The 69,454-nt window shown below is 45.5% G+C and overlaps 2 protein-coding genes and 1 pseudogene across 5 annotated transcripts; 1 reads left to right on the forward strand and 2 right to left on the reverse strand.

The window, feature by feature from the left end:
- Positions 1-16,471: 16,471 nt before the first annotated feature.
- THEMIS2 (thymocyte selection associated family member 2) lies at positions 16,472-29,036 on the forward strand. Of its 3 annotated transcripts, XM_065889834.1 has the most exons (7): positions 16,472-16,565; positions 18,811-18,951; positions 22,909-23,319; positions 24,942-25,096; positions 25,484-26,005; positions 28,397-28,553; positions 28,984-29,036. In XM_065889834.1, exons 1-7 carry the CDS (start codon positions 16,472-16,474, stop codon positions 29,034-29,036), a joined length of 1,533 nt encoding a protein of 510 aa, XP_065745906.1. The 3 variants fall into 3 exon arrangements, with proteins under 3 accessions (XP_065745906.1, XP_065745896.1, XP_065745912.1); XM_065889824.1 differs by having other exon boundaries at positions 24,942-26,005; XM_065889840.1 differs by lacking the exon at positions 24,942-25,096 and having other exon boundaries at positions 22,909-23,228; positions 25,439-26,005.
- Positions 20,125-22,842, reverse strand: LOC136129781 (programmed cell death protein 2 pseudogene; annotated as a pseudogene). Its single transcript, XR_010656269.1, has 2 exons — positions 22,786-22,842; positions 20,125-21,246 (listed from the first exon to the last, which is right to left on the reverse strand). The product of XR_010656269.1 is annotated as a programmed cell death protein 2 pseudogene (transcript).
- Positions 29,037-33,388: 4,352 nt separating the features above from the next.
- RPA2 (replication protein A2) lies at positions 33,389-45,589 on the reverse strand. The gene is made up of 6 exons (XM_065888621.1): positions 45,545-45,589; positions 40,201-40,275; positions 39,576-39,692; positions 34,908-35,015; positions 34,639-34,733; positions 33,389-33,473 (listed from the first exon to the last, which is right to left on the reverse strand). The coding sequence occupies exons 1-6, from the start codon at positions 45,587-45,589 to the stop codon at positions 33,389-33,391; spliced, it is 525 nt and encodes a 174-aa protein (XP_065744693.1).
- Positions 45,590-69,454: the final 23,865 nt, after the last annotated feature.

The following is a 69,454-nucleotide window of genomic DNA, read 5'->3' on the forward strand; positions in this document are numbered from 1 at the left end:
CATCCAGGCCGAGGGTGGATGGGACGGACCCGGCTGAGGGGACAGAGGACACAGGGGCAGAGCTGCTGACTAAGGGCTGTGGGACAGGGCCCTGGGGCTGAGGAAGAGCAGGAAGTCCTAACAGGAGGAACAGGGAGGGGACCTGTGGCCTCTTTCAGCCCCTTTTCATTGCAGCTGGGGAAACTGAGGCTTAGAGGAGGCAGAGCCAGGTTTGCGACTACAGCTCTCCTGAACCTACCGCGCTGAATGCAAGCTTCGAGGCACATGCTTTAGACGCAGACAATTGTTTGACTCAAGATCACAAGGAAGAGGGTGTGATAAGCCAGGAACCCAGGGTCCTGACTCCCCAGGACCCTTCCCCCTTCCCCAGGAGGCCATCCTCACAGGGTCTGGAGGAAGATGTGGAGGCTGGGAGTGAGGGCAGATCACACAGTCCAGAAGCTTCCCATCATCTAGTCAACAAACGCCAGGCTCTGTGGAAATAGCAGAAAAAGAGACGCAGCCAGCTCTCAGGGAGCATATAGACTACTGGGGAAGAGATGTTAAGAAATCACGAATGAATGTAACAGTATAACTGTGATGAGGGCTATGGAGAAGGGGTTCATGGGACTGTGCAAGGATGTAGTAAGGGACCGCACTCTACCTGGGAGGTCAAGAAAGTCTTTTGAGGATGTGGTGCTTAGGCTGAGAGGCAGGATGGAAAAGGTTACTGTGAGATAATAATTATATATCTATATCGATATCTGCCCCTGGTTCCTGGTCCAAGGCTCCTGTAACCCTTGTAATTTCCTGACTTATGAGGACACTAGGAGCATCTTTTGTTTTACTGAAGTCACTTGGCTGGGGGGAGTGGTGGTCCCGAACGGCTCCTGGAGGGGGGCTGTCCACCAGGAAGACCAAGCCTTGATTAGAAGCTTGGAATTTTCACATACACACTCCTCAACGCCAACTTCTCCAGAGAGGGGAGAGGGCTGGAAATAGTTGATCATGTCTACACAAAAATCCAAATAGCAAGGGTTTCGGGGAGCTTCTAGATGAGTGAACACATCCACGTTCTGAGAGGGTGACACAACCCAGCTCCACGGTGACAGAGGCTCCTGCGCTTGGGACCTTCCCAGACCTCGCCCTATGTGTCTCTTCATCTGGCTGTTCATCCGTATCCTTTGTCATAACCTTTAATAAACTACTAAATGTAAGTGCTTCCCTAAGTTGTGTGAGCCACTCTAACAAATTGATTGAACCCTAGGAGGGGGTCGTTGGAACTTTCAATCTGTAGCTGGTTGGTCAGAAGCACAGCTAATTACCTGGGCTTGTAACTGGCCTCTGGAGTGTGTGTGTGTGTGGGGGGGGGGGGGTAGTCTTATGGGACTGAGCCCTTAACCTGTAGAATCTGATTATATCTCTGTGCAGATGGTGTCAGAATTCAGTTGAATTGTAGGACACCTAATTGGTTTCACAAAGTTACTTGTGTAGGGGAAATTCCCTGGGAAGATGGTTTTTTTTTTTCCCCTACACAGTTACCCAGGCAAGAGGGTGGAGTGCATTCCAGGCAGAGGGAATGGCATCTGCAAATGTCCTGTCATAGGAGGAAGTACAACATACTCTAGAAATGTGCTCCAAGTTTGCCTTTTCAGGAAGGTGGAGTAGAGGCATCTTCTTCCCCTTTTCTTCTTGAAAATCACCCCATCACACACAGACAGACAGACACACACACACACACACAATGGGAACAAGAAACAGAAACTCCATCTTCTAAGAAGATATTTCTGACCTCAAACTACAATATTGTAGAAAAGCATCAAATGTTCTAGATTCTAGTATGGTTTAATAATGGAATTATTAAACAATTTTGTCTTCTCTATAGTTCTAGAACTTGGCTTCCTCAGCCCTGCTCTTTTGCATTAACTAATAAAATTCCAATGCCTGGCCCTAAGAATGAAAATTTTAATTAACAACTTCTATGAAAACAAGCCTCAGAAAGATGGGAAGTACCTGTCTTTTCTCCCCTGAAGCTGTAGAAACACAAATACTTATTATATTCCATCATAAAAATGAGTTTAAGAATCAGACATGATTGGGAATTCCCTGGCAGTTCAGTGGTTAGGACTCCACACCTTCACTACTGAGGGTGTGGGTTTGATCCCTGGATGGGGAACTAAGATACCGCGAGCCGTGGTGCGGCCAAAAAAAAAAAAAAGAAAAGAAAAAGAATCAGACATGATACAGATCAAAACAAGAAATTTCACGAGTGTGTCCATCTTGTTTTTCTGTCCAATGTGGGGACTGTGGAACTATGTGTGAAAAACATGTTAGCTCTGTTAATACAAATCCATCCTGAGTGGGACTTCCCTGGTGGAGCAGTGGTTAAGAATCTGCCTGCCAATGCAGGGTTCGAGCCCTGGTCTGGGAAGATCCCACATGCCACGGAGCAACTTAGCCCGTGCGCCACAACTACTGAAGCCTAAGCGCCCTAGAGCCCATGCTCCCCAACAACAGAAGCCACCACAATGAGAAGCCCATGCACTGCAACGAAGAGTAGCCCCTGCTCGCTGCAACTAGAGAAAGCCTGCATGCAGCAACAAAGACCCACTACAGCCAAAAAAAAAAAAAAAAAACCAACATCCTGGGAAAGGTTGTTTGCACAGAGAGTCTTGAAAGACAGCCAGATTTCAGATTGTACAAAACTCTGTGGAAGTAACTTTTAAATTCCAAACATAAGACTGGGATGGCAATTGGCTATTTTAACTGATAATTTGAGCCAGGATAATTATGTTACAATTGTCATCTGTACGGCTCTTATCATAACTGACACTATCTTGGGCCCATTCAGCTCCTCCTGTCCTTCCACTGACACTAGCCAGGACTCTACTGTCCTGTCATCAAGGACTTTGTAGTTAATAGATACTGTTTAATAATTGTGACGTCCAGGTGGCTCTATATTCTGTCAGTCTCCAAACAATGATGAAGACCTGCGCTGACTATTCCCAGTGCCCATGCAACTAGTTACCCATTTATACATCTTGACTAGAAATGCACTTCCTGTTTCCAGGCACCTACCCCCAAACCCTAAGTTAACTATAAAATTGTCCCAGTGGCCCCTTGGTGGTGCAGAGTGCAGCTGCCAATGCTTCTGTATCATTGTCTGCCCCATCCCACCTTGTGATTACCCTGTAATAAACTGATCCTCTGATTCTATGGAGCTGCTTGCCTCATTTTTGGTCTCAAGATAACTTCTCAAGGAATTCCCTGGTTGTGCAGTGGTTAGGACTCGGCGCTTTCACTGCTGTAGCCCTGGGTTCAATCCCTGGTTGGGGAATTAAGATACTGCTAGCCATACGGCATGGCCAAAAAAAAAAAAGATACCTTCTCAGTTTGGTTTTTGTTACCTCCTACAGCCAACAATTAGCAAACCAGCCAGGAGACTGAAAACGACAGAGAAATGGGTAAAGGGATAGTGCAGGGGGGCTGGGGTGGGGGAGCCCATCTCTGGTGGGGGAATCCCAGGCTGGCAAGCCACGGCCACATGGGGTGACCTGGCTAGGTTTCTGGAATGCTTCCGGACAGTGTATGAGCATGGGGATGCCAGGAAAACACCAGAGGGCTTACTAGATATATTAATCCAAGCCGTGGGAAAGTGAAAGTGGAAAAAAGAAAGAGAGCAAGCTATCAGGTTGTTGCATTACCTTTGTTGTGTGTTCTGAGGATTAGCACAGACAAGGAATTGCAGCTCAGCAGTGGAACTAGAGCCAACTAGAGAGGCGCAGGGGTTAGAGAGGGATGTCCAGACGCCATGGTCCACCACCTCAGACGTTATGTCAAAGAAAATACAACAAGAAGAGCACATTGAAGTGATGCATGTAAGATGGCTCAAATGAAGGGCTGTGGGCTGCCCCATTCAAAGGTGTTATTTCAAAGGTGTTATAAATCAGAAGATTGCCTCTCTGTCCCTTTCTGGTTTATGTTTCGCCCATACCTGATTATGCCGTGGGTTTGGATGTCCTACAGGACTTGGACCTCACAACCACCACGGGCGAGTTCCGGTTACTGATCCCAGGGGCCAAGTTAAGGGGATCCTGTGAAATTGCTTATCCCTCGGAGAGTGGTGGCAATAAAACAATACTGCCTACCTGGGGGACAGGAAGAAGCAACGGCTACCGTCAAGGAATTAGAGAAGGTGGGAGTTATAAGACTGGCCCAAAGCCCATTCAATAGCCCCACGGGGGGACTTCCCTGGTGGTCGAGTGGTTAAGATTCCGCGCTCCCAATGCAGGGGGCCTGGGTTCGACCCCTGGTCAGGGAACTAGATCCCGCATGCCGCAACAAAGATCCTGCATGAGGCAATGAAGATACCGCGTGCCGCAACTAAGACCTGGTGCAGCCAGATAAATAAATAAATATTTAAAAAACATAGCCCCATGTGGCTGGAGTAAAAACCAAATGGCACCTGACGCATGGCAGTAGACTATAGAGAATTAAACAAGGTAACACCCCGTATCTATGTGGCAGTTCCAAACACAGCCCAGCTCCTCTTCTCTCAAGACATATCGTTGTGTCTCAGATTTGTCTAATGCCTTTCTCAGCATACCCTTAGAAGGGGTTCCCAGGACCAGTGTGCCTTCACGTGGGAAGGGAGACAATGGACTTTTACTGTCTTACCCCAAAGTTATCTGCATAGTCCTACTATATGTCATGGGATGGTGGCCCAGGACTTGGAGAAATGGACTCTTTTTCCCTCTTTTGTTCTCTGTTATTACACTGATGATATGATGTTAACCTGTGATGACTTGCTCTCTCTTTCCCAAGATGCTGCATCTCTTCAGGAACGTTTAAAAGCTCGGGGATGGGAGGTAAACACTGACAAGAAGCAAAGAGCAGGACAGTCAGTAAAGTTCTTGGGAACTCTCTGGTCTGGTGAGACCACAGTGATGCCCGAGACTGTCATTGATAAAATATAGGCGTGTCCGAATCCTGCAATGTAAAAGGACTACAAGCCTTTCTTTGTAGGTGGGCGAGGGTACTGGCAGCCTTTTACTCCCCACCTTGCCCAGATATTAAGACCCCTATAGGCTTCAGTAAAAAAGGGAACAATCTGGGACTGGAATATCCCACAACAAGAGGCTTTTGAAAAGGTCAAGGTGATTGTCAAACAAGTCTAAGGACAGAGGGTGTTAATGCCAGACACAAGTCGTGAATTGGATATAAGTATACATCCAGAAGGGTTTGGATTGGAACTGTGGCAGCAACAAAATGGGAAAAGAATCCTGTTAGGATTCTGGTCTCAATTACAGAAAGAGGGGGAGAACCAGTCTAGTCCAATAGAAAAACAATTGTTAGCAGTTTCCCTAGCCTTACAGCAAACCGAGGATCTGACCACCGACTTACCCGTCAGCTTACGAACTCCCCTGCCTGTGGGTCGATGGATTAAGGACTTTCTTTTAAAGTCTAAGAGTGCCTGTGCGTAGCTGAGTACCTTACACAAGTGCATGTGTACCTTCAACAGAGAAGCACCTCTTACACTGGTCCCCTGTCTCAGGAGTTGCATGTTTTATTAGGGCTGGTGACCACCACCTGCTTGCACCCTCTGTAGAGCACAGGTATGAGAAGATACCGGGATGCCTCCTGCTGATACATGGTACACGGTTGGCAGCTGTAGGGGCAATTCCCCCCTGTACTCGACAGCTGTTTGGATTCTGATGTCATCTGGTTCGAGAAAGGGACTAGACAAAGTAGTCAGTGGGCAGAACTCAGAGTGGCGTGGCTGGCGACTACTCACGGGTCCACGCCCCTCAACCTTGCCACTGACAAGTTGGGCCGTATGGAAAGGCTTGACATGTGGATGTCTCAGTGGCATCAAGATAATTGGAAAATATAGGGAATTCCCTGGCGGTCCAGTGGTTAGGACTCGGTGCTTTCACTGGCGGGGCCCGGGTTCAATCCTTGGTTGAGGAACTAAGATCCCATAAGCCACAGAGTGCGGGAAAAAAAAAGAAAAAAGAACAATTGGAAAATATTAAATAAACCTCTGCGGGGGTTGAATTATGGGCTGATATTTGGACTGCCTGCATGCTACCAGGTGCCAGTGTGCCCGTGTGGTACGTTTCAGCCCACTCACCCTAACTCTCTCTGGCAATCATGAAGCTGATGCATTAGCCAGGGCAAGAGGTCTGCTGCTGGAGGAATTACATATCCCATCTGACGTGGTGGAATGGCTCCACCGTAGAGAAAAAGGCTCCATTTGCCCCTCAAATATGCGGACCCATGGGCTTCCCTGGTGGCGCAGTGGTTGAGAGTCAGCCTGCCGATGCAGGGGACGCGGGTTCGTGTCCCGGTCCGGGAAGATCCCACATGCCGCGGAGCGGCTGGGCCCGTGAGCCATGGCCGCTGAGCCTGCGCGTCCGGAGCCTGTGCTCCACAACGGGAGAGGCCACAGCAGTGAGAGGCCACGTTGAGAAAAAAAAAAAAAATGCGGATCCCCAAGCTGTAGGTCATTTGAAGTGCCCCCTGAGACACCCCCCAGGGCACATCAGACACTCTGACCATCCAGTTACTAGATGGCAAGTGGATGATACATAGGGCCTTTGTGGGTGTCAGAAGAGTATCAGTGTGCTCTAACCTGTGCCCACACAACCACTGGATCAGTGCAAGCCTTTGCCATTAAAAGAGCCAATCAGGGGCTTACCTGGTGGCACAGTGGTTAAGAATCTGCCTGCCAACGCAGGGGACACAGGTTCGAGGCTTGCTCCGGGAAGATCCCACATGCCACGGAGCCCGTGCGCCACAACAACTGAGCCTGCACTCTAGGGTCTGTGAGCCACAACTACTGAGCCCATGTGCCACAACTACTGAAGCCTGTGTGCCTAGAACACATGTTCCGCAACAAGAGAAGCCACCGCAATGAGAAGCCCGGGTACCCCAACAAAGAGTAGTCCCTGCTCGCTGCAACTAGAGAAAGCCTGTGCGCAGCAACAAAGACCAACGCAGCCAAAAATAAAATAAATAAATACATAGATAAATTTATTTAAAAAAAAAGAGTGAATCAGGCCGTTACAATTAAAGGCCTGTCAAAATTGGAAGTTATGTAAGAAACACTGGCCCAAATTGACAGTGATCAAGGAATTCATTTCACTGGACATGAAATACAAGAGCAGGGGCTTCCCTGGTGGTGCAGTGGTTGAGAGTCTGCCTGCCGGCACAGGGGACACGGGTTCGTGCCCTGGTCCGGGAAGATCCCACATGGTGCGGAGCGGCTGGGCCTGTGAGCCATGGTCGCTGAGCCTGCGCGTCCGGAGCCTGTGCTCCGCAACGGGAGAGGCCACAACAGTGAGAGGCCCGTGTACCACAATAAAAAAAAAAAAAAAGAGCGGGCAGAAGCTCGACAAAGTCTTTGACCTTTCCATTTTCCATATAACCCCACTGCGGCTGGCCTGGTTAATTGGATGTTAAAAGCCACCTTAACAGCCCTATCCCAGATCAGCACATTACAAGGTTGGTCCCCTCGGCTGTCTGAAGCTATCAGACTGTAAAATGCAGGCTGACATTCTGCATATGAACGGCTGTCTGACCGAACACCAGCAAGGGCGTTGAGAAAGCAGGTACAAAAGGGAGGTCTCTGCCTATCCAGTGGGAGGAAGGTCTTGATTTTGTCTGTTTTGCAGCTACCACTGGACTTCCCACCTGGTGTTACTGTAATTCATTGGCATTTAAATTGGTTTGCCCCTCCCAGGTGGTATCCTGGATGGGACTCGCCTTGGTATCACCTTCATTCAGGGATTTTATGTGGGAATGGGCCCCAGCAGACCCAGATCACCTCTCCGGAAGCATTAGCACAGGAGCTGAAGTGGATTTAGTCATGTGGGTCCCACTGAGGTCCCTGTATATAATTTTACTTTGCCTACTGAAGATATTAAGGATAAAATGTGTGATATCACCGCTGGGAAAAATGCCAAAACAAGGGGTGGTTTTGGCCGGTGGAGATCACACGGCTGCAGTGTTACTCATGAATGAGGATCTGCTTTATCTTTGACCCCTAAAACACTTGTCTTATTGCCCATAGTGTCTGCCTCATGAACTTCCTGACTCTGGTTACAGGAAGTGTCTTCCTATGCTGGGCCCCAACATATGCAGAGGTCCACAATCGTTCTGACTACAGCATCTGCAGCCCGTTGCCTGTCTCCAGTGCCCAGGGGATGCCGTGGACAGTTCACCCGTTCAACCACATGGAATGGGAACAGTGGCTTGGATTGGCGACCAAAAATCCCCTTGGTGATCTGATTCCTACTGAGGAAGGCTCTATGTTTGATTGCAGTGGCTCTAAACAATATGTTTTTCCCCTGGTGCAAAGCTAGTCAAATGACTCCCAGATTCCAGTGGCTTATCGTATTTGGGGGAGTTGGGAGCTGAACATGGAGTCTTGAGGTCAGTAGCCCCCGTCTGCATAGAAAGGACCAACCATATGCAAGCAAATCACAGACATATCTGGTGTCTTCCCTATGAAGCCTGCCAAGTAAGTCACAAGATATTAAATACTGAATGGACAGGAAAAGAAGCAGCTTCATACAATAGGCTCCTTTATGACTTCTGAACAAGGGACTTGGATATGTGGATCCTATTTGTGCCTCATCTGCCCTGTGGGTGAATGGGCCGATGCACCTTGGGGTTTCCTTCCCTCTCAGGCCATATCTATCTAACTATCTATCTATACACATATGTTCTTACTGGAAATTTCCCATAACCTTCCTGCTATTAAGTCCAGGTGGTGGGTCCATCATAGTTTGTCATGGTGGGAATGGCCAACATCTATTTTCCTTCCCCAGTACATAGGTGTAAGTGTCATATGGGAAATCCAGGCGTTAGCACAGTTCACCATGTCAGCTTTGAATGACCCCCTCAAAAGCATCTCTCTATTAAACCAGGAAACTGCTCAAAAGAGAAAAGTGGTGCTGCAAACCGTACGGCTTTAGACATGTTGACATCCATGCAGGGAGGAGCTTGTACCTTTATTGGGCAGGAATGCTGTGCACTTATACACCTTCATCTGAACCCAACATAACTGCTTTACTTTCCCATATGAAAACAGTCATTAATCATATACAGTTTCCTTTGCTGATGCTCTACTCGCTGACTTACTTCTCTCCGGGGTACGTGAGGAGCCGTAGTTCTTAGTATTCTTCTATGTTTAGTAGTTTGTTCTTGCTGCTGCTGCCAATGAGGAATGCAAGCCACCTCCCGAGATCTGTCACTAGTGTCTCTGCGGAAGAATGATGGATAAGAGTGTATGGCTTTCAAGACGTCATCAAGATGTCAGGGGTGGAGTGTACGGCTGTTGGCATAACTGATGCCATCTTGGGCCCATTTAGCTCCTCCTGTCCTTCCACTGACCCTAGCCAGGACTATACTGTGCAGTAAATGACTTCTCTGTCATCGAGGATTTTCTAGTTAATAGATACTGTTTAATAATCCTTAGGACCAGGTAACCTTTATGCTCTGTTAGTCTCCAAACAATGTCAAAGACCTTCGATGATATATTCCCAGTGCCCACCAGACTAGTTGCCCATTCATAAATCTTGATTTGGGAAGGCACTTCCTGTTTCCAAGCACGTACCTCCATACCCTAAGTTAACTAAAAAATTGTCCCAGTGGCCCCTCAGCCATGCAGAATGCAGGCGCAAATGCTTCTGGATCATTGTCCACCGGATCCCACCCTGTGAGTAAGTTACCTTATAATAAACTGATCTGTTGAGTACATGGAGCTGCCCGCCTCGATTTTCAGTCTCCAGATAGCTTCTCGGTTTGGTGGGCACTTTTCATTATCTCCATCCTCCAACAGTCATCTCTTAATTACTTCTAAGGTTTTCTTCTCTGGAAGAGTGAATCAAAGCAGAAGATAATCTTTGGCAACTCCCTCTCTCCCCATGAAATAAGAACAGGATGAATTAAAAGTAGAATTTTAAAGAACTGTTACCAAACCAAACTTGAGTCCACTCGCCCATGCCCAGTAAAGTCAAGCTGCTGACACTGGGTTATGGTGAAGGACAGTGCAGTGTTTATTGCAGGGCACCAAGCAAGGAGTCCAGGTGGCTAGGGCTCAAAAAGCCCAAACTCCCTGATGGCTTTCAGGGAAAGGTTTTTAAAGACAGGGTGAGGGACAGGGGTTATGGGGTACACGATTAGCTTGTGGATACTCTTCTGATTGGTCAGTGGTGAGAAAATCAGGAGTCAACGTCATCAACATCATCAACCTTCCAACCTGTCTGGGGTCTACGTTCTTGTGGGCAGCATAGAGTTAACTTCTTCCGTCTGGTGGGAGCTACAGTATCAGCAAAACATCTCAAAGGACATGGCTCAGCAGATTATCTCTAGCCCTTGAAGAGGAACTAAAGGTCCTTGACTTTGTTTAATGGGTAAACTATTATTATTTCGTCTTTTGTTTTGTTTTAATATTTATTTATTTGGCTGTGCAGGGTCTTAATTGTGGCATGCAGGATCTTCATTGCAGCATGCGGGATCTTTTTAGTTGTGGCATGTGGGATCTAATTCCCTGACCAGGGATCGAACCCAGGCCCCCTGCATTGGGAGCATGGAGTCTTAACCACTGGACCACCAGGGAAGTCCTAGCATTTTGTCTTGTTTGACTGTTTTACTTTGCTTCTGCATTTTCTCACTTCTTGGATTAGATTTATCCTTTGGAACTAGGGGAAGGCCTAGGAGGCTAAAGTTTTTCCACAAATAAGAGGCAGGTGGAGGACTTGTGGGGGGGTGGTCTGTCCCAGGAAGGCACCATAGCATCTTGCTCGGTTGCAGAAGGTTTTGGAAATTAAAAATATAAAAGCAGAAAAAAATTTTAAAAGTTGTAGAACAGTTAGAAGATGAAGTCTATGAAATCTCCTGGAAAGTAGAACAGAAACTCAAGGAGATGAAGAACTGGTCCGGAAGATACAACATACAAGTAAAAGATGCTAACAAAAGAGAGAAAAATGAAAAACAAACAACAAAAAAAAAACCAAAACAAGAAAGTTTCTAGACCTGAAGGTGTGAGTCTCCATATTAAAAAGATTCACAAGTGCCCAGAAGCAAGAATGAAAGACCTGAAGAGGGCTGAGCATGTGAAAAATCAGAGCACCAGGGACAGAGAGAGAACTCCCAACCTTCACACACAAGGAGTCTGGGGTAAAAATGACGCTGGACTCCCAACAGTAAACATGTTACTCCAAGACCATGGAGCCATGTTCCAAGTTTGGGGGAATACTGTTTACAACCTGGATGTCAATACCAGCCAGATCATTGTTGAAGAATAAACAATGCTGTACCTTAGATTTATGCTTAGAAACAGTCTGAGAGAACTTGTTTTTTAAAGATCATGATAGGGACTTCCCTTGTGGTCCAGTGGGCAAGACTCTGAGCTCCCAATGCAGGGAGGAACTAGATCTCGCATGCTGCAACTAAGACCTGGTGCAGCCAAAATAAATAAATAAAAATAAATCTTAAAAAAAATAAAGATCACGATAAAACACACATAACATAGAAGTTATCACTAGGTCTATATTTCAGGAGTGTTAAGTGTATTCACACTGTTGTACAACCCATCTCCAGAAATTTTTCATCTTACAGAACTGAAATTGATCCCCATTTTCCCTCCCTCCAGGCCCTGGCAGCCACCCTTTTACTTTCCGTCTCTATGATTTTGACTACTCTAGATACCTTACTCCTTTTGTCAATGGCTTATTTCACTAGCATAATGTCCTCAAGGTTCATCCATGTTGTAGCATGTGTCAGGATTCCCTTCCTTTTTAAGGCTGAATAATATTCCATTTTATGTAATATATACCACATTCTGTTTATCTATTCATCTGTTGATGAACACTTGGGTTCCTTCCACCTCCTGGGTATTGTCAATAACGCTGTGATGAACATGTGGGTGTACGGATACCTGAGTCCCTGCATTCAATTCTTTTGGATATATACCTAGAAGTGGCATTGCTGGGTCACATGATAACTCTATTGTTAATATTTTGAGGAAGAGATAAATTCTTTTAAGCTCTGCTGAAAGGAGACAGCAGACCCCGCTATTCCCCGCAAGCCCAGAAACTACATAGAGGTTTTTGTAGTGTTTGGAACCCAAAGCCTGACACCTGCTCCCAGAACTGAGCCCACTTCCTTCCCTCTGCTCGCCAGCCATGCAGGTGCTGCAGTCCCTGCTGGGAGAGAAGCATCTGATACAGGGAGCAGGGAGTTTTGGTTCTATCCAGTCCCAGCTGGGACATGCTGGGGCAAAAAGCTCTTTGGGCTCACACTCACTTCCCCAGGCCCAAGCCCCATGGTTCCACTTTCTGTGTTCCCGCTCTGCTCTGCCCCCAGTTCCCTCCTCGGGACCTCGCTTGTTCCCAGGCCTGAGCAGCTCCTGCCCAGCCCCCCTCAGCTGTCACCCCCTACTGATCTGCGCCCCTGCAAGATGTCTTGGGACCCTTCACTACCCCCACCCCCAGAGCCAGCATGCCCTAGGCCTTCCCTGAGGTCCTGGGGCTTGAAGAGGACTTGCAGCTAACTTTCCACCACACAGGAGGGAGCAGAGTCAGTCCTTCGGAGATTCACAACCACACATGGCTCCTCCTTGAGGAGATGCAAGTACTGAATATCTTTTTCCAGAAGGGATGTTCCCCCAGTGAACATCTACCAGGGAGGGGCATCCCTCCAGGATGGTCTCCACAGCTGTCTCAGGGAGGACTTGGCAGAGAGTCATTCATGTATATAAACCAAGCTACAGAAAATCTAGCAAACAGGCAAAGAAGACAGATCACCCCTCAAGCCCCCATGGTTCCCAGCTCCGGGAGCGTTACTGGTGTTACTGGTTTCTCGTGAGTTTTCTGCACAAGATGGGCAACTCGATGTGTGTCTGCTGCTCAGGTGGGGCGCCCTCGACACCCAGAGGTGTCATCACGTGGAAGACTGTCGTTCGATTTGTGAAAGGGCACACGTCCCATAGCCATCAGGGCCAGTGCCAGAGGAAGAAGTCCACAGGGGCCCAGGGAGGGCTCCAGGCTGCGGGACAGAAGCCTTGTAACCTAGCAACCAGCATGCAGAGGGCTTCCAGCCTCTGCCAGCTCACTCACCCCTGAGCAGAGGCAGCCTCCTCCTCTCTCCCATACCCTGCCCTTGACCTTCCTGACGGCTGGCCTGTTTTCCACCACCTTGGGCCAACATGCCTCACTGGTGGACATTGAAGTGGACAGCAGAACATTGTAACCACCATGTCCAGCACTGCACCATCATTAGTCCCCTTTTCTTCCTGGAAAGGATCATCCCACCCACTTGGATGTTGCCTGAAAACCCCAGGCCACATGACAACACCTGCAAGAGTGGACGGTGCCAATGCAGCAGCAAGGGCCCCAGTCCCCAAAAGTTCCCCTGACCATCGGCTGCCCACAGCAGGTCCCGAGCCAGTCACCTTCAGACTCCAGAAACGCGACAGAGACTGTGGAGGAAACTCCAGCCCTTGGTCCTGGCAGGCACCCTCCTCTCAGCTCCTTCCCACGGCAGCTCCCTAGCCTCTCTGTGAGCCTGGAATTCCCTCTCCACACCCCACTCGGCTCTTGAGGGACCTGGGGAGGCCCAGACCAGTGTTTTGGGGGTGGAAAGGGCTCCGGTGACGGCCAGCATAGGCCTGGCTTCCAATTCCATTTCCTCCATTTGCATATTGCGTAAGAGCAAAGAAGAGTTTCCCACTCAGACTCTTATTTTCCTAAAATAGAAAGCAGGGTGCTGGGAGAAGGAAATAAGAGCTGAGATCTCTAAGAAATGACACAGGCACAGGAGGCCCTAGGGAAATAATAGTGATAACAGATATCGAGCGCTTGGCATGTGCCCAGATGCCTATGTTACACTATCATTTTCACCAACACCCCACTCTCACCAGTTCCCATTGTACAGAGGAGACTGAGATTCAGAGAAGTTAAGGAACTTGCCCAAGGTCACACAGCTAAGTGATGGAGCTAGAATTCAAGCTCAGCTCTATCTCCAAAGCCCACCTTTTTTTTTTTTTTTTTTTTTTTTTTGTGGTACACGGGCCTCTCACTGTTGTTGTGGCCTCTCCTGTTGAGGAGCACAGGCTCCGGACGTGCAGGCTCAGCGGCCATGGCTCACGGGCCCAGCCGCTCCGTGGCATGTGGGATCTTCCCAGACCAGGGCACGAACCCGCGTCCCCTGCATTGGCAGGCGGACTCCCAACCACTGCTCCACTGGGGAAGCCCCCCACACTGTATATTTCTTACTGATGACTCATTTATTTTGCAGGTGGAAGTTTGTACTACAGGAACTTCTTCTTGAAGGTCAGGGCTGGACCTGATTTCAGCTGGGTCATGGGACAGGCAGTGGTGTCTGTAAACGTCTATGCAAGGAAAGAAAAAGACGGAAAGAAAAAGACAAAAAGTACAGGCAACACAGTGGCAAGGAGCACTCTCAGTGACCAGAGCATGGTTTCTAAACACCATTCTCCAATAAAAGGCACCAAGGCTTCTGGGAGAAATGCCTGATTGTAGGGTGAGGGCAGGGAAAAGACAAGATGACCCTGGAGCATCTGATAGCACCAGGCAGTAAGGAGGTGCTCAGAGAAGGGAACAATGGGGGTATGGCAAAGGGTCCCAGGAGCCAGACTGGGGGAACTCCCAAAGCTGGAACAATCTGAGAAACAAAATAAATAATGTAGTATTAGATTATAGTCAAAAGTATAAATTAAATATACATGAGTCCATACTGACATAAATAATTGAATAAATAAATGGGGGAGAAGAGACAAATCTTTCTTACAGAAGAATTCCAAATAATTTATTTGGATGCTGCCCCTTCCAGGAAGCGGGGCTGAGTTCCCCCCGAGTTCCTTCCAAAGAGCAGCTTTACTGTGGTGAAACCTGGAAACACCACCTTAACCAAGTGGTCAAGTTTAACATCACAGCGAGAAGTCACGTGGATATGTCACGTGCCCCCGGAAGGGTGTGATGAGAAGGACACCTTACCTTGGTAGTATCCTCCCCCTAAAATCCATAACCCCAGTCTAGTCATGAGGAAGACATCAGAAAACAACAGCAACAACAAATTGAGGGACATTCTGCAAAAATACCTGACCAGTACTCTTTAAGACGGTCAAGGTTATAAGAACAAGGTCAAGGAAAGGTTGAGAAAGTGTCACAGACAGGAGACATTATGACTAAATGCAACATGGAATCCTGGTTGCGATCCTGGGCCAGAAAAAGAACAGCAGTGAAAAAGCAGATAAAATCCAAATAAAGTCTGTAGTTCAGTTAACAGCAACGCAGCAACGTTGGTCTCTTAGTTTTGGTAAATTCACCCTGGTAATGTGAGATGCTACCAACAGGGGAATTGGAAACTAGCTGAGGGATATATGGGAAATCTCTACTATTTTTGCAACTTTACTGTAAATCAAAAATTAAAAACAAACCACACACACACCCAGGCAGAATAAAGAGTAGAAAGAAACACAGCAAAATGTTATATTTGGGAAAAGAATGTCCTCTTTTTATTTGTCAAATGTCTTTAATTAGGGTTTATTCTTTTCATTTTAAACTTTTGTTATTATTTCTGATTAGAAGTCTTCTGTTATTTTATAGCGACAAAAAGCGAAATAAAGCATTTTGTACAATATCTGTATTATCTCATTTAATCCTCACGATCAGTTTAGAAAAGATTCTTTCTTCCATTTTACAGATGAGGAAACTAGAACTCAACACCAAAGTGATTTGCCTAAAGTTATATAACAAGCCAGAGGAGGGGCTGGGACTTGAACCTCTGTCTGACTCCTGAGGCGCAGGGAGATGGAAAATCCTTGTCCCCTCTGGGGTCAGGGGAAGTGGCTGGTCTCTCTCCTAAGCTGATTTCTATTTAGCCCAAGAAAGAATTTTTAAGTAGAATTGCGTCCTGGAAAGGTAATAAGCGGCAGAGGACCATGGAGTGTCCCGGAGAGGGATTCGGGAGACCTGATGCTCTCTATCTTCCTCCTCAGACCCAAAGGGCAGGCTGTGTCCCTCCTGTGAGACTCAGAACTACACCAGGAGGGCCGTGTTTCCTCGTTCGGAGAGGACAGGGGGGATAACGAGGGTGAGTGAGAGTCGGGGGGCTCTCCATCTTCATCCTCGTCTTCCCTCCACTATGGGGCACCTCACTGATGACTGGGCACGTAGGGACCAGCTCTTATTTACTCAGAGCCTCCCGGATGTCAGGTCCTGGTCTTGACCTTCTAAATCCTGCCGCCAATGTGAGAGGTGGGTACTGCAACCCCCTTGTAGAGACAAGGGAACTGAGGCCGGGAGAGAGAGGTGGCGCGTCCCAGAACGCGGCGTCGCATCCCCAACGCCCCTGGGCGGGGCGCTCCAGCCACCCCCGCCCCGCTGGGCCGGCCGGGCGGGGCTGCCGCGCTCGGCGGCGGGCGGGCAGTTCAGTGTGCGCTCAGCGAGCCGCGCGGACCATGGAGCCTGTGTCGCTGCAGGACTTCGTGTGCGCCCTGGACCCCGCCTCCCTCCCGCGTGTGCTGCGGGTCTGCTCGGGTGTCTACTTCCAGGGTGAGTGAAGGGCCGAGACCCCTCCGACCTCGGCCCCGCGGCGGACCGGTTCTCCCTGCCAGGGCGTTAGAAACCCGGGACACTGCGCCCTGGGTTCGAATCCCGTCGCTGCCGCTACCCAAGTTGTGTGATTTGGGGCCACACTCCAACTTCGTCGGGTCACGGCTTTTGCTTGCGTGGAATGCGGGATCACTGATTGCCCCGCAGGGTGGTGATGGGAAGTCCATGAGCTCAGATACTCAAGTGGGTGGAACCGAGCCAAGCTGGGGCAGAACGGCATTGCGCATTGCATGAGGTCGGACCGTGCAGGGTTGCGGCATTCAGGCGCTCACGACGCCGGGCTATTGCTTGATTCTCAAGAGCCAGGTCAGCCTTCCCCTCCGTACGCCCTCCCACTCCTCCCCTTGGACGTTTATCTACACGTCCTTCTTTCAGTCCCCCCATCCCGCCTTTGCCCTCTGCTTGGCACTGGGCCGTACTTGATCCGATCAACTCTTCAGTTCTCAGCTAAAACGACTCCTCCTCCGGGAAGCCTTCCTGGCTCCTTGCACACCCGCACATCTGCCCACATGGCCGCAGCCCACCTGGTTCACAGGGATGGTACACAGCTGGGGCTTAGTAGTCATTGCCTGAAAGGGTGAGAGGGGAGGGATTGACAGGCAGTGAGGGGAGAGGCGGCGGCTCTGAGGGTGAGGGAGGACCTGTGGGCGACTGAGTGGTAAAGGTGGAGGGCGAGGAGAGAGGGAAGTGAGAGTCTGGGTGGGGTGCAGGAGGCTACTTCCTTAGAGAGCAGACTGCGTCTGAGCGCCCGGCTTCATCCTGTTGCCTCCATCCGCTCCCTTTCTCCGCCACAGCAGCTTCCAGAAAGTGTTCTGAGGCCCCAAGTGGGGTTCCTAGATCAAGGGCGAGACGCATGGAGGGCCCCACAGGGGGCAGGACGGGCCACCACACCATGGGGTCTCGCCAGGCCCACTTGGGAATCTGAGGGATCTGGGTTCAAGTCCCGCTCTCCCTGGGGGCTTCCTGCAGGCATCTGTGCTCTGTTTGCCGTCCCCCTGATACCCCCGTCCCACTGTGTGTCACAATACTTGCGTTTCCTCATTATGCTCCCCGCCGGGCGTGGGGGGTGGGGGGCGGGAGTGGCGGAAGTGAGGGTAAGAGAAGAATCTGACAGGATGAGAGTGTGGGAGTGGGGTGAAGTGGAGGGGGGCAGATGGTGACACTGATGGGCAGATGGCTGTGGTCACCGCGTGGTTAGGAGCCCCAGTTCGGAGGAAGATGATGTCCTGGGCGGAGTCCCAGTTCTGCCTCCTATTACCTGATAATCTCCGGCGGCCCGTTCACCCTTGCCAAGGCTCGGTTTCCGTATTTAGAAAAGAGAAACTGTCCTTCCCTCCAGGGGCAGTCATGAGTCTTAAGTGCTATGACACGTCTGCAGTGCCGAGCACAGCGCCAGGCATATAGTAAGTGCTCAGCACCAGGGCTGCTCTCGTTACCAGCCCCGAGCGTCTGTAGACAGAAGTGTGTGTTTTATGAGCCTGTGTGTATTTTCCTGGGGATATCGGGTGGGATTTTCATCAGTTTCTCAGGGCTATTGTAAAGGACCCTGCCGGGGCTGCCCTGCGGGTGCAGTAGAGTCAGGTGGCCTGGAGGCTTGCCCACCTGCACTGTCTGTCCCTCATCAGCAGGATGGGTCGCTGTGTGAGAGATCTTTACTGAGCACCTTCCATGCTCTGGACCCTGCTATAGCCCTTTAAACCTTGTAAGTCAGGGCCCAGACCCGCCTACTGGGCCCACCCTGTCAACAGCCCGCCACCCGCTCCTGTGCTTCTCTTAACAGCAAGTCATCTGAAGAAGAAAGCGCCAGTATGGGTGTTTGGCTTTGTGTGATCTCGGGGCAGTCACCGAACCTCCCTGGGCCTGATTTTGTAGCTAATAAGGGAACTGGGATTTACTGGGTTGTTTATTCATTCATGACTTAAACACACACACTTCGAGGCTGGGCCTGTGCCGGCTGAGATGGATCAGTCCTGCCCTGTGAGCTGAGTTCAGGAGGCAAGGGGATGTGACCACAGAGGGGTACAGTCAGTGCTAAAAGAAGGCAGAGCGGCATCAGGGAAGAGCATTCCAGGCACCGGAACAACGTGTGCAAAGGTGTGACCGAGCAGTGCCTGGGGGGAACAGGGCACGGGCGGCGCGGCGCTTGGCCTTTGCTGAATGGGTGAAACTGACTCTGTCTCCGCAGGCTCCATCTACGAGATCTCCGGGAATGAATGCTGCCTCTCCACAGGAGACCTGATCAAGGTCACCCATGTTCGCCTCCAGAAGGTGGTCTGCGAGAACCTGGGGACGGGCCAGACCATGGAGCTCGCTCCCAACTTCCAGGGTAAGGCAGGCACTGCTCTCACATCCACCACTACCCAGCCCTGAGACCCGAATGTCCTCTGAGTGCCATGACGGTGTCCTGAGCTGGCGTGGCTGCGTCCTCTCCGTGTCCATCTCTGATTACATCTGCCTCTTGGCTGGGCCTTTTTTTGTTTCATGTCTTTGTCCACGTGCCAGTTTTCATGTTCGCTCCCACATTCACTCACCAAACATTTATCGACACTTGCTGTGTGCCAGGCCTCGTGCTGGGGGCTGGGGTGTGGGGTTCAGGATGAAACAGATGCAGCCCTCTCCGGCAGGGAGTTTCCAGGATGGCAGTGAGGAGGACAACAGCACAGGTAGGCACCAGTTTGGAGAGGGCTCCGGGCAAGAGTGGCCTGCCTCTCCAGAGGTCTGTGCAGGCTTCCTGGAGGAGGTGGCACCTCAGCTGGAGGAAGGATCCCAGCTAGAGGGAGTAGCGTGAGCACACTGGTGCTCCAGAAACCCCCTGTAGCGCATTCATTGCAGGAGGTGTGTGGTGTGGTGGACCGTGGGCCTGGACACTGAAGCCAGCAGCCTGGATGGGAATCCCACCTCTGCCGGCTACTAGCTGTGGCCGTGGTTAGTTCCCATGACCTCTCTGCGGCTCAGCTTCCTCTTCTGTAATGGGACAGTCAGCCTTGATGTGACGATTAAATGAGTTGCCATGTATGATACACTTAGAACAGGGCTGGGCTCAGAGCAGGCACCCTCTGTGGGCTTGTTCTCAGTATGGTTTCCTGTGATCGCTGAAGGGGACCAGTGAGGGCATGGGTTCCAGGTGAGGGGCAAGTGGTGGGGAGGTGAGCGGGAGCCAGACCGCAGGGGGGCGGGGGGAGCTTGTGTGGGGCACGGACACATTTCGTTCTTTTTTTTTTGACTTAATTAGGCACATAACCCATTTTTATTATAGAAAGAAATATACATATAAGTAAAAAGATCATGTCGCTTAGTCCCACTGTTCAGTTAACCAGTTCACATCTAGTGCATATCATTCCAGATATTTTTGGTGTACATACACGTGTATAAATATTTTTACAAAAATAGCATACTATGAATACCATCTACAATGGTACCTTGGCATCTTTATCTTACTTGATGTGCATATAAGTCTGTATCATTAAGACTGTGTAGCCTCCTGCTGGACAGATACACAACACCTAAAACAACATCTTTGTGTATCTCTGGTATAATTATTTCCTTAGGATAAAGTCCTAGAAATGGAATTGGAAGGTCTAAGAGATGATGAATATTTTGAGGCTTCACACCGTTGTCTTTAGGCGGTATCTGTTATATCTTGCTTCCAAACAAATTCCTCTGTGTAGCCAGTGCCCAGGCCACAGCTTTCAGCACAGGTGAAGACGGCCAGGACGCCCCAGTCGACACTCCTGCCCAGTCTGTCGGCCTTCAGGTAGTTGAGCAGACGAGGCATGACGTGGAATCCAAATATTCTCTTGGCACCACAGGGGCAATCTGGAATATCCTTTTCTCGAGGGATATTTTCACCAGAGATCCAGATGGGGGCAATCCCTCTGCCGTATCTGAGAATCTGTTCTGGTTCAAGGGATATTTTGGTTTTAAACTTCTGGAAAATTCTATCTTCCCTAGATTCATGTTTTGCCATGGAATCCAATTCTTCCTCGGGTGCTTCACCCATGCTACCTATAATCTCTGATTCATCATCCTTTTTCACAACTTCAGGCATGATCTCATCTTCTGTTTCTATTACAATTTCAAATTCTGGAAAAAGGAAGCTGTGGTCTGGAACTGTACTGTCCAAATCACCTTCTTGTGTACAAGCCTGCTTATGTCCCAATCTCCAGTCCAGAGTCTGATGCTCCTTGCTGCAGTAATGTGCCTTGTGACATCGGGAGCATGTTTTGGGGCCTAAACAGCCACAAACTCTGCAGAGATGAGCACCGGACTCGAGCTGGAGGCACACGGAGTCCGAGTCCCCTGTCTCCGGCGGAGGATCCTCAGAAGGTGGCTCATAGGCGTAGAAGTCATTTCTCCTAGGCAACTGATTTCTAAAAACGCGTAGGCCGGCGCAGCACGGTGGCGTTCGGCAGCAGAAAAGGAAGAGACCGCGGTGGAAGGCAAAGGCGCGGCCCGGAAGCGGTGCGTACAGCTGCAGCAGGAAGGCCAGTGGGCGGCCGCACAGCGCGCAGGCCAGCCCCGCGGGCCCCGGCAGCCCGGCTACGCCGAGCCACGCCGGCCAGCCGCCCACCTTGCTGGGGAACTGCTCGCTGCGCAGCCGCCACGCCGGCGCCGCCTCCACCTTTTTTTTTTAAAGGCTTTGTAAATTTAATTTTATTTTTTTATAAATTCATTTATTTATTTAATTTTTGGCTGTGTCGGGTCTTCGTTGCTGCGCATGGGCTTTTCTCTAGTTGTGGTGAGCAGGGGCTACTCTTGGTTGCAGTGCACGCGCTTCTCACTGCAGTGGCTTCTCTTGCTGTGGAGCACGGGCTCTAGGCGCATGGGTTTCAGTAGTTGCAGCACACAGGCTCAGTAGTTGTGGCTTGTCGGCTCTAGAGCACAGGCTCAGTAGTTGTGGCGCACGGACTTAGGTGCTCCGTGGCATGTGGGATCTTCCCAGACCAGGAATCGAACCTGTGTCTCCTGCACTGACAGGCAGATTCTTAAGCACTGAACCACCAGGGAAGTCCCCACATTTCAGTCTTTATTTTGAAGGTATTAAGTAGCCAAAGCGCTTTTAAATAGGGAAGTGATGTGTTTTGTTTTGTATTTTGAGGGTTTTAAAAAATTTTGAAATAATTTCAAATTTACAGAAGACTTGCTAGAACTCCTGTATACTGTTTATCCAGATTCACCAGTTAAGCATGTTGTTACATTTGCTTTCCCTCTCTCTGTATATTATATATACATACACACACACATATATACATATGAACATATATTACTATATATGTGTGTGTATATATATCTTTTTTCTGAACCATCTGAGAGTTATAGACATGATGCCCCATTACATCTGAATATTACTCCCAGTATTTAGCATAACTCCTATAAAACAAGGACATTCACTCACAAAACTGTAGTTCAGTGATTAAATTCAGGAAATTTAATATTGATACAATACTACTGTCTAACCCACAGTCTGTATTCAGATTTCACCAGCCGCCCTACTAATGTCCTTGATAGCCCGGTGTTTGCCTTGATCCAGAATCTAGTCCCAGATTGCACATGACATTCAGTTGGCCTCCTTTAGTCTCCTTCAGGCTGGAATAGTTCCTCAGCCTTCCTTTGTCTTGCTATCAACATTTTTGAAGAGTCTAGATCAGTACGTTTGCAGAATGTCCCTCAGACCGACTTTGTGTGGTGCTTCCTTGAATAGATTTGTGTTGAGGGTTTTGGGCAGGAAGACCCTGGAAGTGATATTATGTCCAGACATGGGGTATTTTAGGCCAGTCTGGTGGCAGAAGAATGGACAGGGCAGGGGGAGGGGTAGAGGGGTGGTCAGAGGTCATTTGGCCGGTAGCTCCTGGGTTTCTAGTTTTGGAGGGACTGTGGCACTCACCCACCCAGAATGGGGTGGTAGGTGCTGGTGTGTGGGAATGGAGCAGTGGTGAGGTACCTGGAGACAAAGATGGCAAAGTGAGAGGCAGGTGGGGTCGGCAGGTAGGAAAATGTGGCAGTGTGTCTGTTCTGTTCTGTCTCTGGTGACAATCCCTCTGTGTCCGTGCCTGTGTCAGAAGGAACTTTCCCCCCCCTGCCCTCACTGTCCATTTGCAATGGTCACTTGCTGCCTGCCATCCCTCAGCCCTGCAGCCTGGATATCCAAATGCTGGCCCACCCTTGGCCCCTGTCCTCGGGGGATTCTGGCTGGTTCTCTGCAGCCAGACCTGGGCATGCGATATGAGGCCCTGGGCTCGGCCAAGGTCTGCCCCACCCTGACACCCCCTGCTGTGCCCCACAGGCAACTTCAGCCCCCTCACTGGCCCCCAGAGCTATGGAACCCTGGAGGAGCTGGTCTCTGCTACAACCCAGAGCTCCAAGCAGCTGCCCATCTGCTTCATGTCGACCCACAGAATCACCACCAAGGCCAGGGTGGTGCCTCAGGAGCAGCCCCTCAAGCTTGAGGCTGTGGAAATGCACCTCGGGACCTGCTGTGCCCGCTGTGTGCTGGGCACCGGGGCCCAGCAGGTGATTCTGCACCTGCCCCTGTCCCAGAAGGGGCCCTTCTGGGAACTGGAGCCTGGGCCCCCTCGGACTCTGCTCCAGGTGCTGCAGGACCCGGCCCTGAAGGACACCATCCTCACCTGCCCCGTCCTCCCCTGGCACTCCCTGACCCTGATGCCCCAGTATGAGGTCGAAGCCATCATGCACTGTGAGTTCCCCGGGCAGGTGGGTGGGCCCGGGGGCGGGAGGGACAGAGGGGGCCCTGGGGAGCTGCTCTGATGGGGAGATGCCCCCTATCCCCGTGGATAGTCCAGGGATTCCAGGTGGTTTACCTGGTATATACAACGTAACAGAATAAAGAATCCCCAATAGTGGAAGTTAGGTGCAAGAGGAGATAGGAAAACGGGTAACTTGAGTGAGGTCCCACGTACTTTATAAAGTTTGGCAAAAGTTGGGCTGTGAGGTTGCCCGCAGCTAGGACAAAGAAACATAGTGTTAGAAAGTGCAGCGTTGACCATTTGCTCAGGAGAAATATATTTTCCTGTTGCTGGGGAGAGCAAGATTGTTCGTGAAGGGGCTCCTGTCTGGGAGGGTACTGTCTGGCTGAATCCCCCAGCTGTTTCATAGGTTACTTCTTAGGACAGGCTGGTGGCTGCACACAGAGGGTTGGTGAAACGGAGGCAGAAGCTGGCCAGGTCTGGCCGGTCGGAGGCCAAGCTGGAGCAGAGGTAGAAGAATGGGTGTATGTGTAGAGGTCCCCAGGGCACCCCCATTCTTCACCCTCCACTCAGCCTTGGCCTCTTGACTGGCCAGGTTCTGCCTCTGCCTCACCAGCCCTGCTCTGGATGCTGCCAGCAGCCTGACTGAGTCCTGTCCTAAGAAACAACCTAGGCTTTGTTTACTAGTTTTTGTAAAAATAACAAGTTGACTGCCTTGGAGAATGAGGCAGCTCAGGTAATTTATAAAGCATTCTGAATTAAAAAACAACAGTGTAATGAACCCAGATGTGCCCATCTCCCAGCTTCAGCCGATTATCAGCTCATCTGGCACAGAGCAAAGATCCCAACCATGTGACCTGAGGGAAGTCACCACCACTCCTCGGAGCCTCAGTGTTCTCGTCTGCAAAACAGGGAGAGCATTCCGTGTGGCGCGGCTCAAACAACATAGTGGGTGGGCCAGTTGTCCTCAGACTCTTGCAGAGTTTATGCACCAGGCGCTATCAATGCCAGGACAGGAGGAGGTTGTCCAAAGTCATGTAGTCAGTGTTTTTCTTGATTTGGTTCTATCTATTTAAATCCAGAAAGGATTTGGAAAGACAGCTTATAAAATTACATTCAAAATTCAATTAAAATTTTAAAAGTGAACTGATTGGATATTCAGTGATATTAAGGAATTATCAAATTATTATTATTTCAATGTGATCATAGCCTAGTGGTTATTATTTTTGAAATTTTAATTACCCCTTCTTCTAGCAATACACGTTGAAATAGTCACAGATGGCAAGATGTGATTATTCTGACTCCAAATAATCCAGTGGAAGGGGAATGGATAGATAGGGGTATAAAGGAAAGAAAATGGGCCATGGGTTAAATGTTGAAGCTGGGTGACAGGTACATTGGGGTTCACTATACTATTCTACTTTTATAAATATTTTTAAAACTTTTTATAGTAACTTTTTAAAAAGAGGTTGAAGGAAAGAGTGGGCAAGGAATCTGGTACAACAGGAAAACGCTGGTAGGAAAGAAAAGATGAAGACAGGAAAGAGGTTAGCAGGCTCAGACCTCTGAGGGGTGGAGGGTGCGCACCTGAGCTGACCTCTCCCCTCCACAGTGCGCAGGACCATCGTCAAGATCCCCTCCACGCTGGAGGTTGACGTGGAGGATATCACCGCCTTCTCTCAGCACATCCACTTCATACAACCGCTGCTGCTGAGCGAGGCCCTGGCCCGGGGAGGCCCCTTCCCCCTGCCCACAGAGATCCTGGAAGTTCCGGAGGGGCCCCCCATCTTCCTCAGCCCGTGGCTGAGCTCCTTACGGAAGGGCCAGAGGCTCTGCATCTATGGCGTGGCCTCGCCACCCTGGCGGTTCCTGGCCTCAACCAAGGGCCGGAAAGTGCCCAGACACTTCATGATCTCTGGGGCCTACCAGGGCAAGCTGCGGCGGCGGCCGAGAGAGTTCCCCACGGCCTACGACCTCCTGGGTGCTCTCCAGCCAGGCCAGCCACTCCGGGTAGTGGCCACAAAGGACTGTGAAGGAGACGGGTTGGAGAACCCCGGGTTCATGTCCCTGGCCATGGGAGACAGGCTGGAGGTGTTGGGGTCTGGCCAGGCCCTTGGGGTTCAAGAGAGGGACATGAATGTCCTGGTGTGTCAGCGGCTGAGTGACCAGCCTGGGGAGGAAGAGTATGAAGAGGCAGAGGACCAAGAACAGATTCTGCTGCCCCTCCACTTCTCTGGCGGCTTCGTGGAAGAGCTGGGTGATGGCCGGCGCTACAGCCTGCAGGATCTGATTGCCCAGTTCCCACTGCCCTGTGAGGTCAAGGTGGTGGCCAAGGATGCCAGCCACCCTGATGACCCTCTGCCCTCCTTCCTGGGCCTGCGGCTGGAGGAGAAGATCATGGAACCCTTCTTGGTGGTCAGCCTGGACTCCAACCCTGAGATGTGCTTCGAGGTCCCTCCCCGGTGGCTGGACCTGACTGTCGTGGAAGCCGAGGGGCAGCCAAGCCAGCCGGCTGGGCCCCTCCCCGTAGTCCCAGTGGAGGAGCTGACAGAGGCCTTCTATTATCACCTTCGGAAGTCACCGGCCTTTGAGGGTCAAGCTCCCCCGCCCAGGCCTCCGAAAAGTAAGGGCCTCAGTGGGCAGAAGAAGCAGGTCAGCAAGGCGAAAGGCGTCAAGGTACCAACAGAACCCAAGTGGGCAGGGAGGGGCCACCTGTAGGGATCATTAGGGTCCTGCCGTTTCTTCTTTGTCTGTCTGGCATCACGCCTCTTGCAGCTGTACAGGACATGCAGTTTGTTTATTTATTTTTGAATTTTATTTTTTTATACGGCAGGTTCTTATTAGTTACCTGTTTTATACACATTAGTGGATATATGTCAACCCCGATCTCCCGGTTCATCCCACCGCCGCCACTACCCACCCACCCCCACTTTCCCTCACTGGGGTCCATATGCTTGTTCTCTACATCTGTCTCTATTTCCAGAATGTACAGTTTATAAACGTGCACGCTTTGTGCCTATTATTCGATCCTGACCATCCTGACACTGGTGTGATCATTCATATTTTACAGTCGAGAAAATGAGGTCTCAGCGACTGTGAGACTCACTCAAAGTCACACAGTTTGTAAATGGGGGGGGCCTGAACTGGAGCGGAAGCATTGTGACTCCAAGTTCACGGTGCTTTACCTCTCTCTGCTACCCCTGCTGTCACTCCCGAGCTCAAGCTACAGCATTTTTCACCTAAACTCTTCCAGCAGCCTCTTCAACCCCTCCCCACGGCTGTCAGAATGGCCTCCCACATCCTTCCCTGGTCACTATGGGGCCTCAGCCCCACCTTCTGAAACCTTCCATGGCTCCCCATTGCTGGGGGTAATGCGAACCCCTTAACATGGTATCCAGGGTCCTTCATAGCTGACTTCAGTCTCACCTTCCCAGGCCCACCTTCCACCACTGCTCAGTAGCTCCAACCACAGAGGAACTCCTGTTGCTCTCGGTATGCCGGGATTCCTGCCTCAGCACTTCACACACACCAGTCCTTCTGCCAGGAACATTCTCCCGCCTTTCAGGCTCACGGGCAAGGCTCAGCTCCCATTTCCTCCGAGGTGGTGACAGTTCTCCCTCTTCAGTAGTCACACTGCACGCTGTACACAGCTTGGAGGTGGGAGGCCATGTAGTTTTAATTAGTTGTACTTGGTCTCTGGCTAGAACAAGAGTCCTGTGGGGCAGGGACCTCCCACTCCAAGGCAGGCAGAGAAAGTGCCAGTGAGTCCGAACTGAACCAAACTGAATCACGACAAGCGGGCAAAGAACCTCAGAGTCAGAAACACGAAGTTCACGTCCCTGTTTCCTCACTCTGTGGGCTGTACCTCCTCTCTGGGCATGTTTCCTCACCAGTGAGCCTGGGATAACATCACTAACTCTCAGTGCTGTTTTGTTAGCCTCTACTCGCGGGGCGCTTACCCTGGGGTGGCCCCTTATGCATACGTACTGCCCCACCCAGCTCTCACGGCGTCCCTCCGAGGTGGGCGCTGATAGCCATGCTCTGCTGAGAATGGGGGGCGTGGTGGGGTGGGAGGAGCGATCTACATAAAAAGCACTTTGTAAACTGTAACAAGCATACTGTTTTGGGATGTGCAGAGACTTGGATTTCGTACTGTGTGGGGAGGCAGTGGGATGGCAGTGGAAGTTAAAAAGATGAACCCTGAGCGATCTCAGCCCCAGAAGGGGCTCGTATCTGTGGGGCAGTGGGTAGGGTAGTCGTTTTCTGACAGAACCAAAAATAGACTGGGACATCTGAAACACAGGCCTTGTGACAGTGCTGGAAAGAATGTGGTACAAAGAGTTGAGACCTCCGTCCCAGCCTTGGTTCCTGATGGCTCCTCTGGGATGGCTCCTGCTTGTTGCCCTAGAACAAGCAATTTCCCTCCCTGGGAATCAGTATTCTCCACTGCTCATCAGGGAGCCGTACTGTTTGCTTTTGAAAACATGACGTGGTGGGAAGAGGAGCGGCTTTACAGGTCACAGACATGGCTCTGCGTCTGAAGCCTGGCCCAGCCAGGGATCCCGTGTGAGGCTTGACATGGCACACTCTTTCTGAGCCTGGTTCCTCACGTGTAAACTGGGAACTCAAACAGCTCCTCAGAGAGTCACTTGAGGGTGAATGAACAGATATGCATACAGCTTCTGGCACATGGTAGGATTTCAATAAAAGTCCTCTTCCTTCTGGGACCCCTCTCAGCTCTGTACTCTGTTTGTCCTGAGGCTTTGTGACGACTTTTTTTCTCCTTTAGCAAAAGATTTGGAGGACAATGACCAAATCCCTGTGTAAAAACGCAGAGACACCCTGTCTCTAGCCCCCAACCCTATCATGTCTCACCCTGGCCCCTTTCTCCCCTGCCAAAGAACAGTTCAAGTGCTTGTAGCAAAAACACCTGGCGTCCTGAGAAGCCATACACTGAAAAGTTCAGAGAGGAGCAGAGGAAGTGAGATTTGAAGGAAATTGCATTTCAGGTACTCTCTTACCCCATTTCTTGGGACCCTGCTAACTTCTGCTTTTTTTCCCACTTAGTCTTCTGAAGCCTTCGAATTGCAGGAACCATCTCTGATGCCTAAACCCAAGAGGAAGACCTTGCGAAAGGTCATCAAGGACAGCTGCAATTTATACAGTCAGATTCCTGGTCACAAGAAAGGTCTCAGGCCCACTAAGCCCATCACTCGGGATACAAGTGAGTCTGTCAGCCCCTGTTCACCCCTGTCTTTCCTTCTCCCCTCCCCCATGCCATTCTGCTGCTGCTTTTGCCTCTGATGGTGCTGGCCATACCCTCAGCAGGGCTCTGCTCTTAGCGACCCTTCCACAGTCCCAGTTGGATGGACAGGCCTATATGAGATGGGTGTAGGCTGAAGGGTCCCTACTGTCCTTCTCCCAGTGGCTCCAGGGCCCTGGCAAGGAAAATGAGTTCATCCCCCAACTACCCTCCCCAAGGCACACAGGAGAATGTTTGCAAAGTGTTCAGACACAACAAACTGTGGTTTCTGGGCTAGCGAGGACCTTAGAGCATCCAGACCAAGCCCTCCCCTGTTCAAGGGACGAAAGTACCCTAAAGAGGGGAAGGAACCTAAGGCCAAAGGTCCTCACTGACTTGGATTCTTTTGCAGATGATGAACACGATTACGAAGAAATACTTGAGCAGTTTCCGAAAACCCTCTAGGTGCTGGAGAAACCTTACTTCCTAACTGCTGCTTCTCAGGGAACCCAAGATATCAGCCAACTATTACAAGCCTTTAGAGGACCCTGGACGAGGTCTCTCAGAAACCAGACTGTGGACAAGGAGTGGCCGGGTGGGGACTGACTGGAAATAGGATAGACCCTGCACCAGCTTCCCTCTGGCTCCTCTGGGCCCAGCACCTTGCATTTGGCTCCTTCAGGTTCAGAGATTTGGTATCAAGTAGCCAGCTGGGTTCTACTCAATCCTGCACCCCAACACCAGTTGTCCCACTTGTTAGTGCAGAAAGGAATCCAAGACACTGCCCACCTCGGTGACCGCAGCACAGTGCCTCCTGCCTCTTGGTAAAGGGGACTCAATCCTGATGACACACTGCACTGAGAGCCTTCTGTAATGCTGGCCGCCCCTGCTCCACTCTCTCCTCTCTCTCGCCGTCCCCCACCCAGGCTCCGAGCCCCTGAGGGACCAGGACTGTCTTCCTCATCTCTGCAGCACCCAGCACATGACCGTTGTAGGTGACTATCCAAGATTATTTCACTTTAAAAGCACAGAATAAAAATGACATCTGAGCTTCGGGAAAAATGATTAAGAGATTATCACTTATTAAGTTCTGTCTGTGTACCAGACCCTTTACAAACCCTATCTAAATCAACTCTCTGAGGTAGACAAGGCATGGTTTTAAAGATCAGGAAACAAACTAGTCTAGTGTGCTTCAGCGGGCAGGCTAGTCATGGGCCTGGGTCAGGATCCTTGCTCACCACCTACAAGTGATTTTAACCTCTCTAAGCTTCAGTTTCTTCACATGCAAAGTGAAACTAAGTTATCTACCTCAAAAGATTGTTTTAAGGATCGACTGAGATAATATCTGTAGAGCATTTATCACAGTGCCTGGCTCATAATAAATATTCAGTAAACATGTTAGTATCATTACTGTTGACCAAGATCTGAGAGCTGTACCTGTCTCTAAAACCAACACCCCTTTCACATGCTTACACTGTCTCCTAGTCATGGAATTCATCCCAGTGTTTATACTGTGTTCCTGGGCTGTGGAGACAGAGCCAGTATAACGAGATAAGAGAAGAAACACAAGCCTGTGCCTATGCAGAGAATAACTCAGTTTCCAGGGTCAGTTAAGGCCTGTTCAGTAAGGTAAGACCACAGGCCTCACTTCCTAGAAGTAGTGGGACTTTGGTTTCTTGGGCTAATGCAGTCACGGAATTAAGCACCATGGTCAGCGGAGGACAGGAGAGAGACAAAAAGATGGAAGGAGTGTCCAGTGGAGGCGGGAGCCGAAAGAGGGTCAAATTCCCACTCCTGGATTCGAGGCACTACACCTGAGTGTGTCCTTCCTTTGCCTCCTAACATCCCTCTGGCTCTCTGGACCCATGTACTTCCCAGGCCACCACACTCCAGCAGGGCATTCTCCAGGTGACCACTGAGCGGTGACTACGTGCTGCTGGGCCAGTCCCCAGTATCTAGCACCCATGCTCATCTCCACACCAGTTCCCACGCCCTCCTCCACAGACGCAATCACTACCACACAGGAGGACCCTGAGGAAGAGAGTACTCTGGGAAAAGCAATAAGCAAGAGTCAGAAAGTTCCTCCTTGGCACCGAACCCCTAGGGATCAGGACCCCATGCAAATGTCCACAGTTTCACGTTCACGTTTGCAGTTAATCTTGGCGCCAAATTGAGCAAGATCACAAAAGGGGGGCAGAGGAGAGGGGCCACCAGTTCCCACAAAAGGGGGTTTCTGAGTGGCCAAATGCTGCCATGAGGAGAAAGCCACCAATTTCATAGCAGGGAAAGCTGGGCTTAAAAGGAAAACATGTTTGAAAACCACAACTGTGACTGTCTTACTAGAGCAGTAAGGGTACGAAGGGAATGGACCAAAGGCAGATACCACCCTCAGGGTGCTTTTGTCTTCTTTACCTCTGGAATAAACCGCTGGGTGGTGGGGAGGGAATTATAATGGGGCTAGAGATTCCCCCAAGTAGTGGTCTCCAAAGTGAGGACACAAGATGATTGACTGGGAAACAGAGAAGAATTACAGTTGACCCCCAACACGGTCAAAAAATCCACATACAACTTTACAGTTGACCCTCCGCACCTGCAGATGCAACCAAATGCAGATCGTGTAGTATGTGTTTATTGGAAAAAATCTGCGTATGAGTGGACCTGCACAGCTCAAACCGTGACGTTCAAGCGTCAACTGTATTGGTACATCCTTTCATATTTATTTTTAATATCCTTTTTCATTTCTAATTTTGAGTGTTTTGTAATATATATAACAAACTAATATAGTAACTGATATAGTAAATAACTGCTAGGTAAATGAATATAACCTGGGGATGCATGCTCAAAAATTTATCGAGTTTTGAATTTCCCTCAACAACATTTTAAAAAACAAATCTATTAATTCACATAGGACACTAATTCTTACTGGCTTTTCTCTAGTTAAATCCAATAAAGTACCACTATTTCCCAAGGAGCCTCATCTCCCACTGTACACCTAAAGAGATCTTCCTGAGACTAGGCTAGACTCATGGCTTGGCTGTGACACTGGGGATTTCTGAGAACTTGGGTCATAGTGCTGTTCCTGCTGTCTCAACAATGTACCAAGAGAACACTGTATACCTGACATCCCAGGTGACGACAAATATCCAAAATGCAAGTTCCCCTGGCTTGAGCAGGTAGAAGCTCTACAGAGGCTGGCGTTTCACTCTGCTGAGCAGTAGCCTACCTCTGCTCAGCCCCACGGGCCTCCATAGTGCTCAGAATCCACAGAGCTCCTGTGATACCATGTCAATGCCAAGGTGGCAGGGGATTCAGTATCCCTGAGTAGCTACTCTGTGTTATTGGGAATGCTGAATCAGCAAGTCCTGGGACACCAATCTCTTATTTTGCTTTATATTCCTAGTAGCTGACCAATGGGTTGACACAGTAGGTATTCAATAAACACTCGCTGAGGGCTTCCCTGGTGGCGCAGTGGTTGAGAGTCCGCCTGCCGATGCAGGGGACACGGGTTCGTGCCCCGGTCCGGGAAGATCCCACATGCCACGGAGCGGCTGGGCCCGTGAGCCATGGCCGCTGAGCCTGCGCGTCCGGAGCCTGTGCTCCGCAACGGGAGAGGCCGCGACAGTGAGAGGCCCGCGTACCGCAAAAAAAAAAAAAAAAAACTCGCTGAATTAATGAGTAAGTAGTTTTTGATTGCTAAATCACAGAATTCAAAATCAAAAGAAAAAGTGACTTCCACCTAGAACCACTGCTGTTGCCCCCTTGCCCATTTGAGGGCATTAGCATGGTAACTAGAAAGAGAAGTCCACCACCCATAGAAGTATCCTATCATGCATTCCATATTCAAATGTATATGCTTTTTTAAACCTGTTTTTAGCCACTGTTCTTTCTTTTAGGCAACAATCAAGAATGGACATACTTGCAAATGAACATACTGGTTGACTGACTTTTAAGCGTCTGCACAGCTCCCCAGATGGGAACTATCCTGCATGTACAGAAAATAACAAGCACATTGTTGTTCACTGTCAGAAACCAAGGGAGTGGAGCCTTCTCCACACAGCTGCTAGTAGATCTCATTTAGAAACACAGTTAAAGCAGTTACAGAACTTTTATTTGCATGTTACACCTCATTAACTTATCTCTGAATTAGCTGAGATGATAAAGTATTTATTACAGTGTAAGAAAATAAGAACATTTTTACAAGTTACTGCAATCATAGAACTATTTTATTAAACATATGAATGTACTTATTTTGTACAAAACACATATCTTTCTCTCTGCCCCATGAAGCCACCATTCTAGAACCCCATGCTTATAAAAACACACTTTGGGCAGCAATTATGACAAGGTGAAAGAAAGTGCAATTCTGAAAGTAACAACACATAACCACATAACCAAAGTGGGCAACAAAAATAGGCAGAGGTTAGTGGGTTTCGTGGCTAGCTCTCTGCTGACAGGCCCTAGTCCTGCTCTCAACAGGAAACAATTTAGGCATAAAAACTCCGGAGTATTATTTAAGTAATACCGCCCAACCCTCTTGGTAGCATCCCTCTTCCAATTCCATTTATCCTGATATTGTAACTAATTTGTAAGTTCTTTAAGAAATTCCATCCTGGTTTACATCCCTGTCAGTTGCCCATATCCCTCTGAGCTTCAAAAACACAGAAGAGTAGTAAGTTTCAAAAGGATGTCAATTGAAACCTTTTATAGATGAAACCTATTTCCTAGAAGTCAACCTGCCAAATATATGCACAGCTGGAGACGAGAGACTGCGTAAAAAGTCCAGCTGGAAAATATCTCGGGTACCCAATTCGATCCAGTTATTCTGCATCTGTGGATTTAAAATGATCATCATCCACAGTGGAATAGATGTGTCCCTCGTTGCTTAGAAAATCCACAGCTTGCCTAGAAAGAAAGAAAAAACCAAATGTAGAAGAAAGGAAACTGCCTTTTGGATATGGCCGAATATGTAAACTTTACTCATTTCCCTACTTTCTATCTTAGCTGACAAGAATTCATGGCCATTTTGCTCATGGAAGGCTCTTGCAGGGAGAAACACCAGTAAAATTACAAAACTGAGGTAATCCTCGGAGACAAAGGCTTTAGGGCTGCCTTGGATGCCTCTCCCAAGTTGTGTAAAGCAAAGAAAATAGGACCTCACTTAAATACCAGTGTAAGCAAACTGAAACCAGGTTCTAAAGCTATAGTTCCGGTTGCATATAATGTCTCCCAATATAAACAGCTATATAAAAAAAAATAGCTCCTCACTCATCCACCGACCCTCTCATTCCCCTCTGGAAAATCAAGTTGCAAGAAGGAAAGGAAAGGTCTTTCTAGAAATGGTATGACACCTTCAAATCCTCAAAGGCCCTCAGGGTCAGTGTCAGTAACATATTTAATAAGAGTAACAATTTATAGAGCACCTACTATTGTGACAGACATTCTGCACCTCATCATCACAGTAACTCTAAGATAGGAATTATTATCCTCATCTCATAGGACAGGAAATGGAATTAGACCTGAGCATTCTTTTCTATTGAGACCTAGAATATCAACTGATTTATAGTAACAACTATCACAAACACCATAATACTCAGTTTGTTTGATGAGTTCATTAGAATCAGGAAGCTGCTTGTCTAACAGGTTATCAGGACAAGGATGTTGGAAGGACTGTCTAATGGCTTCAGGTCCAGATAGCCTGAGGAACACTGCACAGTGGGGACAGCAACGCCAGTGCAAATGTACACCTGAGGACTAGGAGCTTAGCATCTCATTCCTCCAGACTAAATTCCACGAGAGCTATCTGGTCAATTTTTGCTCAAAATTACATCCCTTGCACATAATGGTACTTAGTATTTGCTGAATGAAAAATGAATGAGTGAAGTGACAGGCAGCACCATCTTTGTGAGTCCTTTTTCTACTTTTTCATGACTGAACAACTTCGCTTTTGTTAGTCAACGGTTTTTTTTTTTTTTTAATTTTTTAAACTTACTTCTCATTACCGGGAAATCCTGGTGAGGGGAAACGGGTACAATTCTGGAGCCCTAGTTCACAGAAACCAAATACTCACTTGATGGAGGGTACGGTCATGTGTTGGAGCTGATTCTTGAGATCCTGAAAGTTCAATCCTTCAGGCCTTGGGCAAGCCTTAATCAAATTCAGTACCTGAAGATTCAAATCAGAAAGATTTTAGCAACTACTCTGAATCAGCTCCCCTATGTAAGCCAGAATCCCTTTATAGGAAAGAAATGAGTCAGGTACTTAGCACCATTAAGGAAGTAACATAATTTACAACTAACTGTCTGTGTCTTGCATGTCTGGAGCCACTCAGCTGTTTACCTGGTTCTGGGCCACAGTGAGGCCATTTGCTGGCATGAAGATATTCCCACCAAAGTTCCCAGCTTCACCCATTCCTGGATTGCTGACAGGTGCTTTCCCTGCTGAGGGCTGAATTAAGAAATAAGTTTACAACATTAGTAAATTCACCAATTTAAACACAGTCCTTGCTCTTTTAAGTAGCTTAATAAGTAGTTTACAAAAAAACAATTTAAGCAGTTTTTTTTTTTTTTGGCTGTGCCACACGGCTTGTGGGATATTAGTTCCCTGACTGGGGATTGAACCCAGGCCACGTGAAAGCGTGGTTAGAGTCCTAACCACTGGACTGCCAGGGAATTCCCTAAGCAGAGTTTTGCCAATAACAACTGCTTCCCTGGGAAAGGACAGCTATTATCTAATGAGTATTTCATAGGAAGATAAAGTCATTCTCTGAAGCATATTGTATCAAACAGAGAGAAAGGTACTTCCTGGATCCTCCTTTTCTTTTGTGATGTGACAGGAACCAGAGGAAAAATAGCACTGAGAAGAAAATTACTGAGATCTGCTATAGTGGTATCTACCTCTGGTGCTTCAATCATGCAAGCATTTACTGAGTGTCAACTAGGCATGAAGCATTACAAGGAGAGAAAAGGAGACACAGTTCTCATTACCCTCTCTTTTCTTCTTTTTTACCACCAAACTTTTAAAAAATAATAGATTATAGTCACTGTTTACATTTCCCAGCACTATTTGGATTCTCTCCAAATATACCTCTGAAACTGTTCTCACCAAACTTACCAATGCTTATCAACCAACACAGCCAGTAATCCCTTTCAGTTCTCATAACACTTGACCTCTCAGAAGCAGACACTGCTGACCACACCCCTCTTGAAATGTACCCCTCCTTAGGCTTCCTGACACCATATTCTTCTGGTTCTCCACTTAATTTTCAAACTATACCTTCTCAGTATCCCTTCTCAGCCTCTTCTGTCTACCTGTCTTCCAAAAAGCTGATAGTTCTCTCAGGATTTCATCCCAGACCTCCTCCGAGGCCACAAATCCTCGTTACCAACCATCTACCGAAGACCTCCACTTAGCTATCTCACGCACTTCAAAATAAAGTTTACTTTCCTCCCCAAACCTGCCTGCCCTGGTATATTCCATTTCTATTAGTAAGTCCAAGCCCAGTCCTGTAGATCTTGGCCATCTTTGAGTCTCCACTCGCTCACCTCCCACAGCCCGTCACCACAGCCCATCACCACAGCCCATTAATACAACGTTCAGTGGCTCGAAATGATCCTCATCACCCCTGATCTCCTGACTGGTGTCTCAGCTGCAAGTCTCTCCTATTCCAATCAACCCTCCTCACTGCTCCAAGTAATAACTTCTGATCATGTCTCTCCTCCACCTAAAAGCTTTCAGCTGGCTCCCCCTGCCTGTGAAGATAATATAAAACTCCTGGATATTAAGACCTACCACAACTAGACATCAAAGTCTGTATTTTATTCTTGACCACCCCCTTTCAACACAGGGAATTCTTGCCAGTCACACACATGCCTCTAACACGTTATTCCATGTCTGGAATGCTCCTCCCCTCATCTGCTTGGGAAACACTCTTCTCATCCTTCAAAGCCCAACTTAATTGTCACTGCCTTTGTGAAGACTTCCCTGACATCCCCCCAGGCCAAAGTTAGTTGTGTTCTTCCTTCTTGGCTCTCATAGCATTTGGCCCATTCCCTCTCATAGTAGCCATCACACTGTTTGCCTGTCACTTTCCCCCATAAGCCCCTTCAGCTTTGCACAGTGCCTGGTGGACAGCAGGTGCTCAGTCAATGTTTAATTTATTGAACTGAATAAAGATGACAAAAGATTAAATATGTTAAGTACCCATTACAAGTAAAAGAGCATTGTGGAAGGTCATCAGTGAATCCCATGCAGTCAAGAGACTCATTCATTCAACAAACGTTCATTAGGGCTTCCCTGGTGGCGCAGTGGTTAAGAATCCACCTGCCAGTGCAGGGGACACGGGTTCGAGCCCCGGTCCGGGAAGATCCCACATGCCGTGGAGCAACTAAGCCTGCGTGCCACAGCTACTGAGCCTGTGCTCTAGTGCCCCTGTGCCACAACTACTGAGCCCACATGCCACAACTACTGAAGCCCGCACGCCTAGAGCCCGTGCTCCGCAACAAGAGCAGTCACCACTATGAGAAGCCTGCGCACTGCAATGAAGAGTAGCCCCCGCTCACCGCAACTAGAGAAAGCCCGCGCACACGTGCACAGCAAGGAAGATCCAACGCAGACAAAAAAAAAAAAAAAAAAAAAAAAATTCATTAAATGCCAATGCTTCAAGGTCATTAAAAAAAAACCCAAAATTCAGTCATGGTCTCCTGTTTTCAAGCTAGATGCCTTCACGTTGCTTGCTGGTGAGACAGAAGTCCTATTTTATGATCCAGTAATACTGAACTGAACGCTATTTCTTCCCTGGATACCTCTGCTGAAATGACCTCATGTTCTGCTTCAGGTGCGCCCCTGCTCCCATATGTGTATTTTAAGACTTGGTTTAGGCATCACCTCCTCCAGGAGGCCCTTTCTGACGTCCAGGTCAGGACAGGAAACTCTTCTCTGTGGTTCGACAGCACCCTGCACTTGCCACTCCTCACTGCTTAAGTGATCTGAACCCTCAATGCTTAAGGCAAACTCTTTGAGGGAAAGGATTATTTTATTTACTCCTCAATATAACTGTCTATACTCACAGCTTCCACCCATCCTCACTTTAAAACCATTTTTATCACATAACATTTGATATATATGTATAGGTTATGAAGTATAGTCATAAAATAAACACCCTAAACTTTCTACCCAGTCCCATTCTTTTTAACCCACATTTCCCCTAACCATTGCTGAAGCCTCTCTTCTGAAGATCCACGTTTCCAAATCCGACGGACCTCTCTCATCACCTTACTTGACTTCTAGGCAGCATTCTACCGTTGAACTCCACTCCCTCCTTAAGGTACTCTTTTCAGAATATTCTATAGAATCACATTTCCTGATTTTCCTCCTGCCCAACTGGCAACTTCTCTGACTTTCTCTGGCTCCTGCTGTGCCTCCAGACTCCTAGCTCTGTGTCTCAGAGTTTAGGTCTCTTACCTCTTAACTCACTAGTTATCTCGTCTCATCCGAGGCTTTAAATACCATCCACACAATGACTCCCAATGCTCTCTCTCTACCCCTGACCTCTCCTTTGAGTCCCAGCTTTATACAGTCAACCGTCCATTCTGGTCTCCATTTGGGTGTCTGACACGTTGCATTTGCTAAGTCCAGAACAGAACTCTGTAGTTTGCCCTTCAAACCTGCTAGCTTCATCTAGTTACTCAAGCCCCAAACCTAGGAGTTATTTTTGAACCCTCTCTTTTCTTTATATCCTGTATCTAAACCATTAAGTCCTGTCAGCGCTACCTTCGGAATGTATTAGAATCCAACCACTTCTTACCCAGCTGCTGCTACCATTCCCCAGAATTACTTCTGTTGCTATTATTGGTGCCTCATAGTCTACTCTCCACACAGCAGCTCAAGTGAGCTTTTAAAAAGGTAAATCACATCACATCACTTCCCTAGTCAAAACCTTCTAAAGGTTTAGTGTCAATTAGAAAAAAGTAATCCTTACTATGGCCTACAAAGCCCTACATGATCGGGGTCTCGCTCCCTTGCCTACATCCCTGTACCACCTCCCATGTCACTTGCTTCACTCCAGACAGTCTGGCCTTCTTGCTGGTCTCAAGTATGCCAAGCTTGTTCCAGTCTCATGGCTTCTGACACCGCTTGGAATGTTCTTCTCTCATTTAAAATTATACCATTCTTATTCCCTCCATCACTGTCTTCTCCTACTCTGCTTAATTTCAGAGTACCTATAACTACCTAAAACTATATATTTGTTTTCTTGTTGATGGTCCATTTCTCTCAAGAATATAAATTTGAGGGCAGACACTTTACCCATCTTGTTCACTGCTTTATTCCCAGGGCCTAGAATAATGATTGGCATATACTAGGCTCAATAAACTGAATGAATTTATCTTTGTATCCCCAGGGCTTAGCAAAGTGCTTGGCACAAAACAAGAGGCAACAGCTCCAGTCCCTCCTACTGTAACCAGTCTTCCACCTTGCCACCAGAATCATCTAAGGGCACTCTAATACTCAGATCAGCAAACCCATTATGTGGTCCTAGATGGACTTGCCAAACTGAATTTGTACCACAGAAAATGTTGAGAAATTTCGATATGAAGCAAGAAATATAATTGCAGGGACAAAATAATGGTGCATAAATAATCCTGTTTAGCCAATAGGTTGGAAGGAAAGCAGCAAAATGCTATCTTAGTTGGGGTTTTTCTCTGAATATGGACTGAAAATCCTGAAGCTAAGAGCTCAGCTGATAATTATGTGTCTACACTTGAAGCTTGTCTTGGCCTCAGCCAACCAAGCCACCGGGGTTAGAGGAACTTGTAATTTTGAGAGGAAAGTGTTTCATCAGGAATAAAATAACACAGCAAAGCTCATGGAGAAAATTTTTTTTGAGGACTGAATGATGACTTTCTTGTGGCTCAATCTTCAAAATGTCAAGGAAATCAAAGCCGGAGCACAGAAGTGGTTTAGGTTTTTTCAGGGAAGAGAAAAAACGACGAGAATGAAGCTGCTCACCTGGCTGTTACACTTGCTGAGCATCATGTGTGCATTGACTACTTCCAGAATATGTGTGGTGAACTCATTCATATCCTCCAGGGGCATGATCTTAAAGGCTACCAGGCTTTTCTTGTTCTATTAAAATAAAGAGAGAAATGTGAACAAATAATGAGCACATTCAAGTCAATTTCAGGTCAAAACATTGTGGCTCCTTTCTTGGTTATAGTATTTTACTAACTGAGGAAAATGTGTTATATACTGAAAATTTTTAACTCAGAGTTAATCCAAAAACAGTCAATGAAATATAGTCAAAAGAACAAAACTAGCATAGAGATGTTCAATGACTTCCCCAAGGTTATACAACCAGAGTTTAGTCTCCAAATCCAGTGTCCGCCTTCTACACCTAATGAATGCCAAAGATGGCAACTGTAGGCTTAGATTTTGTTCTTTCTCTACCTTTCTGTTTGTTTTATATTGAGGAAACCCATTATTTCCTTTTGAAGAAGAAAATAATGAAATAACTTCAATATAACTCCCATTAAACATAGAGACTTACTAAGTCTTAAGTATCCTAAACTTAGGCATGACCCCAGAAACTGCTTCATGCAGATACATTTTAACTGTCGTTTTTTCCTGACTTTACCTGAAAAGATCTCAGATGACCAGCCACTTTCACATATGTTTCTGGAGGAACCACAGTGTTTTCACTGCTGGCATCCTAACAGAAAAAATACAAACACACCACTTAGGTTTTAGTGATGCTGGTGAAAGCCTCATCAAAATTTCTAAATTATGTACAGAAAGAGAAAGTTACGAAGTAAGAGCTAAAGGATCCTAATGCAGCACTACCTAGTTTGCCCTGCCTTTTAGAATTTAATTTTTTAAAAATGAAACCAGGAATTAGAATAAAAATATCCAAGTTCTATGTTATGCACATCAAAAAACAAGCAAACGATTATGGCACTCTCATTCAGTGTTCTTAGGCACACAACTTTCTGGTGGACATACTTATTGGCATAGCAACTGTACTTTTAGAAATTTAAGAAAATAAAGAACATGTATTAAGATTTAGCTTTAATATGGTCAACTAATCTATGACAAAGGAGACAAGGATATACAATGGAGGAAAGACAGTTGCTTCAATAAGTGGTGCTGGGAAAACTGGACAGCTACATGTAAAAGAATGAAATTAGAACACTCCCTAACACCATACACAAAAGTAAACTCAAAATGGATTAAAGACCTAAATGTAAGGCCAGACACTATAAAACTCTTAGAGGAAAACATAAGAAGAACACTCTTTGACATAAATCACAGCAAGTTCTTTTTTGATCGACCTCCTAGAGTAATGGAAATAAAAACAAAAATAAACAAATGGGACCTAATGAAACGTAAAAGCTTTTGCAAAGCAAAGGAAACTACAAACAAGACGAAAAGACAACCCTCAGAATGGGAGAAAATATTTGCAGACGAAAGATTAATCTCCAAAATATATAAACAGCTCATGCAGCTCAATATTAAAAAAACAAACAACCCAATCCAAAAATGGGCAGAAGACCTAAATAGACATTTCTCCAAAGAAGACATACAGATGGCCAAGAAGCACATGAAAAGCTGCTCAACATCACTAATTATTAGAGAAATGCAAATCAAAACTACAATGAGGTATCACCTCACACCAGTTAGAATGGGTATCATCAGAAAATCTACAAACAACAAATGCTGGAGAGGGTGTGGAGAAAAGGGAACCCTCTTGCACTATTGGTGGGAATGTAAATGGATACAGCCACTATGGAGAACAGTACAGAGGTTCCTTCAAAACCTAAAAATAGAATTACCATATGACCCAGCAATCCCACCACCGGGCATATACCCAGAGAAAACCGTAATTCAAAAAGACACATGCACCCCAGTGTTCATTGCAGCACTATTTATAAGAGCCAGGTCATAGAAGCAACCTAAATGCCCACAGATAGACGAATGGATAAAGAAGATGTGGTACATATATACAATGGAATATTACTCAGCCATAAAAAATGAACGAAATTGGGTCACGTGTAGAGATGTGGATAGATCTAGAGACTGTCATACAGAGTGAAGTAAGTCAGAAAGAGAAAAACAAATATCGTATATTAACACATGTATGCGGAACCTAAAAAATGGTACAGATGAACCGGTTTGCAGGGCAGAAATTGAGACACAGATGCAGAGAACAAATGTATGGACACCAAGGGGGGAAAGTGGCTGGGGGGTGGTGGTGGTGGTGTGCTGAATTGGGCGATTGGGATTAACATGTATACACTGATGTGTATAAAATGGATGACTAATAAGAACACGCTGTATAAAAAAATAAATAAAATAAAATTCAAAAATTCAAAAACAGAAGATTTAGCTTTAGGAGTATTCATCACAGCATAGTTTTGAATACTAAAACATTTAAAACAACCTACATATGCAACAAAAGGTGCACATTTGTATAATGGATTAGTTTATACTGCTGCAAATGATAATGCAGAATTCTATTCATTGTCTGTGAAGACCTGCTGTGACTCATGGAAAAAAGCTTATTTCCCACAAGGGGAAACATATACATCAAAACGTTAACAAAAGTTAACTTGGATAATTATAAATGATTTTAATATCTCTTTTTGGGTTTTCTAGACTATGTACCTATTATTAATAAGAAAAATACATAAGCTGACTCAAAGCTCTTTTTGATTATAAAATACACGACTATAAAAAAACTAGAATATAGAATGTATGTGTTTAAAACTAAAAAACACCCCAATTCCCATTACCTGGAGATTACCAACTATTTGCATTTCACTCTACCTATTATTTTACATAGCTGTATATATACCACAGATAAAAGTTTGTATTCTCTCAAAGAACATTTTAAAACAAGTTGGAACTAACACAACATTATAAATCAACTATACTGCAATAAAAATTAAGAACAAACTCTTGCAAAAAGTAAAGCTGGATCTATACTTCTCTCCTTTTACCAAAATACATCATTTAATTATAAAAAGACTTAATCATATATAGAGATATAAAAAGAAACCACAGAAATTACAGAAGGAAACATGAATTGAAAAATAATCTGAAACAAGGAAAAGCTTTTCAAAGTCAAAAGACAAACTAGAGAAGTCATATAATTATGATAAGAGGTTAATATTTTTCAGGCTCTTGCAAACAAAAATAAATATCCAAACACTCCTGGGGAATCAAAGGACTTTAGACAACTAAAAATCCCCCCACAAATTAACACTGAATAAAGTTAAAAAAAAAAAATCCAATCTCACTAAAACCAAAGAATTACGCATAAAAAATGAGAAAATTCTCAATGACAAGACTATTTTTAAACTATGATACAAAAATTTAAGACTCATAAAACCTACTGTTAGGGTGTGGAGAACTAATGGGGAACTCTCATGCACTAAGTAAATTGGTACCTTTATGGAAGGCAATAAAAAATGTAAAAACGTAAATGTAAGATTAACCAAAAAAGAAAGTAGAAACATGTAAAATGTGTATTTCCTCCAGAAAACCTAGTTTAAATTGATCTTAAGGAGATTATCTCAATCATGAAGAGATGTACACAAAGATACTCACCGCTGCATTGTCTATAATAACAAATGATGGAAATAAGCTAAATGTTTCCTGACTGGGTCTGTAAGTAAGGGATGATATATCCTTATGATGGAATAGGCAGTCCCCAAAATTGATGATGTAAATTTGTATTTATTGACATTAAGAAATCAGTTCCACTACATAGTTTTGAGCGAAAAGAGCAGATTACAGAGCAGTTGCATATCATATTATCCTTTATGTAAAACTGTAAGCATACATCTCATATATGTACAGATATGCAGAGAGAAATGTCTGAAAGGGTATTTCCCAAAATGTGTTGTAACAGTAGTCATCTTTGGGATGTGGGATTTCAGGGGATCTTTAAATGTTTATAAGTGAGCACCATACATTTTGTATGAGCATGCAGTATTAGGCATCTCTAGTAACTACCTTCCCCCTTGATGGCAGGGACTGTGTCTTTTGCATTCTTTGTCTACCTGGAACCAAGCAGTCTGGTTCAGAATCAGTACTCCAATAACAACTGTTGAATGAATTCTCCTGTATTTTTCTGAGGTCCAAAAAATAAAGAATGAATAACTATCAAGTTAATTCTTCACAGACGACTTGTGGTTTTTGAAGCAAAAATAGCATACAAAGTATGCATTATCCAAATGTTCTATAATGAATGTATTTTAAAAACAACATAAAAAACCAAGAGGCCTCTGCCCAATTAAAAAATAAAATGGGGGCTTCCCTGGTGGCACAGTGGTTAAGAATCTGCCTGCCAACGCAGGGGACACAGGTTCGATCCCTGGCCCAGGAAGATCCCACATGCTGCGGAGCAACTAAGCCCATGTACCACAACTACTGAGCCTGTGCTCTAGAGCCCGTGAGCCACAACTACTGAGCCCACATGCCACAGTTACTGAATCCCATGTGCCTAGAGCCCGTGCTCGCAACAAGAGAAGCCACGACATGAGAAACCCGCGCATCACAACAAAGAGTAGCTCCCGCTCGCCGCAACTAGAGAAAGCCCGCGCACAGCAACAAAGACCTAACACAGCTAAATAAATAAATTAATTAAAAAAATAATAAAATAATTAAAAAAAATAAAAAGGGTAAAAGGAATATATTTTCTTTAAGTCTATTTTCTCCATGTTTATACATACACTTATATATATGTTGCTTTGCAAAAATGGGGCCACACCATGCATACTACCTTTTTTTTTTTTTTTTTTTTTGCGGTACGCAGGCCTCTCAATGTTGTGGCCTCTCCCGCTGCGGAGCACAGGCTCCGGACGCACAGGCTCAGTGGCCATGGCTCACGGGCCCAGCTGCTCCGCAGCATGTGGGGAACTTCCCGGACCAGGGCACCAACCTGTGTCCCCTCCATCGGCAGGCAGACTCTCAACCACTGCGCCACCAGGGAAGCCCCATACTACCTTTAACATGCTCTTTTCCTCTCAACAATTTATAGTAAACACTTCTTTGTGACAATACATACATTTCTACATCATTTGCAGTATTTTAAAAAATATACCAGGATTTAATTAATAATATCCTACTGCTAACACTGAGATTCCTTTTAGTTTTCCATTATTATAAATAATGATGATCAACAATCTTACAACTGAATCTTTGCGTGTTATCTTTAATTATTCCTTAATGCAAATTTCTGGCAGTGGAGTGGTCAACATTTCTGAGATGATTTTGATCATCGGCTGATTTTTGAGAAAGGTGATGCTCATAACATCAAGGTAGGGCGGTATCCACTTCCCCAGACAAACAGTGACAATTCACTCCATAAATTAGGCGCCTACTGCTCTCAAGAGAAGTGGACATTGCCATTCTCTTTTCTCCTTTGCCAATTTAATAAGCTAAAAATGGTATCTTAATGTTAAGTAAACTTGCTTTTCTTATTGTTGTTGCAATTTTTATTTCATCTATTATGAATTACTTGTGCATTTCTTTGCCTGTTTTCCTAAGGTGTGGTTGCTTTTTCCTTTGTAAGAACTTTCAATAATTGAAAATTTTAAATGTTCGTAATATTTTGCAAAAAATTTTCCCACTAATTTAAATAATATTTACTCAGGGCCCACTATGTAACTGGCACTGTTCTAGGTGCTAGGGATACAGTGCCAACATAAAAATCCTTGTTCTCACAGAGTTTACATTCTAGTGTGTCCCGTCACTTGCCCTTTAACTTCGTTTATAGTATTTTGGGAAGTTTAAAAGATTTAAAATTTTTTATGACATCAAATGTATTGGCCTTTAATGTTAGGGTTTCTGCCTTTGATGTCTTGCTTATGTTTTATTTTTATAATAAGATCCACCTTTAAAAAGTAAGACTAAAAAAGTTCAACATCTCCAAAGTCCCAGAGTAACCCCACCCTGATTCAAAAACAACTACTTACATCTGTGTCAACCCACTGGCGAACATCCATGGGTGCAGCCGTCATGTCATCTATTTTGTAAACAATGTTGGTTGCAGCCTTCTCTGCATTTCTGATTATCCCCACAATAGTGACCTAGACCAGAAGAAAAAAAAATTTGGTTTTCTTAGAAACCAAAGCAACACTTATATATTTTCTTAAAAATATTTATTTATTTATTTATTTGGCTGCACTGGGTCTTAGCTGTGGCACGTGGTATCTTCATTGCAGCATGCGGGATCTTTAGTTGTGGCATGTAGGCTCTTAGTTACGGCATGCAGGATCTAGTTCCCTGACCAGGGATTGAACTTGGGCCCCCTGCATTGGGAGCATGGAATCTTAACCACTGGACCACCAGGGAAGTCCCTATGTTTTTTTTTCATAAATTTATTTATTTTAGGCTGCATTGGGTTTTCATTGCTGCGCGCAGGCTTTCTCTAGTTGCAGTGAGTGGGGGCTACTTTTTGTTGCAGTGCGCGGGCTTCTCATTGCGGTGGCTTCTCTCGTTGCGGAGCATGGGCTCTAGGCGCATGGGCTTCAGTAGTTGTGGCTCGTGGGCTCTAGACCACAGGCTCAGTAGTTATGGCGCACAGGCTTAGCTGCTCCACAGCATGTGGGATCTTCTCAGACCAGGGCTTGAACCCGTGTCCCCTGCACTGAGGCGGATTCTTAACCACTGTGCCACCAGGGAAGTCCCCTATGTGTTTATTTTTTTTGTGGTAAGCGGGCCTCTCACTGTTGTAGCCTCTCCCGTTGCAGAGCACTGACTCCGGACGCGCAGGCTCAGTGGCCATGGCTCACGGGCCCAGCCGCTCCGCAGCATGTGGGATCTTCCTGGACCGGGGCACGAACCCGTGTCCCCTGCATCGGCAGGCGGACTCTCAACCACTTCGCCATCAGGGAGGCCCACCCCTATGTATTTTCACCCCTATGTATTTTGTTGAGATGTTAGTTTTATCTCATTCTTCATTCCTATGATTAAGTGACTCTTCCACAAATTATTTTTACTTACCTGTGAAATCTCAACATTTCCAATTCTGAACACTTCATCAACCAGAGTAGCAGAAAGCAGCTGAGATATGGTACAGGGTACAATATGCTGAGCTCGGGCTCTCTGAAAAAAAAGTATGCATACATCCAATTAAGAAAATAATAACTACTGTTCATTTAGCACCTGCTATGTGCCAAGCACTTTACATATATTATAACACCGAATCTTCAAAATGCACCTCATTATCCCTGCTTCACAGAGATGAAAACCAGGGTTATATAGCTAACAAATGCCACACTTTAGATTTCAAACCCAGGCTTGTCTGACTCCAAAGCTCCTGATGAATGGATAAATTTGTGCGGTACTAGGGATCACCAAAATGAGTAGGCCAGAGTGCAAACAGCATAAGGAAGATGACCTGCTTCTGGAACAGACTTTTAAAGGAAACCCCACCTTTAGGAGCTGGCTTTTTTTTTTTTTTTTTTTTTTGTGGTACACGGGCCTCTCACTGTTGTGGCCTCTCCCGTTGCGGAGCACAGGCTCCGGACACGCAGGCCCAGCGGCCATGGCTCACAGGTCCAGCCGCTCCGCGGCATGTGGGATCTTCCCGGACCGGGGCACAAACCTGCGTCCCCTGCATCGGCAGGCGGACTCTCAACCACTGCGCCACCAGGGAAGCCCAGGAGCTGGCTTTTTATCACAGATGAGATGGTACTCAGAAGGGGTTTGAGAGATGGCCAGCAGAGACAGAACATTGGAGTTGTTCTAACTCTCATGATAAAATATAACAGAAAGTTAGAGGTATAGCTTTAGGATAGATGTTCTGACAATCAAATGTGAGTATGGGGAAAATGGGATAAGGGCTTGGCCACACTGGACATCTTAAAGGAAAGGGACAGGAGGTGATGGGCAGAAGAGGACACCCAAATCACATCCAGAAGCAGCCTAACACCAGCATAAATTCTTATTTTTGCCTACCACTGGGCAGAGGTTGTTTGGGGGACATAAAGATGAGTAAAATGGAATAGGATTTGCCTTCAACATACTCCTAACTTAGGGGAGGTAAAAATGTAAATAACGAGCCTGATCTTGATACACTATAGAATGAGATGCTCTATGTAGGATCTCGGAAATATTTTTGGCAATTTCAAGAAGAGGGAGCATTTAGGCTGGACCTTGAAGCACAAGAATTTCGACAGTGAAGAAATAGTGGGTAGGGAATATGCATTATAGGCTGAGGGCAAACATGCACTCTCATAGACTCTTAGAGGGACCATGTACAAGATGGAAAAAGCATGGTGGATTAAAGATTACGGTTCTTCCTGTTGGAGATCAACAGGATGTAACCCAGTAAATGTTCCACATGTAAGACTGAACATAGTAGACTCTTGGTCTTCATGGATTTAGCAGTTGAAGCTTATCCCTGAAGGTCCATGATACTCGCAACATTTCACTTTGCTGAAGCCTGATTTTGAATGGTGAGTACTGCCAGGATGGTAGAAAGTAAGCCTAGCCAACTACCAGCACACATGTCACAACAGGCAGCAGCCAAGCTTGAGTGTAAAGATTATGGCTCTACCACTCAGGAGGAGTGTGTTCTTGGTCACATTTCTCTATTCATCTGTACCTCAGTTTCCTCATCTATAAAACTAGGAATAATAAAATCATTAAAAATCATTATGAAAATTAAATATATGGTGAAGTACCTAGAATAACTGGCACACTGCAAGCACTCAATAAACATTAGGAATTATTAGGTCAGCTATTGTTCCTCACTCTTTATATCTGCAATAGCTTTTAACAAGGATATAAAGGAATCAACTGTTTTTCAATTTTACTTTATAGTATTTTATAAGTGAAGTTATATGCTATATTAGTATTTATATATTTAAAATTTGCTGAGGTCCCAGGATTTAGCTCTCATAATCTACTATACAGTTTTCACCTATCACACCTGAGATTTTCATTGTATCTTCAGCATAAGAAAACTAAGAGCCACTGTGGTAGCAGCAGCAAGAATATGGGCTTTGGAGCCAGAAAGTCCTACAGACCTGTGTTCAAATCCCAGCTCCACAGCCCTGGACACACCACCACCTATTCTATAAAATGAGGATATCTACCTTTTGAGTTGTAAATGAAATATATAATGTATATGAAAATGCTAATCCCAAGCGCCACATGTAGTAGGTATTCAATAAATATTATTACTCCTCAGGGAAAAAAGTTACAGATGGGTAATTATTGAGGTGTTAGTAAATACCTTCAAATTCATCTCAAATCACAGCAAGTTCTTATTTTTTAATGAGTACCTATTATGTGCCAAGAACTGATCACAAAGAGTTTCCAGTTTGTTCCAAAGAGATTCACAGAGAGGGTGACAGCACAAGTACTGATATGTTTAATTCTGAAAAAAATTCTTTTCTAGCTGACTATGAACCACTGGCTACTCTGACAGTACTATAAAAAACCCACCATTTTTAAAGGCAAAACATGGTATTAGAAATTTCACACGATTCAATCAAATATAACAGGTTTATAGTCGACAGGAAACACTTTAGATAGAGTGTTTATCTAATTTACTGTGGAAAAGGCACTAGATTTAAACATAAAAAGACCTGGGTTTGAAACTCCAGTTTATAACCATCATTGTTCTCCAAAAAGCAGTCTTAATACACAGCCCCAGGAATAGATACTGAGATTAAGAATTCTAACAACCAGAATGAAGAAAAATAGTTAAGATAAAGGAGAAAAGATGAGAACCAATGATCTATCTTTTGTTTTTTCCTTAACAGCCTCAAGGAAGACAAAGTTAGAGGACTTGGAGTCCCCTCTGGTCTTCCTGGGAAAAAGAAAATTACAATAGACAGAAGTCGCTCATCAGATTTTGGATTTGTGCAGCATCAATGTGTGGACTAACTAGCTATGCAAGCTCAGGTGTCCCTTAATCTCCCTGAGCCTCTGTTGTGCAATGCAGTAAATAATAATTAACTCACAGGATTATATAAAATAATCATATGAAAAATATAAAGCAATGCCCAAATGTATGCGAATTATCAATGGATTTTTTTCCCACTGACACACCCTTGTGAATTACCAGTTTAGGTAAAAGCTTATCAACCTGGACATAAAACACAGAAGCTACTAATACTGAATCTTAACACCAAATCCTATATTTTTTAAAGGATGAAATCAACAGCAGCTATTAAACTGAAACTCATTTCTGAAAGAGTGAATAACAAGCATTTGGACAGCTTTTTACAGATCACTTTCCTATACATTACCTCATTTATCAATTCTCAGAACCACCCTGGGACATGAGTAGTACTAGTACTATTATCAGATGAGAAAAATCAAGGGCCACCAAAACCAGCAGTGGAAGGTGCTTCGCTAAACTCACACCACCAGTTAAAAGGCAAAGTTGATTCTGGACACCACGTATTCTGGCTCCAATGCTCAGGTTCTTTTTAATAATACTCTCTGGGACCATTTACTGAAAGCAACTCTGGGGCAGGTGTAATTATATATATATCATAATATTAAGTCTCACAACAACCTTGTAAGGTATCTATTATTAATCCCATTTAGTAGGTGCCAAACAGATTTCCAAGAAGGTATCATTTGTCCAATGATACCCTGCAAGGAGTGTCAGAGCAATGATGGATCATAGATCCACTAGACTTCAAAGACCATGTTCTTTCCACCGCATTAGAGCACCTCATTACATTTCATTTAAAAACGACTTCCAATACATGAAGAATGTAAACTAGGCTATACAAACAAGTTCACTTTTCCCACAAGGTTGATTTCATTAGTTCTATTGGTAAATTTCAAAATAAAGGCAAGGAAACAATGGATGCAAAATTAGGGGAATTTCATTTTTCAAAATTACAGCACTCAATTATAAGATTCGATAAGATAATAATTGACAATTATCGTATCAGCTCAAGTTTAACACCCTTCCTTCATCGCATAAATTTTCTCTCACAGATGAGTCGGTAGCTCCCGGGCAGTATAAGATAAAACGAAGTACGCTTTCAACCTACAGATTTCTTTTCGGCCTGGGAAGGTGTCGGTGATCCAAAGCCCCCAGGGGACTGTGTGTAGCCTCCGGCTCCCCCAAAAGAGGAACTGCTATAGCTTTCAAATCCACCTGGTTTTAAACAACAACGGTATTAATACCTGTTCCGCCCTCCAAGCCTCTGAAAAATCCACAGAACCCCCAGACTTCACCCTAGCCACTTCCAGCGTCTCCTTAACCTCCCCCCGACCCCGCACGCCCCCGCGGCCGGCCCCCGCCCCTCCCCCACCCCCGCCGCCACAGGCCTCTCCCACCCAGCCCCTTGCTAAATCCTTCTTGCGGGTCTCATAATCCGCCCCACTCATCATTACTGGTCCACATCTTCGTCACGATTCCCTCAGGAAAGAGTTCCAGAACGTTCCGCTACGGTGGGTCCCCCTAACCGCCTCCGAGCCCTGAGGCGGCCGCTCCGCTATATCTACTTTTCGCAGGAGCCACAAACTCCTTCCCGCGGAAGACGGAGCCAGTCAGCAGCCAGAACTCTTCTCGCTTCAGCCAATCAGTGCCCACGAATCTTACGCCTTTTCCCGTCTTCTCCAGCCGCGCTCCTGAAAACGCGCACTCTGCTCCCGGGAGGGTAGGAAGCCTCTGCGGCCATCGTTACTAAGGGCAAAATAGACTGCGCAAGCGGAAGTAAGGCTGAGGGACGTTGTGATAGGACGGTGTCTCAAAAAAATAACCAATCAAGATGATATTTCCGCACCTCAGGCCGTGTAATCCCACCCCCCGTGACACCTTACATCACTTCCTTTGTTCGGCTCCTCCTGTTCCCGCCAAATTCTTCCCAAGCGACGCCTTAATCTAAAGGGTGGTAGTAGAATTCCTGCTTCCGCATCTGGGCCTGGCGAACACGCAGCGTTTGCGCACCCGGGGAAGTCACAGAACTGGCTTCACGGCACCTCGTGGAGTTGCATGTTCTTTTCCTTAAAAAGCCAAGTTCAGTTCTTTTATTGCCACCTTCTCGTCCTGATTTTCCCCAGTGAGGCTATGAGAAACCTACACTGTCTTTCCCAGAATGGCAGAAGATCTGAGAATGACATCCCCTCAACTTGTTCCTCACCCCGCTCTAATCCAGTTTCGCATCCTCGGTTGCTTCAAGTATTCTTCATATAACACAGTTGTGTCCCTACTATAGAGAGTGGAACACGTCTGTCAGTTCTTTGCTCTAAATAGTACTATACTGTTAGGACTCCTCCTCCCTCCCTTATTTAAAAATATTTATTGGGCTTCCCTGGTGGCGCAGTGTTTGAGAGTCCGCCTGCCGATGCCGGGGACATGGGTTCGTGCCCCGGTCCCACATGCCGCGGAGCGGCTGGGCCTGTGGGCCATGGCCGCTGAGCCTGCACGTCCGGAGCCTGTGCTCCGCCCACAACGGTAGAGACCGCAACGGTGAGAGGCCCGCGTACTGCAAAAAAAAGAAAAAAGAAAAAAAAAATTTATTGATGTCTCTTTTGTTCCCAGCTCAGTGCTGGCCACTAGGATTCAATGGTAAATAAGATAGACATGGTCCCGGGCTTTTGGGCCATTGTATTTCCTTTGCCTAAACTGCAGGCACTGGTTTTTTTTTGTTTGTTTTTGGGTTTTTTTTTTTTTGGCTACGTTGGGTCTTTGTTGCTGCTGCACGGGCTTTCTCTAGTTGCGGCGAGCAGGGGCTACTATTCGTTGTGGTGCTCGGGCTTCTCGCTGCGGTGGCTTCTCTTGCTGCGGAGCACGGGCTCTAGGCGCGCAGACTCAGTAGCTCCACGACATCCGGGACCTTCCTGGACCAGGGATGGAACCCGTGTTCCCTGAATTGGTAGGCGGATTCTTAACCACTGCACCACCAGGGCAGTCCCGCAGGCACTGTCTTAAATATTTTACATTAATTAACTCAGTCCTGTGAGGTAGGTAAATACTGCTGTTGTCCCCACTTTACAGATGAGAAAACTGAAGCTAAGTTGTGGGCGTCTATACTGAAGCCCAGGAAGGCTGATTCTATCAACCAGTGTAGTTAGTATACCTTCTTGAACATCCTAGACCTGGGGCACAAACTCACATGACAACTGGGCTCAGGCAGGAAAACTGTAAATATAGTGGATTGAATAATAGAGGGGAATTTTTTTAAAATTGAAGTATAGTTGACTCACATTGTGTTAGTTTCTGGTGTACAGCAAAGTGATTCAGATATATATATATATATATATATGTGTGTGTGTGTGTATATATATATATATATACACATATATATATGTTCTTTTTCCTTGTAAGTTGTTTTTTTAAATTTTATTTTTTTATACAGCAGGTTCTTGTTAGTTATCCATTTTATACATATTAGTGTATACATGTCAATCCCAATCGCCCAATTCATCCCACCACCACCACCACCCCCCTCACCGCTTTCCCCCCTTGGTGCCCATATGTTTGTTCTCTACATCTGTGTCTCAATTTCTGCCCTGCAAACCGGTTCATCTATACCATTTTTCTAGGTTCCACATATACACGTTAATATATGATATTTGTTTTTCTCTTTTTGACTTACTTCACTCTGTATGACAGTCTCTAGATCCATCACATCTCTACACATGACCCAATTTCGTTCCTTTTTTAATGGCTGAGTAATATTCCATTGTATATATGTACCACACCTTCTTTATCCATTCGTCTATATATGGGCATTTAGGTTGCTTCCATGACCCGGCTATTGTAAATAGTGCTGCACTGAACACTAGGGTGCATGTGTCTTTTTGAATTATGGTTTTCTCTGGGTACATGCCCAGTAGTGGGATTGCTGGGTCATATGGTAATTCTATTTTTAGTTTTTTAAAAAACCTCCATACTGTTCTCCATAGTGGCTGTATCCATTTACATTCCCACCAATAGTGCAAGAGGGTTCCCTTTTCTCCACAGCCTCTCCAGCATTTGTTGTTTGTAGATTTTCTGATGATGCCCATTCTAACTGGTGTGAGGTGATACCTCATTGTAGTTTTGATTTGCATTTCTCTAATAATTAGTGATGTTGAGCAGCCTTGCATGTTCTTCTTGGTCATCTGTATATCTTCTTTGGAGAAATGTCTATTTACGTCTTCTGCCCATTTTTGGATTGGGCTGTTTGTTTTTTTAATATTGAGCTGCATGAGCTGTTTATATATTTTTGAGATTAATCTTTCTTTTGCAAATATTTTCTCCCATTCTGAGGGTTGTCTTTTCATCTTGTTTGTAGTTTCCTTTGCTTTGCAAAAGCTTTTAAGTTTCATTAGGTCCCATTTGTTTATTTTTGACTGGGGTCAGTCAGGAAAACTGTAAATATAGTGGATTGGATAATGGAGGGGAATTTTTAAAACTTTTTTCTCCACAGTAAGAAAAGCAACCACACAAGCATAATGGTAAATAGCAACTGACATAAAGAATATGGAGTCAGTGTTGCCAGGTCATCTTAAGTTTTTTTAGCAGGTACCAGAAGCCTGCATTTTTATGTAAAAATTTCAGAATTTTGTTTATAAGTAAATTTTAAAATTAAAAGGGACTTCCCTGGTGGCGCAGTGGTTAAGAATCTGCCTGCCAATGCAGGGGACATGGGTTCGAGCCCTGGTCCAGGAAGATCCCACATGCTACGGAGCAACTAAGCCCGTGCGCCACAACTACTGAGGCAGTGTGCCACAGCTACTGAAGCCCGTGCACCTAGAGCCCGTGCTCCACAACAAGAGAAGCCACTGCAATGAGAAGCCCAAGCACCACAATGAAGAGTAGCCCCGCTTGCTGCAACTAGAGGAAGCCCATGTGCAGCAACAAAGAAACAAAGCAGCCAAACAAGCAAGCAAACAAACAAACAAAAAATTAAAAATGCTATGTAGGCCAAAGAAAAGGTATCTGTGGGCCAGATGTTGCTTGTGTGCCCTTTCTTTCCTACGTAAATTCTGTTAGCGTCCAAATCATTGCTGAGAAATAAACAAGATACAGCCAAGAAGAAAAGTCATATCAAGATAACATTATTATATTAAGCCTAAGGTGATTGAAACTTTCATAGTCTGACAAGTAAGAGCATATTTATGATATGTAGGATTAAATGTTAGCAATTAAGAGTAATTGGGAAATTTAAGATGTGCGTTCACTTGGAGTAGTCAGCCTCATTTGCGGTTCAACTAGTTATAAATTCAGCTGAGAGGATCATACTTTTAAAAATAAATAAAATGAAATATGAATATCTTAAAATATAACAATGCAAAACGTCAAACTAAGGTTTTTGCAAATCTTTTCAAGAGCTTGATGATCTGATAAATTGAGCAGAGGGCTCAGTTTTCAATCAGCGCTAAAATGATTAGTATTTACCTTTTGTTTGGGGAGGGGCAGTGAATTCTCTCAAGGTTTAGTTTTATCAAGTTGAAGTCTTCCTGTCACATAGAAGGGATTTCTGAGAAGTCTTCCGTTTCCCTCTCCAGGTAGACTGCTATCGGGGAAACCCACAGCAAGACTGAGAAAAGGAGAAATCACCCTTTAAAAGCAATCTGGTGACACATCCATTAGGATGGCTACTATTTTAAAAATAGAAAACAAGTGTTGGTGAGGACATGGAGAAATTGGAAACTTTGTGCACTGTTAGTGGGAATGCAAAATAGTGCAGCCACTATGAAATACGGTATGGCAGTTCCTCAAAAAATTGAAAATAGAATCATCATATGATCCAGCGGTTCCATTTCTGGGTATATACACCAAAGAACTGAAAGCAGGGACTCAGTTACTTGGACACCCATGTTCATAGCAGCGTTATTCACAAAAGCCAAAAGGTGGAAGCAAACCAAGTATCTATTGACAGATGAATCAATAAACAAAACGTATGGGACGTACAATGGAATATTATTCAGCTTTTTAAAAAGGAAAGAAATTCTGATACATGCTAAAATATGGGTGAACCTTGAAGACATTATTCTAAGTGAAATAAACCAGTCACAAAGGACAAATATTGTATGATTCCACTTATATGAGGTACATAGAATAGTCAAATTCATAGGGACAGGAAGTAGAATAGTGGCTACCAGGGGCTGGAGAGAAGGAAGAATGGGGAGTTATCATTTAATGGGTATGGTTTCCATTCAGGAAGATTAAAAGTTTCCCTACTTCCCTGGTAGCAGAGTGGTTAAGAATCTGCCTGCCAACGCAGGGGACACGGGTTCGAGCCCTGGTCTGGGAAGATCCCACATGCTGCAGAGCAACTAAGCCTGTGCACCACAACTACTGAGCCTGCGCTCTAGAGCCTGTGAACCACAACTACTGAAGCCCGTGGACCTAGAGCCCGTGCTCCGCAACAGAAGAAGCCACCGCAATGAAAAGAATGCGCACCGCAAGGAAGAGTAGCCCCCGCTCGCCAAAAAGCCCACACGCAGCAACGAAGACCCAACACAGCCAAAAATAAATAAATAAATTAATTAATTAAAAAAGAAAAGTTCGGGCGATAGATAGTGGTGATGGTTGCACAACAGGAATGTAGCTAATGCCACAGAACTGTACTTGAAAATGGCAAAAAGGTAAATTTTATGTCGTTTGTATTTTAGCACAATTAAAATTTTTTAAAAATCCACCCTGGTATTTATTGAGTATATGCCACAGGCCAGAAACGTGCATTATCTCTGCTAAATTCTTCATATGCATTATCTCCCAAAGTTTTTGACCTGCCATTTAAACCTCCAAGTTCATTTTGCCTCCACATTATAAATACACATATTTTAATCAGAATGTTCTCAACATTGATGAATTTTCATTTAGACTTAATTTCCTGTTCAATTTTTTGTATAGTGAGATTTAGCCATTTCTAATTTTTCCATTTTCAATTTTGCAGAAATCATCGTGAATCCATTCTTCCCTGGGCAAACTTTACAATGAGTGTCAAATTCATCATTCAAATTTGATTCATACCAAATTTTACTGGTTTTTCACATCTGCCACTATAGTTTCATGGGTGCTCATTTCTATCAAGTACAGTTTGATTCAGGGGATTTCTGGTAGTTTTCAATGTTCACAAGATGTGATTCTCCTTTTTTTTTTCTAAGACAATTTTACTGGATGGAGTAGCTATTTTCAGTTTTATATTGTACTGCTTATTTCCACCAGTAATAATCATTATGAATTGGATAATACTGATAGAATTCTTTTAATATCAAAGAGGTTTTTAGAAGTGGTGCAGAACACTATTTGTTTAATGCTCAATTTTTTAACTCTTATAGGTAATAATCCTTGAAATCAATCTTTTGGGTATTTAAACATTGTTTACAAACTTAAATATCCTTAAATTTTTTTTTTTTTTTTCGGTACGCGGGCCTCTCACTGCTGTGGCCTCTCCCACTGCGGAGCACAGGCCCCAGACGCGCAGGCTCAGCGGCCATGGCCCACGGGCCCAGCCGCTCCGCGGCACGTGGGATCCTCCTGGACCGGGGCACGAACCCGCGCCCCCTGCATCGGCAGGCGGACTCCCAACCACTGCGCCACCCGGGAAGCCCATCCTTAAATTTTTAAACTGCAATTAAAGTGCTAGTATGGCTGGCTGATTCTTATGAATACTTCAAATATCTTAAAGAGCAGACAAAATACAAAAATGATAATTGTGAAGTTAATGAAGTTGAAGTTTCCAGGGCTCTTTGCTTGCACAGCCTCTTCCAAAGCCCTTCTTTTGTTTAGATACCTCTTTAATATCTTACTTTGCATTCTTTTTCTTAAATAGCGCTACACAAATTGTTTAAGCCTCAGGCCCAACAAAATCTGGTGCCTCCTTTCTCCTGCTTCCTTGGATCATTGCTTTATTTATTTTATCATCCTATGGTTTCTGTAGTATTATCCTTGGCTTTCAAACATTCAATCAGACTGAAAAGAAAAAGATATGTCATCTTAATCCAGTTGAGGTTATTGGATCTGGGTCTTCAATCAATTTATTCTTAGTCAGGTCTCATGACTTGCTTGTGTGGTCCAAGGGGACTGTCACCAGGCCACAGACGACTAGGCTGAGCTTCCTTTTTGTAATACCTGTTAGACTTTCAAAGTCATACCTTTCTCTTAGGTTTTCATTGTTTGCAACCTAATGTCTTTTCTCAAAATCATGGGCTTTCAGCCTCACTTGGGCAGCATTATATAAACTGCTGTCCTGTTATTTTCTTTTAATTAGTTAATTAATTAATTAATTATTTTTGGCTGCATTGGGTCTTCGTTGCTGGGCGCAGGCTTTCTCTAGTTGTGGAGAGCAGTGGCTACTCTTCATTGTGGTTCGTGGGCTTCTCATTGCGGTGGCTTCTCTAGTTGCAGAGCACAAGCTCTAGGCGCTCAGGCTTCAGTAGCTGTGGCATGCGGGCTCAGTAGTTGTGGCTCGCGGGCTTATTTGCTCTGTGGCATGTGGGATCATTCCCGGACCAGGGCTCGAATCCATGTCCCCTGCATTGGCAGGCGGATTCTTAACCACTGCACCACCAGGGAAGTCCCCTGATGTCCTGTTTGATACATTGATGGGGACTTTTGCAAGTTTGAAAATTCATGTATTCTTATTGATATACTATTTTGTTATATTCATAGGGCCACCTGAAGGCTTCACTTCCTAGAAGAGGAGGAGTAGTCTTTGGTGTTAGCAGGACTCTAGGATGGTCGGCTAATTAGCTCTTGGAACCCCTTCTTTTTGGTTATTGTGTGTGAGCAGTCCAGCGTGTCAGCCCATCTTGTTCTGCACACAATTCCCATTATCTGGGACTATTTGACTTCTCACAGGTCCGTGAATTTCTTCTTTACGCAAGTGGGAACTGTACATATGTATACTTTATAAATAGGCATCTAATTAATAAAAGAAGCAAAGTGTCCATGTGTGTATACTTTGAAAATAAACAAGTTAAACATATCCTGTACTAGTCACAGTCTTGTGTGTTTCAACTACCTTTTCGTGTTCTTTTTCTATGTGGACTGTTATCCTGAACTCATGGCCTTTCACAGATGCAACTTCTTCCAAAAATTGTGACAATAACAATAAGAAAATCGTTATCATATTATTATTAATGCTGCAGTTGTCACATCTTGGCCAGCGATGGGTTGGATCCTTGGACCTATCAGCGCTAAGGAACCTCATGTTCCTTAAAGCCTTCTGGCTTTCTGGCAGCAGGAGCTCATCCCACCCCAACCAGCCTAAACTTTTTCTTTCCCTAGACACGGCCTCAGTGCTCCTCCTTTGAATGGAGAACGGTACAGGGGGCCGCTGCTGTTAGGGCCCTCTTAGTAGTCACTCAGGAAGGGAAACATTTATCTTTTAAGGTTAGGAGTTTACATGTATTTTTCCAATTTAACATAGCATGTTGCTATCCCTTCCATTTGTTAAGCTGACAGATAAATTGTGGATAGTTTTTTTAATGTCTTGGAGGAAAGGTCATTAGATTGGCAAAGACATAGGATCTGGGTGTGTCTCTGGATTGGGAGGGCAGGATCTAATGTCCTGCTTTATTCATTTCATCTTCACAACAACCAAACGAGGTAAGCACTATCATCATCTCCATTTTACAGATGAGGAAACTGAGCTTCCCAACTTTTTTAATGTTATATGCGCATGTAGAAAATAGTGCTTGTGTGGCACACTGGACTAAACACATGAGGCTGGCAGGGGCCAGAGGTGCAGGGGCTAAAGGGGCACTCATCCCAATTTGCCCAGGACTTTTCCATTTTTAAAACTAAAGGTCGGGACTTCGCTGGTGGCCCAGTGGTTAAGAATCTGCCTGCTGGGGCTTCCCTGGTGGCGCAGTGGTTAAGAATCCACCTGCAATGCAGGGAACACAGGTTCAAGCCCTGGTCCGGGAAGATCCCACATGCCATGGAGCAACTAAGCCTGTGCGCCACAACTACTGAGCCTGCGCTCTAGAGCCAGCGAGCCACAACTACTGAAGCCCATGTGCCATAACTACTGAAGCCCGTGCACCTAGAACCCGTGCTCTGCAACAAGAGAAGCCACCGCAATGAGAAGCCTGTGCACCGCAACAGAGTAACCCTGAGAAGCCTGTGCACTGCAACAGAGTAACCCCCGCTCGCTGCAACTAGAGAAAGCCCCGGTGCAGCAAGACAGACCCCACACAGCCAAAAATAAATAAATAAATAAAAAAGACACACACACACACACACACACACACACACATACACACACACACAAGACACACACTCAAAAAAACCAAAGGTCTCTTGTCCTGGAAACCCCTCCAGTCCCATTCAAACCAAGATGGTTATTCACCCTTCAGAGGTGTTTTGTTAGCGTCTCCAGCATCACCAAGCCCAGCCTGCCTGGCTGACCTATGGATGAATATCTCCTTGCTCCTGTGAACTTTTAGTGATGCACTGGTGTGCCTGGATATTCCATGTGAGACTCAGTAATCAGCCTGAGGTCACAGAGCTAGCAAAAAGACCAACCGGATTGAACGCAGCTCTACGTGACTCCTGAGCTCAACTCTTTTAAAAAAAATTAATTAATTAATTAATTAATTTATGGCTGCATTAGGTCTTCCTTGCTGCGCGCGGGCTTTCTTTGGTTGTGCTGAGGGCTACTCTTCGTTGTGGTGTGCGGGCGTCTCATTGTGGTAGCTTCTCTTGTTGTGGAGCACAGGTTCTAGGCACGCGGGCTTCAGTAGTTGCAGCACGTGGGCTCAGTAGTTGTGGCTCATGGGCTCTAGGGCACAGGCTCAGTAGTTGTGGTGCTTGGGCTTAGTTGCTCCGCGGTGTGTGGGATCTCCCAGACCAGGGTTTGAACCCGAGTCCCCTGCATTAGCAGGCGGATTCTTAACCACTGCGCCACCAGGGAAGCCCCCTGAGCCCAACTCTTAATCATGATGTTTTTTTTCCTGTGCCTCCTTTTTGTCCATCTCCTCACCCTTGTCAGCTGTTCTTTACCTTCAAATGCTTAGTACTTTGATGCTGTTGTCACATTAAACAAACAGAGGTGAAAGGAGCTTATTCTTGTTTTTCTCAAACATATTTGCAATTTTAAAGAGTGCCCGGGGTTCACTGCAGTACTATTTACAATAGCCAAGACATGGAAGCAACCTGAATGTCCATCAACAGACGAATGGATAAAGAAGACGTGGTAGTATATACAATGGAATATTACTCAGACATAGAATAGAATGAAATAATGCCATTTGCAGCAACATGGATGGACCTAGAGGTTATCATACTAAGTGAAGTAAGTCAGAAAGAGAAAGACAAGTATCATATGATACCCCTTATATATGGAATCTAAAAAAAAGGATACAAATGAACTTATTTATAGAACACAAACAGACTTACATACATAGAAAACAAACTTACAGTTACCAAAGGGGAAAAGGCAGGGAAGGGATAAATTAGGAGTTTGCGATGAACATATATACAGTTCTATATATAAAATAGATAATCAACAAGGACCTACTGTATAGCACAGGGACCTATACTCAGTAATAAGCTATAAGGGGAAGGAATCTGAATAAGAATATATATATGTATGTGTATATGTATAACTGAATCACTGTGCTGTACACCTGAAACGAATACAACATTGTAAGTCAACTATATTTCAATTTTAAAAAAGACATTTAAGAAGACCTAAATACGTAAAGAAATAAACCAAGTTCATGGGCAGAAAAATTCAATATCATAAAAATATCAAGTTGAGAAGAATTGGTCTATAGATTCTATGCAATTCTAATAGAGATTCTCAACAAGGTTAAAAAAAAAAAAAAAGGGTGCCCTGGAAGAGGACACGTGCCCAGGAGGACTGATAGAACAGAGATACCTACAAAAGGGTGACAGTGCCTGGTCTGGATGCCTTTTATGAACTTTGGACTTTTCCCCACAGTCATGGCGAGCCACTGAAGGTTTTGAAGCAGAGCAATTACATGATCTTGCTGGCAGATTGAGGGAGTACTGACAGACAGATTGAGGGACTGCCCAAGACTGGAGACAGGGTGATCTGTTAGGAGGCTGGAGAAGCAACCAAGGTAGTAATGATGTGGGCCTGAATCAAGGCAGAGGGAGTGAGAAAGAGAGGGACAGATAAAACAGAAGTCATAGGAAAGGGGAAGGTTTAAAATGTCTTTAATTTATTAATTTTTTATTTATCCAATCAGTCTTATTTAGTCCACTATTTATTTATTCAACAAATATATATTTAGTGCCTATTAAGTGCCAAGAACTATGCTTCCCCTGAACTGACTCTAGTTTTTTTTTTTTTTTTTGCGGTACGCAGGCCTCTCACTGTTGTGGCCTCTCCCGCTGCGGAGCACAGGCTCCGGAGGTGCAGACTCAGCGGCCATGGCTCACGGGCCTAGCCGCTCCGCGGCATGTGGGATCTTCCCGGACCGGGGCACGAACCCGTGTTCCCTGCATCGGCAGGCGGACTCTCAACCACTGCGCCACCAGGGAAGCCCCCTGACTTTAGTTTTGAAGCTGGGTCACAATGAGAAATAGATCAGGAACTCAAGAGCAGAAGCAGGCTTCTTCAGTTCATATTCGGCCATGTGAGTTTGTCAGTTGTGGCCAACTTCAGAATTTCTCTCTGGGACCTTTAAGGATCAACCATTACAAAAAAACCCAGCTTAGAGAAGACACAAATTATATAGTATAATTTGAGGCCCCTCAGCTTTCCTCGTTAGATATTCATTCTTTTGTATTAGTCACTGCAGCTGCAAAGGGAAAATTCAATTAATTATTTTATGATCTTTTCACTTCCCTGCTCCAAAATCTTCAGTGGTTCCCCATGACCTATAGGATAATGTTCAAGGTCCTTGGAATGGAATCCAAACTGGGCACCATCACAGTTATAGTTTTAGGTTTATCTGTAAGAATCTTACTGAAGCCTATTTGTCTCACAAAACTATAAATTAGTTTTGTTCATCATTGTATCGCCAGCACCTGGCACTGTTCTTGACCTTCTTGGACTAAGCCCTCTGTGGACTTGGACCTCAAGCCAACCACAGCTTCCCAGAGCTCAGAGGCCAGGAATGGACAAAGGTCCTGGGCACTGAAGGACTGACCCCCTCATTCCCATCAGGGTATTTGTTTTATCTGCATCACTGAGGTTAGAGAACTAAAAGTCTACAGCAAAAACGTGAAGAATGCTTGCCTTTATCAGCTTTCATACCACATGTTTTTCTCCTAAGAGTGATGTGTATTTTCTGGAGATGACAGTTGCCAAGAATCAAATAAGTGCTTTGGGGCAATTTGAAGAAGAGCGGCTGTTTTGTACTTAAGAAGGAATGGTCCCAACCCTTCGGATTTCTCTGCCTCACTTACCTTTTCCAGCAAACCCAGGTCCAGCAGGCCAGGCTGAACCCAGGGAGAAGCCATTATCATTTAGGTAACCGGCTCCTGGCAGAGGGCTGAGTAGGGCCTGAAATACTCCCTGGCTGCACTCTGAGCCCTGCTGGGGTACCTTTTTCTTTCTTTCTTTTCTGGCCACACCGCGCAGCTTGTGGGATCCCAGTTCCCCGACCAGGGATCAAACCCGGGGCCCCTGCAGTGGAAGCATGGAGTCCTAACCACTGGACTGCCAGGGAATTCCCAGGGTACCTTTTTCTATTTGTGAAAAGTTACCTTATGGGTTAGTGGTGGTGACAGTGACCCAAAAGCTGTGGTATTTAAAAGAAGTCCCTGCATCCAGCCAAAAGCTGAGTAAGACTCTAGCACCCCTCAGAGGGGTTTACAAGGAGCACCTAGGCTCTCTCAGAGGTCTCCCCCTTGTTCCAATTTCAAGCCTAGTCATTGCCAGCTCCCTGCTCAGCCCTCAGGGAGCTGCCTGCCCTAGACTCCTTGACTGCTCTCCTTCCCTACGGGTCCCACGGGTTACCTTCTAAGCTAACCTCGATGTGCCCTAGATACTGTCGAGCAGGTATGAATCAGGCCATAAGCTAAGAAAAGCACACTGACTTATTTTCGTTAATTCAAAAGCAGTTGGTCCCTGAGCCCTCTTCTCTCTGCACTGGCAGAAAATTCATCTTGGTGGTTATTTTGATGCCCTCCTCTTCCTTGGGGTGACCCGGGTTCTGAGCACAGATGACGCTTTAGTCTTTTTTTTTTTAATTGAAGTATAGTTGATTTACAATATTGTAACCACATAGTAATTTGATTTTTTTTTGCAGATTATATTCCATTATAAGTTATTATAAGATATCGGGTATAATTCTCTATGCTAAACAGTAAATCCTTGTTGCTTATCTATTTTATGTATAGTAGTTTGTATCTGTTAATCCCATACTCCTAATTTGTCCCTCTCTCCCCCCTCCCCTCTTTGGTAACCATAAGTGTGTTTTCTCTGTCTATGCGTCTGTTTCTGTTTTACATATAGATTCATTTGTATTGTTTTTTAGATTCCACATATAAGTGACATCATATAGTATTTGTCTTTTTCTGTCTGACTTATTTCACGAAGCATAATATTCTCTAGGTCTATCCATGTTGCTGCAAATGGCAATATTTCATTCTTCTTTATGGCTAATATTCCATTGTAATAGTCCATATATACACCACATCTTCTCAAGCCAGTCGTCTGTTCATGGGCACTTGGGTTGCTTCCATGTCTCGGCTATTGTAAATAGTGCTGCTATGAACATTGGGGTGCATGTGTCTTTCCAAATTAGAGTTTTTGTTTTTTCCCAGATATATACCTAGGAGTGGAATTGCTGGATCACACTGTAGTTCTAAGTTTAGTTTTTTAAGAAACGTCCACACAGTTTTCCATAGTGGCTGCACTAATTTACATTCCTATCAACAGTGTAGGAGGGTTCCCTTTTCCCCACATCCTTTCCAGCATTTATTTTTATTTTTTATTTTTATTTATTTATTTTTGTCTTCATTGCTGCATGCAGGCTTTTCTCTAGTTAAAGCGAGCAGGGGCTACTCTTCCTCGTGGTGCGCGGGCTACTCATTGCGGTAGCTTCTCTTGTTGCAGAGCATGGGCTCTAGGCTCACGGGCTTCAGTAGTTGTGGCACGAGGGCTCAGTAGTAGTGGCTCGCGGGCTCTAGGGCGCAGGCTCAGTAGTTGTAGTGCACAAGCTTAGTTGCTCCACGGCATGTGGATCTTCCCAGACCAGGGCTCGAGCCCATGCCCCTGCATTGGCAGGTGGATTCTTAACCACGGCGCCACCAGGGAAGTCCCTATTTGTAGACTTTTTTGTTGATAGCCATTCTGACCAGTGTGAGATGATACCTCATTGAGCTTTAGATTTGCATTTCTCTAATAATTAGTGATGTTGAGCATCTTTTCATGTGCCTGTTAGCCATCTGTGTGTCTTCTTGGAGCTGTAGTCTTTAGTTGTCTATGGATCCTGCTGATATAGTCAGCGACTAGCCTTGTATGGTTCTGAGGGGCCAGAGGTTCTGCTGTGACTCTGACCCCAGGGCTTTGCCAGGCTGGGAGCCTTGTTGATTAGTTTGTATAATGTCCTTTTTTGCTGAATGTAAGCTCCATGAGAGCAGAGGCTTTGTTTTTCTCACCTCTGTGTCCCTAAGACCTAGAAGCTAACAGAGTTTGGATATATATTGAACCCAAGTGAATGTCTCAGACTTCATGTCTGAAGACCGGCTTCCTCCTGGACACCTTGACACTTTTGGAACCCAGCAACTTCCCTCTGCTTCAGTGGTTGGGCCAGTCTCCCTTCTCTTATAGGTTCTTCCCTTCCCCTTTCTAGAGGACAAAATCTGGAAGTGGCTGTCTTCATGAAGCTGTGGCCTTCTACCTGGCCACAGCCTCCCCCAAGGGAGGGGATCCTTACTACCTGCTTAGATCAGGTTTTCAAAAAAGATACAGGGAGAACATAAATTAACACAACTCCCCTGCTACAGTCTATTAATTCCACTCTACTACGAGTTACTCACTCCCTCGTGTAGACCCTCATTGCTTTTCTCTAGGACTACTCTGTCTCAGCCTCCTTGCTGGTCACCTAGAACAACCATCTTCTACAGAGCCAGTGCATCTTTCTAAGATGCTAATTTGGTTGCGTCTCTCCCCTAGTTAAGACTCTTCCATGGCTCCCCACAGCTCTCAGCTCAAACCACTGAGCACAGCTTGGCTCCTGCTTGCTGCCCCAGTTCAGGACCCCAAGCCCCAATATCACCCAACACAGCTCCCTGGGATGTTCCAGCATCTCTTAGCAGGAGTTGTTTCTTCTTCCTGGAATACCCTCTTCCCCATTTTCTCCTTCTTCTGGCTAACTCTTACTTGTACAGGCAGGCCTCCTGTTTTGAAAATTTTTATTTTATATTGGAGTATAGTTGATTAACAATGATGTGTTAGTCACAGTTTTACAGCAAAGTGATTCAGTTATACCCATACACGTTCCCATTCTTTTTCAAATTCTTTTCCCATTTAGGTTATTACAGAATGTTGAGCTGGGTTTCCTGTGCTATACCATAGGTTCTTGTCTGTTATCTATATTAAATGTAGTAGTGTGTACATGTCAATCCCAAACTCCCAATCTATAGCTCTCCCCACGCCCTTTCCCCCTAGTAACCATAAATTCGTTCTCTAACTCTGTGAGTGTTTCTGTTTCGTAAATAAGTTCATCTGTATCATTTTTTTAGATTCTGCATATAAGTGATATCACATGATAATCTGTCTTTGTATGATAATCTCCAGGTCCATTCATGTTGCTGCAAATGGCATTATTTCATTCTTTTTAATGGCTGAGTAGTATTCCATTGTATATATGTACCACATCTTTATCCATTCCTCTGTCGATGAACCTTTAGGTTGCTTCCATGTCTTGGCTATTGTAAACAGTGCTGCAGTGAACATTGGGGTACATGTATCCTTTTGAACCACTGTTTTCTCCGGATATACACCCAGGAGTGGATTGCTGAATCATATGGTAGCTCTATTCTTAGTTCTTTAAGGAACCTCCATATGGTTCTCCATAGTGGCTGTATCAACTTACATTCTCACCAACAGTGCAGGAGGGTTCTCTCCTCCCCACACCCTCTCCAGCATTTACTGTTTGTAAACTTTTTGATGATGGCCATTCTGACAGGTGTGAGGCGATATCTCATTGTAGTTTTGATTTGCATTTCTCTAATACTTAGTGATGTTGAGCATCTTTTCATGTGCCTCTTGGCCATCTGTATGTCTTCTTTGGAGAAATGCAAGCAGACTTCACTTTCTTGTGCTTCACTTTATTGAACTTTGTAGATAATGAGTTTTTTACAAATTGGCGTTTGGCAGCCCTGCATCAAGCAAGTCTGTTGGTGATATTTGTCAGTTCGTGTCTCTGTGTCATATTTCGATAATTTTCACAATATTTCAAACATTTACATTATCATTATATTTGTTACAGTGATCTGTGATAATAAGTGATCTTTGATGATGTTACTATTGTAATTGTTTTGGGGTGGCACGAAACGTGCCCCTGTAAGTCAGAGAACTTAATGCATAAATGCTGTGTGTGTTCTGACTGCTCCACTGACCAGCTGTTTCCCCATCTCTTTCCCTCTCCTTTAGCCTCCCTATTCTCTGAGACACAACAATATCGAAATCTGGCCAATTAATAACCCTACAATGGCCTCTAAGTATTCAAGTGAAAGGAAGAGTCAATTGATGAGACAAAGTTTATTGTTGTCTTATTTTAAGAAATTGCCACAGGGACTTCCCTGATGGTGCAGTGGTTAAGAATCCGCCTGTCAGTGCAGGGGACACGGGTTCGAGCCCTCGTCCAGGAACATCTCACATGCCACAGAGCAATTAAGCCCGTGTGCCACAACTACTGAGCCCACGTGCCACGACTACTGAAGCCCGTGCGCCTAGAGCCCGTGCTCCGCAATAAGAGAGGCCACTGCAATAAGTCCGCTCAGGGCAACAAAGAGTAGTCCCCACTCGCCGCAACTAGAGAAAGTCTGCATGCAGCAACGAAGACCCAACACAGCCAACAATAAATAAATAAATAAAAAGAAATGTCCACAGCTACCCAAGCCTTCAGCATCCACCACCCTGATCAGTCAGCAGCCATCAACATGGAGGCAAGATCCTCCTCCAGCAAAGAGATTACAACTCACTGAAGGCTCAAATGATGGTCAGCATTTTTTAGCAATAAAATATTTTTAAATTAAGGCATGTACATTTTTTAAACATAATGCTATTGCACACTTAATAGACTACAGTATAGTGTAAACATAACTTTTACATGCACTGGGAAACCAAAAAATTCATGTGACTTGGTTTATTTATTTTTTAATAAATTTATTTATTTATTTATTTATTTTTGGCTCGTTGGGTCTTCGCTGCTGCGCATGGGCTTTCTCTAGTTGCAGCGAGCAGGGGCTTTCCTTTGTTGCGGTGCACGGGCTTCTCATTGCGGTGGCTTCTCTTGTTGCGGAGCACTGGCTCTAGACACGTGGGCTTCAGTAGTTGTGGCATGTGGACTCAGTAGTTGTGGCTTGAGGGCTGTAGAGCGCAGGCTCAGTAGTTGTGGCGCACGGGCTTAGTTGCTCCACGGCATGTGAGATCTTCCCAGACCAGGGCTCGAACCTGTGCCCCCTGCATTGGCAGGTGGATCCTTAACCACTGCACCACCAGGGAAGTCCGTGACTTGCTTTCTTTGATATTCGCTTTATCGTGGTGGTCTGAAACTGAACCTGCGATATCTCTGAGGTATACCTGTATATTAAGATTAAGCTGGTGGGACAAGCATACAATTACGTGCCTTGTGCTACAATGCAGCAGGAAGGACACAAGGCAACATGAGACGTCATCTTGCCAAAATAAATCAAATCTAAATGTCATCAAACGTCTAGATCTAACTACCAGTTTATAGGAAATACGGGGGACAGAAGAATAACTTAAATGATACCACGAAGAAACAATCAGACAAATACTCCAGAATGGGGGAAATTTCATAAGACAGCTGACCTGACAAAGAACACTGACAAAGAACAAGCAAAAGTGGAGGAGGCAGAGAGGCCTAACATTAAAGAGAGACTTAAGAGACACATCAACCGCATGCAATGTGTGGACCTGGTTTGTATCCTGATTTGAACAAACCAGTTGTAAAAAAAGTACTATGAGACAATCAGGGAAGTTTAAACATTGACCAAGTATCTACGTGGTGGTAATAAGGAATTACTATTGAGATAGGCTGGGACCTGGGACCCTCTATGGGAGTGCTTTCAATTGCACCTGGGCAAATGTCTCCTTGAGCAACAGAAGACAAAGGACCTATAAGGGGCTAAAAATAACTGCACACATGAGCAGTTGGGACAATTATGAACAATAAGATACAAAAAGGCCACAAACCAACTGCCACTTCTGAGGTGCTGGGAGCAAAAGCAGGGTACTATGCGTGATCCCCACACACAGCACCACCAAGGGATGGGCAGACCATCTAAGTCACCCCTCCAGCCTGACCCACTGATCCACGCCTACCCTCATCCCGTTTAAAGAGCCAGCCCTCCTCCTTGGAGCGCAAGCTAGGGTACCTGTTTCTTGTTTTCCTCCCTCGTGCTGCAGCACGAGCCCCAGTAAAGTCTTGCTTGAATTTCTCAGCTGGTCTCTTATGAATTTCTGTTGACTGAAGAGTCCAGGGATCCCAGGTTGGCAACATTATTATTTTTTTAGATCTGCTATGGTATTATCATTGGGTTAGCAAAAGAGAATCCTTATCTTTTAGAGATATATACTAAAGTGTTTATGGGCAAAATGATATGATCTCTGGACTTGACTTTAAAATAATCCATCGGGGTTGGGGTGGGGGTACAGTAGAAGTAAGATTGGCCGTGAGTTCATAACTGCTGTTGCTGGAGGATGGGTACTGGGGGTTCCTTACACTATTCTCTCTACTTTTATTTATGTTTGTCAATTTCCATAATGAAAGAAGAGATGAAGCCTGCG

This window comes from Phocoena phocoena, chromosome 1 (genome assembly GCF_963924675.1).
Source record: "Phocoena phocoena chromosome 1, mPhoPho1.1, whole genome shotgun sequence".
Taxonomy (NCBI): Eukaryota; Metazoa; Chordata; class Mammalia; order Artiodactyla; family Phocoenidae; genus Phocoena; species Phocoena phocoena.

Coding starts and splice junctions, on each gene's coding strand:
- THEMIS2 (XM_065889824.1), top strand. CDS start 16,472: ATGGAGCCTGTGTCGCTGCAGGACTTCGTGTGCGCCCTGGACCCCGCC. Junction 16,566..18,810: donor CTCGGGTGTCTACTTCCAGG/GTGAGTGAAGGG, acceptor CTGTCTCCGCAG/GCTCCATCTACGAGATCTCC. Junction 18,952..22,908: donor GCTCGCTCCCAACTTCCAGG/GTAAGGCAGGCA, acceptor TGTGCCCCACAG/GCAACTTCAGCCCCCTCACT.
- RPA2 (XM_065888621.1), bottom strand. CDS start 45,589: ATGACGGCTGCACCCATGGATGTTCGCCAGTGGGTTGACACAGAT. Junction 39,693..40,200: donor GTCATCTGAGATCTTTTCAG/GTAAAGTCAGGA, acceptor TTATTTTAATAG/AACAAGAAAAGCCTGGTAGC. Junction 35,016..39,575: donor TCAGCAAGTGTAACAGCCAG/GTGAGCAGCTTC, acceptor TTCTTAATTCAG/CCCTCAGCAGGGAAAGCACC.